The sequence below is a fragment of the Nicotiana sylvestris genome, chromosome 1, assembly GCF_000393655.2.
Source record: "Nicotiana sylvestris chromosome 1, ASM39365v2, whole genome shotgun sequence".
Classification (NCBI taxonomy): Eukaryota; Viridiplantae; Streptophyta; class Magnoliopsida; order Solanales; family Solanaceae; genus Nicotiana; species Nicotiana sylvestris.
The window spans coordinates 187,605,131-187,677,219 of NC_091057.1; the positions used below are offsets into that span (position 1 = coordinate 187,605,131).

Genomic DNA, 72,089 nt, shown 5'->3' on the forward strand with positions numbered 1-72,089 from the left:
TTGGTTTGGGTGGTGGCTATGGCGGTTTCTGACGTGAGAAGGAGGGGGGTTGACGGGAGGTTAGGTCGTTGCTGTTGGTTGTGGTGCTGGGGGAAGGTGACAGACTGGGCTGGAGGTTGACGACGAGGGGGGAAGCTGGACATGAGGGAGTCGGACGCAGATGGTTTGTTGGTGGTTTTCCGGCGTTGATGGAGGTGGTGGTTTTTGCGTTGGGGTGCCGGAAGGGATGGAGGGAGCTGGTGGTTTTTGCGTTGGGGGGGGGGGGGTAGGGATCGTTTACAGTAGGTTTTTTTGTTTTTTCAAAGGAGGAAGACGGAGGAACAGTGCCCTCCTTCAAAAATTTTCAAAAGTCCCCTATGCTTTGGCCCTTGTCCGTGTATTTGATACACAATGCCCATAAAAAGGAGCCCCACGCGTGGTGGGGTTCAAGGTTTGTGTCCCCCACGCGTGGTGGGGTTCCCCATGTGTCCTGGACACGGTTTATTATGGGCTAGGTCCGAAATTAGGCCTAAAACCGGGTAGTTTGAACCCGAATATTATTCTTTTGCCCGGACCCGAGAAATAGGAAAACGTTGCTTAACTAGTCCTATGTAAGCAAAATAACTACCAAAAATAAGACTAGTATTCAAACAAAACTATATATTTTTTAAATATTTTTTCAAGATTTAAAATAGCTACAAAATATTAATAAAACTATTTTTTTGTAATTTTCGTTTTTAAATATTAAGATAAAATATGAGGTAATATTTTTGTATTTTTCAAAGTTAAAAATGACTATAAAACCTTAATAGAACTATATTTTTTGTAATTTTCGAAATTATATAAAGTACAAAAATAAAGTGCAATTTTGTATTTTTCAAGTTTATGAGAGATACATAAACTAAAATTTATATATATATTTTTTTGAAATTTTTCTTTTTGCAACGAAATAAAGTAAAAATAGTTAAAATAGCTATACTAGACCCAATTTCACATATTCACGCTAAAAATGTGAAAATTCTTGGGGAGGGTCAAAAATCACGTGCTTACATACTGGACTTCTTGTAAAGCACGGTTTCAAGTGCATTTTTGTATCTGACAAGGTTGTAATAAGTAAGAATGAAATATTTGTAGGAAAAGGTTACCTCACCGAGGGCCTTTTCAAGTTCAATGTAATAGTTGTTGACAATAATAATAAGACTTCAGCTTCTTCTTACTTACTTGAGTCAAATGATTTATGGCTTGTACGTTTGGGTCATGTCAATTATAAAACCTTGCGGAAAATGATTAACTTGGAAATATTGCCTAAGTTTGAATACGAAAAATCAAAATGTCAAATATGTGTGGAATCTAAGTATGTTAAACATCCTTATAAGTCGGTTGAAAGGAATTCAAATTCTTTAGACTTAATTCACATAGATATTTGTGACATGAAGACAATACCATCTCACGGTGGAAAGAAGTATTTCATAACTTTTATTGACGACAATACTCGATATTGCTATGTTTACTTACTTAATAATAAATATGAAGTAATAGACGCATTCAGGCAATATAAAAATGAAGTTGAAACACAATTTAACAAGAAAGTCAAAATCATAAGAACTGATAGGGGTGGTGAACATGAATCTCCTTTTGAAGAAATATGTCTAGAATATGGAATTATTCATCAAACAACAGCCCCTTACATGCCGCAATCCAATGGGATTGCGGAAAGAAAGAATCGTTCATTAAAGGAGATGATGAACGCATTATTGAAAAGTTTTGGTTTGCCACAAAACTTATGGGGGGAAGCCGTTCTTACGGCTAGCCGAATACTAAATCGAGTACCCCAAAGCAAAACACAATCCATTCCATATGAATAATGGAAAGGAAGGAAGCCCAACTTGAATTATTTTAAAGTGTGGGGTGTTTGGTAAAAGTGCAAGTTCCTAAACCCAAAAGGGTAAAAATAAGACCAAAAATAGTTGATTGTGTTTTCATAGGATATGCGACCAATAGTAAAGCATATCGATTTCTGGTTCATAAATCAGAAAATCCCGACATTCATAATAATATGGTTATAGAATCATATAATGTTGAGTTCTTTGAAAATATATATCCGTATAAAAAGGAATGTGAGTTGTTTGGTGAAGGATGTATGCGACCTCGAGAAGAAACAAAAGAAAGTACATTTAAGCAGGAGGATCCAAGACGTAGTAAACGTCAAAGAACGTCTACTTCATTTGGACCAGATTTTGTGACTTTCTTATTGGAGAATGAGCCTCAAACATTTAAATAAGCTATGTCTTCTTCTTAATCACTGTCTTGGAAATAGGCAGTCAATAGTAAAATAGAATCCATTTTGAACAACCATACATGAGAATTGGTTGATCTTCCTCCTGGAAACAAACCTTTGGGTTATAAATGGATTTTTAAAAGAAAAATGAAAGATGATGGCACTATTGATAAATTTAAGGCAAGACTTGTTGTCAAAGGATATAAACAACAAGAAGGTCTTGACTACTTTGATACATATTCTCCAGTGACGAGAATTACGTCTATACGAATGCTAGTAGCTTTAGCTGCAGTTTATGGTCTTGAAATTCATCAAATGGACGTAAAGACAGCCTTCTTAAATGGAGATTTGGAGGAAGAAATTTACCTGGAACAACCTGAAGGGTTTGTGGTTCCAGGTAAAGAAAAGAAGGTATGTAGACTTGTTAATTCCCTTTACGGACTAAAATAAGCATCTAAACAATGGCATGCGAAATTTGACCAAACAATGTTGTCAAATGGTTTTAAGATAAATGAATGTGATAAATGTGTGTACATTAAAAATGTTCCAAATCACATAGTTATTATTTGCCTATATGTGCATGATATGCTGATAATGAGTAATGACATTGCCAACATAAATGTTACTAAGCGTATGCTCACTAGAAAGTTTGATATGAAAAATTTGGGAGTTGCTGATTTAATTCTGGGAATGAAGATCCATAAGACTCCTCAAGGTCTAGTACTGTCTTCATATAATGAGATTGTGACAATGTCATACCTTGAGGAGTCTTATGGATCTTAATTCGGCATCTTTAAGAGCTTGTTAATATTTTTATAAGCTTGTTAATTTTTATTTGACCTGTATTTGTAAATAATAATTCTGGAGAAAAGAACGTTAGCCTATAAACGTAAATATAAATGAAACAATAATTAATTTGAGCCCACTGAATTCACAATGTTTCCTTAGGGAATTTAATCTCCTCATAGTACCCAAGGTTATGGATTATTTCCTCCCAGGATAGAACGAATTACACACTAGTGTAGCGGTACTTCAAACCTTAGTGTTTCAGCAAACACAAAGTTCGACCACAAATCACACTTATGGTTGCTTTGTTTGTAGTTTAAAGCAATGCACAAGAAAGGAGGAGAACTCAGAAGTCGAATGGAAATTCTGAGAGGAAGGAATACAATTTATAGCCAATGTTGAGCGATAACAGAAAAGGAAATCAGATTGCTCGTTGCTTTCGGTTTTCTGTCCGTTTTTTTGTTTTTCAACAAGCTGTTGTCACCTTTCTTTTATAGTAATCAGCTGGTAAACACACTCATTTGGTAAAGCATTTTCTCATGGTGTCTGGAGCACTAAGGCTTTTAATTAATGGAGGAAGCACTCATGGTGGATATAGCACTAAGGCTTTTAATTAATGGAGGAAGCACTCAACATGGTGGAATGAGCACTTGCTCATTAATATTCACGGATTGGAAAACATCTGTTACAAACACGGATAATATTACGTTAATATTCACTATTAACAAATAAATTTGGTCCAAAAAATTAATCAATAAATCGATCATTTGATCAAATCCAAAGCCGAAGCCAAAGCCGAGCCGAGCCGAGCCGAGCGAGCGACGACGGCGGCACGAGGCTTGCCTTCTTCCTAACTCTTTAAGAGCTACATGAAGTGCATTTGAAAACTTAAAATTTTACTCAAAATTTTAATTTTCCTCCATTTCCCATTCACCCTCTTTTTAATACCTTTCCATATTAAAAAGAAACTCAACAATCCCCCACATGAATGGGGAATGGCTATATCACGGAAGTATGCATGATAAACTTATATGATTTGCATGCAAGGATTAATTGCATCTGGATAAGTAGGTTTCCCTTTGAACTTTCCGTAGTGAACTTATGTCGGATATACTCAGTCAATCGGTAGATTTGATATCTTTGAACCGTCGCACTTTTGTGTATACCTAGACAACCATAAGTCACACAATCAACCCTTAACCGTATTTGGTTCTCATTGTTGTGTTCGTTTCATCCATGAACACCGCCTGGTTTCATAAGTGTGTAGAGAATTGGCCTTGCAGAATTCTCCTTGAAGCGGCTAACACTTCACACTTACATAGGTGATTCCTAAATGTGTTATCTCGTAGATACACTATTTGATATATCCCGTATCAAATTTAGAAATCATTAAAAAGCCTTAATCATTTATCCTTGCTACTGAACATTATCTCATCACGACAATGGACCAAGATTTTTGTTGACAATGTTGAACCGTCATTAATGACTTTGTTTGATCTCCTTGAACCTAGATCTTGAGATCTCTAGTCTTCTAGTTAGAGTTACCGCCACAATGACTTGTTCTCGGCCATAGTCCCATTCCCCTCGATGATTTCTCAGCTACCTCTCTAGTTAGGCCTTTTGTAAGTGGATCCGACACATTATCACTTGACTTTACATAGTCAATCATGATAATTCCTTTAGAGAGAAGTTGCCTAACGGTTTTATGTCTTCGTCATATATGACGAGATTTACCGTTATACATAACGTTCTCAGCCCTTCCAATTGCCGCTTGGATATCGCAATGTATGCATATTGGTGCCAACTGTTTGGGCCAAAATGGAATGTCTTCCAAGAAATTCCGGAGCCACTCAGCTTCTTCACCGGTTTTATCTAAGGCTATGAACTCAGCCTCCATTGTAGAGCGGGCAATACATGTTTGTTTGGACGACTTCCAAGATACCGCTCCTCCACCAATAGTGAATACATATCCACTCGTGGACTTAGAATCAGCTGAACCGATGATCCAATTTGCATCACAGTATCCCTCAATCACCGCAGAGAATTTACTGTAGTGCAAATCAAAGTTCTGGGAATGTTCTAAATATCCCAAAACTCGTTTCATTGCCATCCAATGAGATTGGCCTGGATTTCTCGTATATCGGCTCAGTTTACTTATAGCACAAGCTATATCTGGTCGTGTACAATTCATGATATACATTAAGCATCCCAACACACGAGCATAATCCAATTTTGATATGCTTTGGCCTTTATTCTTTGCTAGTGCAAGATTCCAGTCAATTGGAGTCTTTGCAACTTTATTGCCCAAGTGCTTGAATTGTTCAAGTACTGTCTTAATATAATGAGATTGTGACAATGCCAGACCTTGAGGAGTCTTATGGATCTTAATTTCTAGAATTAAATCAGCAACTCCCAAGTTTTTCATATCAAACTTGCTAGTGAGCATACGTTTAGTAGCATTTATGTTGGCAATGTGATTTGGAACATTTTTAATGTACACACATTTATCACATTCATTTATCTTAAAACCATTTGACAACATTGTTTGGTCAAATTTCGCATGCCATTGTTTGCGTGCTTGTTTTAGTCCGTAAAGGGACTTAACAAGTCTACATACCTTCTTTTCTTTACCTGGAACCACAAACACTTCTGCTTGTTCCATGTAAATTTCTTCCTCCAAATTTCCATTTAAGAAGGTTGTCTTTACGTCCATTTGATGAATTTCAAGACCATAAACTGCAACTAAAGCTACTAGCATTCGTATGGACGTAATTCTCGTCACTGGAGAATATGTATCAAAGTAGTCAAGACCTTCTCGTTGTCTATATCCTTTGACAACAAGTCTTGCCTTAAATTTATCAATAGTGCCATCATCTTTCATTTTTCTTTTAAAAATCCATTTAATAACCCAAAGGGTTATTTCCAAGAGGAAGATCAACCAATTCCCATGTATGGTTGTTCAAAATGGATTCTATTTAACTATTGACTGCCTCTTTCCAAGACAAATGATTCCGAAGAAGACATAGCTTCTTTAAATGTTTGAGGCTCATTCTCCAATAAGAAAGTCACAAAATCTAGTCAAAATGAAGTAGACGTTCTTTGACGTTTACTACGTCTTGGATCCTCCTGGTTAAATGTACTTTCTTTTGTTTCTTCTCGAGGTCATTTAGATCCTTCACCAAACAACTCACATTCCTTTTATACAGATATATTTTTTCAAAGAACTCAGCATTATCTGATTCTATAACCGTATTATTATGAATGTCGGGATTTTTTGATTTATGAACCAAAAATCGATATGCTTTACTATTGGTCGCATATCCTATGAAAACACAATCAACTGTTTTCGGTCTTATTTTTACCCTTTTGGGTTTAGGAACTTGCACTTTTGCCAAACGCCCCCACACTTTAAAATAATTCAAGTTGGGCTTCCTTCCTTTCTATTTTTCGTATGGAATGGATTGTATTTTCCTATAGGGTACTCGATTTAGTGTTCGGCTAGCCGTAAGAACGGCTTCCCCCACAAGTTATGTGGCAAACCAGAATTATCAACAATGCGTTCATTATCTCTTTTAATGAACGATTCTTTCTTTCCGCAATATCATTGGATTGGGGCGTGTAAGGGGCTATTGTTTGATGAATAATTCCATATTCTAGACATATTTCTTCAAAAGGAGATTCATATTCACCACCCCTATCAGTTCTTATGATTTTGACTTTCTTGTTAAGTTGTGTTTCAACTTCATTTTTATATTGCCTGAATGCGTCTATTGCTTCATCTTTACTATTAAGTAAGTAAACATAGCAATATCGAGTACTGTCGTCAATAAAAGTTATGAAATACTTCTTTCCACTGCGAGATGGTATTGACTTCATGTCACAAATATCTGTGTGAATTAAGTCTAAAGGATTTGAATTCCTTTCAACCGACTTATAAAGATGTTTAACATACTTAGATTTCACACATATTTGACATTTACATTTTGATTTTTCGCATTCAAACTTAGGCAATATTTCTAAGTTAATCATTTTCCGCAAGGTTTTATAATTGACATGACCCAAACGTACATGCCATAAATCATTTGACTCAAGTAAGTAAGAAGAAGCTGAAGTCTTATTATTGTCAACATCTATTACATTGAGCTTGAAAAGACCCTCGGTGAGGTAACCTTTTCCTACAAATATTTCATTCTTACTTATTACAACCTTGTTAGATACAAAAACGCACTTGAAACCGTGCTTTACAAGAAGTCCAGTAGAGACTAAATTCTTCCTAATTTTGGGAACATGAAGGACGTTGTTCAAAGTCATGACCTTTCCAGAAATCATCTTGACAAATATCTTCCTATATCCTTTAATTTTTATTGTAGCAGCATTTCCCATAGAAAGCGTCTCTTCGGGTCCAGCAGAAGCATAGGTAGAAAATGCTTCCCTCACAGCACAAACATGGCGAGTGGCTCCAGAATCAATCCATCACTCCTTAGGATTTCCTACCAGGTTGCCTTCAGAGAGCATGGCACACAAGTCATCAACATCGTCATGCTTTTCTACCATGTTTGCTTGACCCATTTTCTTGTATTTCTTCCGAGCATGACACTCCGTAGATTTCTATCCGATTTTCCTACAGTTGTAGCAATTTCCACTGAACCTCTTCTTGCTTGGGTTGTATTTCGGACCAGAAGCCTTCTTTCTCCTTTTGTTATCTTCAACAATATTTGCTCCCATTATTGTTGAATTTCCACGGCCTCTCTTTTCAGCAGCTTTATTGTCCTATTCGATTCTCAATCGAATATGAGATCTTTAAGGGACATCTCCTTTCGTTTGTGTTTCAAATAATTTTTAAAGTCCTTCCACAATGGAGGCAACTTCTCAATTATTGCTGCTACTTGGAATGCTTCATTGATGACAAGAACTTCAATGAAAATTCCGTTAGTAAAATTACTAAAAATATTTACTTTCAACATCAGTATTCTTTTGAAATATACCTTCTGCAAGTAGATCATGAATAATTACTTGCAATTCCTGGACTTGGGTAATAACAGACTTGTTATCTACCTTTTCGTAGTCCAAAAATTTTGCAGCGACGAATTTCTTCATCCCGACATCTTCAGTTTTGTATTTATTTTCAAGCGCATTCCACAATTCTTTTGATGTCTCCACGCCACTGTATACATTATACATATTATCATCCAGTACGCTAAGAATATAATTCTTGCACAAAAAATCAGAATGCTTCCACGCCTCAATCACGAGAAAGCTTTCATTCTCTAGAGTTTCATTTCGCAAATCAGGATCATCTTCCTTGATGAACTTATGTAGACATAACGTAGTCAAGTAGAAGAACATCTTCTGCTGCCAGCGTTTGACATTAATCCCCGAAAATTTTTCGGGTTTCTTTGCCGGTGCCAACGCCGGTGTTCGGCTTGTTGATGCGTTGGCTGTCATCATCGGAACAACTCGATTTCCGTTGTCATTTTCCATTTCTGTAAAAGAATGACACAAACAAACGTTTAAACTTGGAGAAAACAAATCACGTAGATTTTAATTTCTAACAAACCGCCACGAAGACTTTACTCTCCAAATGGGAGTACCCAAAACCACAAAGGTTTTAGTTTCTAGAATAATAAGAATAATACAAATACAAAAATTAAAATTGTTAAATTCCTTAAGCTTGTTAATACTCCTAGTATCCAAGGTTATGGATTATTTTCTCCCAGGGTAGAACGAATTACACACTGGTGTAGCGGTACTTCAAACCCAGTGTTTCAGCGAACACAAAGTTCGGCAGCAAATCACACTTACGGTTGCTTTATTTGTAGTTTAAAGCAATGCACAAGAAAGGTGGAGAACTCAGAAGTCTATTGGAAATTCTGAGAGGAAGGAATGCAATTTATAGCCAATGTTGAGCGATAACATAAGAGGAAATCAGATTGCTCGTTGCTTTTTGTTTTCTGTCCGTTTTTTCTGTTTTTCAACAAGCTGCTGGCACCTTTCTTTTATAGTGTAATCAGCTGGTAAACACACTCATTTGGTGAAACATTTTCTCATGGTGGCTGCACTAAGGCTTTTAATTAATGGAGGAAGCACTCATGGTGGCTGGAGCACTAAGGCTTTTATTTAATGGAGGAAGCAAGCAACATGGTGGAATGAGCACTTGCTCATTAATATTCACGGATTGGAAAATATCTGTTACAAACACGGATAATATTACATTAATATTCACTATTAACAAATAAATTTGGTCCAAAAAATTAATCAATCAATCAATCATTTGACCAAATCCAAATCTGAAGCTGAAGCTGAAGCCGAGCCGAGCCGAGCGAGCGACAACGACGACACGAGGCTTGCCTTCTTCCTAACTCTTTAAGAGTTACATGAAGCATTTGGAAACATAATATTTTACTCAAAATATTCATTTCTCCCCATTTCCCATTCACCCTCTTTTTAATACCTTTCCATATTAAAAAGAAACTCAACAATCCCCCACATGAATGGGGAATGGCTATATCACGGAAGTATGCATGATAAACTTATGTGATTTGCAAGCAAGGATTAATTGCATCTGGCTAAGTAGGTTTCCCTTTGAACTTTCCGTAGTGAACTTATGTCGGATGTACTCAGTCAATCGGTAGATTTAATATCTTTGAACCGTCAAACTTTAGTGTATACCTAGACAACCATAGTCACACAATCAACCCTTAACTGTCTTTGGTTCTCATTGTTGTGTTCGTTTCTGCCATGAACACCGCCTGGTTTCATAAGTGCGTAGAGAATTGGCCTTGCAGAATTCTCCTTGAAGCGGCTAACACTTCACACTTACATAGGTGATTCCTAAACGTGTTGTATCATATATACACAATTTGATATATCTCGTATCAAATTTAGAAATCATTAAAAAGCCTTTATGCTTTACCTTCGGTGCTGAACATTGTCACATCACGAGAATGGACCAAGATTTTTGTTGACAATGTTGAACCGTCATTAATGACTTTGTTTGATCTCCTTGAACCTAGATCTTGGGATCTCTAGTCTTCTAGGTAGAATTACCGCCACAATGACTTGTTCTCGATCATAGTCCCATTTCCCTCGATGATTTCTCAACTACCTCTCTAGTTAGTCCTTTTGTAAGTGGATCCGATACATTATCACTTGACTTTACATAGTCAATCGTGATAATTCCTCTAGAGAGAAGTTGCCTAACGGTTTTTATGTCTTCGTCGTATATGACGAGATTTACCATTATACATAACGCTCGCTGCCCTTCCAATTGTCGTTTGGCTATCGCAATGTATGCATATTAGTGCCAACGGTTTGGGCCAAAATGGAATGTCTTCCAAGAAATTCCGGAGCCATTCAACTTCTTCACCGGCTTTATCTAAGGCTATGAACTCAGCCTCCATTGTAGAGCGGGCAATACATGTTTGTTTTGACAACTTCCAAGATACCGCTCCTCCACCAATAGTGAATACATATCCATTCGCGAACTTAGAATCAGCTGAACCGGTGATCCAATTTGCATCACAGTATCCCTCAATCACCGCAGGGAATTTACTGTAGTGTAAATCAAAGTTCTGGGAATGTTCTAAATATCCCAAAACTCATTTCATTGCCATCGAATAAGATTGGCTTGGATTGCTCGTATATCGGCTCAGTTTACTTATAGCACAAGCTTTATCTGGTCGTGTACAATTCATGATATACATTAAGCATCCCAACACACGAGCATAATCCAATTGTGATATGCTTTGGCCTTTATTCTTTGCTAGTGCAAGATTCACGTCAATTGGAGTCTTTGCAACTTTAAAGCCCAAGTGCTTGAATTTTTCAAGTACTGTCTTACTATAATGAGATTGTGACAATGCCAGATCTTGAGGAGTCTTATGGAAGGTGTAATAATTGAATTAATTATTATTATATGCCGGGGCTACGTGCACACTAGGTGACGAGAGTCTGTGCGTAGCTAGTATTATGTTAAATCCGGGTAGTATAGGACCCAAAAGCATGCTCTACGTGATATTCTTGTAACTTGATGTTTAATTCGGATTCGTATAAATCATGTTGATCAAGGTAATGAGACTAGTAAGAGGAACCTTATCTTCCTTGACCCTTTTTAAAGAAGAATTGAATATTTCTGGAATAACTGCTTCTCAGATATACACTATTGTCTGCTTGTTGTTGAGTTATGTATATTTGACCGCGTCTACTACTAAAAAATTAGGTTTTAGCGATGGACAAATTCTGTAGCTAAATAGAAAAATCTGTCGCTATTTAATTAGCTACGGATTAGCAACGGATTATCAAAAAATTCTGTTAGCTACGAGCATTTTAGCGACATATTAGCGACGACGTTCGTAACTAATTCTAGTTTTTTTGTAGTGGTCGCACGTGTGATTCGCGAGCGGGGTAATAGATGCATCTATGGTTCGAGCCGTTCGACTCTCGGCAGTGCACAATTTATTTTTATGTTGGATCGGATTGTACGACCCTCGACATCTCTTGCGCAAGCTTTAATTAGTATATTTCTGTGGACTGAGCTTCGTATATGCCTTGAAATGTAAATGATTAACTATGATATTATCTGGAAAAAGGAACTGTTACCCCTTACCATGAACTGCTAATTAATTGTACTGTCCATGCTTAGTATAAATATTTTCTCATATTATTTGATTCTAGTAAGTATCAAGTCGACCTCTCTTCTCTACTTCTTCGAGATTAGACGGGATACTTACTGGGTACATATTGTTTATGTACTCATACTACACTTTGGTACTTAATTGTACAGGATTTGAGGCAGGTACCTCTGGCTATCAGTCGGGTGCGCATCCCTGAGCAGGATTCAAGACTTCTACGGTGAGCTGCTTCCCTTCTCGTGCCGTTTAGTAACCTGAAGGAGTCTCTCTTATTTATTTTTGTTGTCTATTCTAGTTTGGACAGTAGGATAGATTGATTCTTTTGTATATTCTACTAGTTGCCCACAACTTGTGACACCAGGTCTTGGCACACACATTAGTAGACTATTATTTTGGGGATTGTATAATTATTTTTGATATATTATTGGTTATTGCTTGTTCTAATCTTAACTTAAGGAATTATTGAAATTATTTGGTAAAAGTAAAATGAGAACTTATTTGATAGTTTCCGCATTGGCTTGCCCGACAATAGTGTTGGGCACCATCATGGCCTATTATGGAAATGGATTGTGACAGCAAAGTACTAGGCCTCCAACTGCAACTAATTGCAAACGAGTTTCTAAAAAGACTCTGACATCTACGTGCTTTCTTAGACAGTTGAACTACCCCTATTCTCTCCATGGTTTCCTTTTTTATCTGTGTCACAACTAACTCTTTATTTACATTTCTTCCCTTGAAAATTTTCCAGTTTATTGCCTTTCACGCATGATACACCATTGCACTCCATACTGCTGTCAACACTTATTTTACTTCTCCCAGCTGTATTGTAGTTCCTAGCCATGGCATTAACTGTTGTCGAACTTCCTTTATCCAAGAGCATTCAGCAAACAGATATCTCGCAATTTCCTGTGTTTGACTCTCACATAGGCAACGGTTAGTATATTGTATCATTTTGATGTATACAATATTTAGATATATTGTATTACTTGTCGTCATTTCATGATGTCATGCACCAATAGTATAAAGAATAAACTTGCAATGTTATATTAAAAAAAATAATACGAGATAGTATTATTATATATAAATGTAGGGTAAAAGATAAAAGATGATTATTTAATAATAAGGAAGGACAAGATGAGAGGAATATATAAGGTAACAACGCGACTACGCCAAATCGATCGTTCTATGACAGCTTGTTTGGATGGTTGTTATGTATCGTTTCATAATGTACTGTATTGTTTTGATGTATACAATGCTTGAATAGATTTTCTTGTTTGCCAACATTTCATGATATCATGTACCAACATTATGAAGAATAAACTTGCAATATTATAAAGAAAAAGTAAGGTACGAAGTTGAATTATTGTATAAAAAAGTCCGATAAAGGATAAAATAACATTATTTAATAATAAGGAAGTGCAAGATGAGAGAAAAAATAAGGTAACGATGCGACCACCATACCAAATCGGTCGTTCCATAAAGTGATGCTTTTCGTTGTTATGTAACGACAAAAATTAAGTAACAATCAAAACAAACATTGAATTTAAAGTAACAATATGATACAATAAGTTGTAAAGCACCCGGCCATCAACACGAAAGAAAATAAGAAAAGTACAGCAGGATTTTGAAAACAAGCGAGAAACAGATAAAGGAGACCTCTCTGAAACTAGGAGAGGATACTCTTATACTATATGTTAGCCGGCATAATCCATTGGTCCATAAGGATCGAACCACTCAGCCAAAAGACCCTTTTTCCTCTTAGGATTCCAGCCCATATCCCTGCACAGTTGGTCATTGTACCAAATATGCAACGTAGCGATGCATGATCTCCTGTAGTTCTTCGAATATGAATATCTCTTCTTGTATTTATCCCATTCTGCTATGTCTTTCTCCATTACCTTGATATTAGGTAGCTTAAATTTTCCATCAAAAAGTTCTGCCAGCCATCGGCATCTTATTTCCGAGGTGTATAGATTTGCATCACTTTCTGAGAATCCAATTATTGCCAGTTGTGGAATTTGGGGATGAATGCATTCCCTGAAAATCATCCGAAATGACATTACTTTCACACAAGATGAGGTTATATACATTCGGATAAATCTGATGAACGTATGCAAGAGAATTCCCACCGCTACACAAGGATTTAATACTCACCTATAGAGAGGAACTGCATCATCATCTTTCCCTACAATGAAGCCCTGGAATTTTGGTGATTCAAAAATGTGTTTGAGCTTATCAATTCCATTGAAGCCAGTAGCGAGTATGACTAAGTCGGATTTTATTGGTTCAGCCTGACCCTCGAGCACGATGCCTTCTTTAGAGAATCCAAAGCTCTTTGCTTTCTTGAGCTTGATACTTCCTTCCTCAACTCTGTCATAAAAGCCCTCAGGCACTATAGAAACTAAACATGAACTCAATTCGCTTAAGAAACTATGATCTGGCACCATTCCATGTTTTGCAAGCCCCAGTTTGTGTTTTATATGGCTTTCTACAAATTTTGAGAAGGCCCACCTCTGTAAAATATGATAGTGAAATCGACTAATTAGCTAGAATTGCATGTTAGTTGTTCGACAGGAAGCTATTCAACAAGATATTTCAAGCTACTCATAAATATTTACCAAAGGTGACAGAGTTGTGGCGAGGAGACTTAGAAGAATGCCTTCGCCAGGTTTATGCACCATAAGTTCGGAGAATCTATTTAGGTAGAGATATTCCAAAGGAAATCCCCATGGAAAATAATCGGGAATGTTCCAATGTGGTGTCCTGGTTATTACTGTGCATGGATATTCAATCCCTGCAAAATTAGTGCAAACAGACTCAAGCTGATGTCTATAAACAAACAATAAAGAGGTCCAGGGAATGGAGGTATAATGGAAAATCAGTAGTAGCCGTACTTACCATTAACTGTGGAGCACTCCATGGCAATGTCCATTCCAGATTTCATGGATCCGATGACGGCTACATGTTTTCCTTTAACCAAGTTGGTTGCAGTTGTTGAGTCCATTTTGGAATAATCCATTGAATGGATAACCTTACCCTCAAAAACTTCGGGACCTTTGTTTAGAGGAAATTCAGGGATGTTTGGAACTTGGCTGAATCTTCCCACGCAAACCACTACAAAATCAACTTGGTATACCTGCAGCCATGAGAGATATGGTCAAACCACAAATTAATAGTATTTCATTATACGAATCTTCTTTTTCCCCGCCCAAACATATCTTCAGCATAGTAAATTCTTATGGCTTGATTGTAACAGCTTCTGATCTGCTTACAAGAAAGCTTTAGTCATTGTAACTGATATACGAATAACATTGTATTGGGAAAAATTGCAAGTGACATGTTGAGACACGTGGACTGGTCAAATAGTCAAAGAATTATAATTAGTCAAGAGGCACGGGTAGCAGTAGAAACGAGCAAAGGGAAAGGAAGAGGCACGGGAGAACATTTGAAGGATTCAGCACCCGTATCTATTTAAATCATTTATCAAAAGGAATGGATCTGACCATAATACAGAGCGCAGATACAAAATTCGACAGGCATTAAATACTGGAGACATTAGAGAATTTGTATTGATTACAATAATTGTGTAACGTAGCATTCAATGTCTTTAATTATTCATAATAGCCTTATTATGATTTGGAAGAAACGCATATCTTAAAGATACCTATAAAATGGAGGTATCTGGTCACTTGTAAACACAAGACACAATTGGAATATACTTTAATTCACTTGTTTTTCTCCTGATTACACTCTGGTTACTCTAAATTACCTTCTTCTACATATTCTTTTGATTATCAGTAACCCGTGTTCTTCTAAATCTAACTTTGACTGAAATTTTATTTTTTGGTTAAACAAATTGGTTCCATTACCGGGAATCTGATAATCTATTTTCTTTTAACTTGATCTTCCTTGTTACATCAATTATGTCGAATAACAATGACAACACCCCAGGAAACCAAGAGAACCAGCAACGTCAGGGAGGCCCACAAAATATTAACATTCAAGTTCCTACTCCGCATGACTCTCCACGACAATCTCGTGAGGGTACTCCTGATGGATCTCAAATAAATGAGTATGCTCAATTTGAAAATGCTGAAGCTTTGCAGAAATTAATTACTGCTCAAGTCAACAAAGCTGTTGAGGTGCTTGTTAACCAGTTACCTGTTGCAACACCCACACCTTCTCCAAATAATAACACTATAGAAAACCCTCGTTCCGGGCTTGTTAACTCAGGCAGTGGTGGAACTCCCAGTAAACCGCAGGAGAGAGAACCAGGTAATGTAATTAATTCTGATTTACAAAATTTAGTACTAACCTTGCAGAAACAGCTCAAGGAGCAAAGTGAACGCATGGAGCAGATACCCGGGGTGCCGCCCATAATCAAAGGGGTAGACATGGACAGATATTCGCAACAACCCTGGAAGCCAAGTGCTGCCCCACTCCCAATTCCAAAAAGTTCAAAATGCCTGATATTCCAAAGTATGATGGAACAACAGACCCACGAGACCACGTGACTGCATTCACAACGGGCGTAAAAGGCAATGATTTGACTAAGCAGGAGATCGAATCGGTATTAGTCAAGAAATTTGGTGAAACACTTACCAAAGGAGCACTAACATGGTATTCCTTTTTACCTGAAAATTCTATAAACTCTTTTGCTGAGCTTGCAGATTCTTTGATCAAAGCACACTCGGGAGCAAAAAGTGGAAAATAGAATGGAGGATATTTTCAAAATTAAGCAAGGAGATTCAGAATTGCTTAGAGAATTCGTGGACAGATTTCAACGCGAAAGAATGACATTGTCGTGTGTACCTGATAACTGGGCAACTATAGCTTTCACAAGCAATTTGAATGAAAAAAGCTCGGAAGCTACGAGGAGACTCAAGGAAATCCTTCGAGAATTCCCAACTACAACGTGGAATGATGTTTATAACAGGTATAGCACGAAGTTGAGGATTGAGGAAGATACTGTTCCCCGATCTCAAAAAGAAGAAAGTATACGTTCAAGACGTGCAGAGAACGAAACAACTATGAGTCACTTGATGATGATAGAAATTTAAAAGCGAGATTCGGAGGTTACAACTTCAACGTCAGCACCTCCGAGCTCGTAGCTGTTTTGAAAAGCATGAGAGATAAGGTTCGATGGCCAAAGGAAATGAGATCGAATCCAAACAGGCGCAACCCTGACCATTGGTGCGAGTTCCATAATGATCACGGGCATAAAACAACAGATTGCAGATTTTTACAATGTGAAGTTGATCATTTATTAAAACAAGGATATCTTACTGAGTTGTTCAGTGAGAAAGGCAAGCAAGCTTACATGAAGAACATTCAGGAGCCTCCAAAACCACCATCTCCCAAAAGAACCGTTAACGTTATAAGTGGGGGTGAAGACATCAATGGTGTGTCATATATTGCAGCTAACAAAACTTCCAAAGTAACTATTACCCAAGGAAAATGGGTGCGGCATGTTCTAGAAGAAGGCAATATTACATTCAATAATGTAGATACAGATGGCGTATTAATCCCTATAACGATGCACTGGTAATATCTTTAATTGTGCATGATACAAATGTGAAACGAGTTTTAATTGATCCAGGTAGTTCCGTGAACATTATTTTGCTAAGAGTGCTACGTGAGATGCAAGCAGAAGATGGAGTAATACCAAAGGTGCATACTCTATCTGGATTTGATAATTCCAGTGTTGTCACAAAAAGAGAGGTAACACTCACCACTTTTGCTGAAGGGGTCGTCAAAGATACAAAGTTTCAGGTAGTAGACATGGAGATGGCTTACAACATGATTCTGGGGAGACCATGGATCCATGAAATGGATGTTGTTCCTTCAACCTTGCATCAAGTTATCAAATTTCCATCGCCATGGGGAATTTGTCAAATTCGTAGAGATCAACATACGTCCAGGGCTATTAACTCCGTTGCAGATACAAGCACAAGAAGTGGAGGCAAATAGCAATCACAGAAGGCAGTTGAAGACATCACAACACAAACCTCAACTGAACAAGGGCGAACAGATATAGACTCAAGGCCTGATACCATTCAAGAACCAGAAGAGAATGAAGATATCAAAACAACGATAGAGGAATTAGAACCTGTCGTGTTATTCGCTCAATGGCCTGATAAAAAAAGTCTATGTCGGAGCTAATCTTGACCAAAGAATGAAAGGTAAGTTAATTGAATTTTTGAAAACTAACATGGACTGCTTTGCTTGGTCCCACTCCGACATGACAGGAATACCACCGGAGGTGATGAATCATAAACTAAATGAAGATCCGTTATATCCTCCTGTGAAGCAAAAGAAAAGAAAGCAGGGAACTTTCAAGAATCAGGTGATTCAAGAAGAAGTCCAAAAATTGCTAAAACTTGGTTCCATTCGAGAGGTAAAATATCCTAACTGGTTAGCCAATACTGTTGTGGTTCCAAAGAAAAATGGTAAGTGGTGGGTTTGTGTAGATTATACAGATCTTAACAAAGCCTGCCCTAAAGATTCTTTTCCACTACCACACATAGATCAATTGATTGATGTAACTGCAGGTCACAAATTGTTAAGTTTTTTAGATGCATATTCAGGTTATAATCAGATTAAAATGGATCCGGCAGATGAAGAAAAAAATTCATTCATAACAGACAGGGGACTTACTATTATAAAGTAATGCCCTTTGGTCTAAAGAATGCAGGTGCAACGTATCAGAGGTTAGTTACCAAAATATTTCAGGAATATTTAGGAAAGACAATGGAGGTATATATAGATGATATGCTTGTTAAAACTCAGTACTCAAAAAATCACATATCACACTTATCTGACACATTTTCAATTTTGCGTAAATTTAATATGAAGTTAAATCCCGAAAAATGTGCATTTGGCGTTGCATCAGGTAAGTTTTTGGGTTTTCTTGTTTCTAACCGTGGAATTGAAGTAAATCCTGTACAGATTAAATCCATTGAGGAAATCCCTGACATACTTTCAAACAAGAAAGAAGTTCAAAGATTAACAAAGAGAATTGCGGCCTTGGGAAGATTCATCTCTAAATCATCAGAGAAGTGTTTTAAATTCTTCTCAGCCCTTAAGAAGCATGATCATTTTGAATGGAATGAGGAATGTCAACAAGCACTTAGGAATTTGAAAACGTACTTATCAAATCCACCTTTGTTGGCAAAACCAAAGGCTGGGGAAAAGTTACTCCTCTACCTTGCTGTTTCGGAGGTGGCGGTAAGTGCTGTTTTGGTCCGAGAAGAGCAAGGTAAACAATCACCTATCTATTACGTAAGTAAATCTTTGTTAGATGCAAAGACGAGGTATCCTCAGTTAGAAAAACTTGCACTTGCGTTGATCATGGCATCTAGAAAGTTAAGACCTTACTTTCAGTGTCATCCTATAGTTGTGGTAACTACTTACCCTTTACGTAACATATTACATAAGCATGAGTTATCAGGTAGGTTAGCTAAGTGGGCAATAGAGTTAAGTGAATACGAAATAGTATACCAACCTAGAACTGCTATAAAATCACAAGGATTAGTTGATTTCGTGGCTGATTTTAGTCAGGGAATACAATTAGAAGCAGAAAAAGAATTACAGGTGTTCAATGGAGCTAACCTAGGAACTTGGACTTTATTCACAGATGGCTCATCTAACGTGAGAGGAGCAGGTTTGGGGGTAGTATTGGTACCACCTATGGGTGAAACCATTCGGTAAGCTATTAAATGTCATTCCATAACTAACAATGAGGCAGAATATGAGGCTATGATTGTAGGTTTAGAACTGGCACGGGAACTTGGCATAAATCAGATTATAATAAAAAATGATTCACAACTCGTAGTTAATCAAATGCTGGGGACTTATACAGCCAGGGAAGCAAGGATGCAGCAGTACTTGGAAAAAGTACGGAAATTGATAAAACAATTTCAAGATTGGAAAAGTGGACAAATACCCAGGGACGAAAATCTTGAAGCAGACGCCCTAGCAAATCTCGCATCTGCGGCCGACGTGGCAAACGATGCAAATGCCTCAGTGATACATTTATTTTATTCAGTTCTTGATCCTGATGCGAATGAGATAAATTTTAATAACTTAACCTGGGATTGGAGGAACGAAATTGTTGCTTTTTTGCAGTATGGAACCGTCCTTGATGACAAGAAAAAGGCTTATGTGCTTCGAAGGCAGGCCGCTCGGTACTGCTTAAAACAAGGCAATCTATATCGTAAAATGTTCGGTGGACCCTTAGCAAGGTGCCTTGGACCTTCACAAATAGAGTATGTAATGAGAGAAATACACGAGGGTCATTACGGGAATCACGCAGGTGTAAGATCACTAGTAAGAACCTTAATTAGGGCAGGTTATTACTGGCCTAAAATGGAAGAGGAGGAAGAAAGTTTCGTGGCCAAATGTGATAAATGCCAGAGGTACGGTAACAATATGCATAGACCTTCGGAATTGTTAAATCCGGTCATTGCTCCATGGCCATTTATGAAATGGGGAATAGATATCGTAGGTCCATTACCGCAAGAAAGAGGACAGGTAAAGTTTTGCTTGTTCTCACTGATTATTTTACTAAATGGGTAGAGGCAGGTGCATTCAAACATGTGTGAGAAAAGGAAGTCAGAGACTTTATTTGGCGGAATATCATATGTCGATTCGGCGTACTAAAGGAGATCGTATGTGATAATGGTCCTCAGTTTATTGGAGCTCAGATCACGGAATTTTTTCAAAGCTGGAAAATTAAAAGTATTACGTCAATACCCTATCATCCGGTGGGTAATGGACAGGCAGAATCAACGAACAAAGTCATTATCAACAATTTAAAGAAACGACTAGAGGAATCAAAAGGAAACTGGCCTGAAGTGTTACCTAGAGTTTTATGTGCATATCGCACAACTGCAAAAACAAGTACAGGAGAAACATCGTTCTCATTGGTTTATGGAGCTGAGGCTTTAGTTCCAGTTGAGATAGGGGAACGAAGTACACGGTTCACACAGGCGACACAAGAATCTAATGACGAGGAGATGCGGGTCAACCTAAATTTACTCGAGGGGCGGGGAGAAGCTGGTTTAATAAGAATGACAGCACAAAAGCAAGTCATAGAACGATACTACAATAGAAAAGCACGCCTCAGGTTCTTCAAAATTGGGGACTTCGTGCTTAAAAAGGGTTTTCAGTCTACAAAGGTAGCTAACACAGGGAAATTAAGTCCAACAAGGGAAGGACACTACAGATTGCGTGATGTTGCAGGAAAAGGAGAATATGAACTGGAGACAATGGATGGAAAGTTACTACCTTCGCATTTGAATGATGTTCATTTAAAGAGATACTATTTCTAAGGAAAACCCACGGTCAGGTATAACCATTTTAAAATTTCATTTTTGAATTGTTAAAATTTTACTAACGATTTTAGATGATAGGCAAAATGATAACCTGTACTAAATGATGAGTCACGACCTATAAGGCACATGGAGTAACCTAAAATTCCTTGCCTAAGGTTATAATTATTCTAATAGAAATGCAAACGGGTTATGCAGTCTTCATCTATAATCGTCCCTCCGAGTCCCGTATGTTTTTCCTTTTCAGGAAAAGGACCAAACGAGAGAAACTATCAAGTGTTCGAGGCTTCATACTTCAACACTCAAACACTTGGGGGACTACATAATATACACGGACATATGTATAAAGAAGGCAAAGAAGATTAAGGAAAAATCAAGCCTAAAAGAGTCAAGTACAGAGTAAAAGTCATAAAGCCACGAGCTAAGGCTAAAGAAAAACCTCACTATAGTTAGGGCAAATGTTATGTACTAAAACGGGCTATAAGTAAAACCCTCGTGTCTATTATTCTTCTTTTGAATCTGTTACAAGAAAAACAGTTACGAGAAAGTTATAGATGTAATTCAAATATATGTAAAGTTTTATTTGGAACTAGACACGGTTCAAAAATAAAATCTTGTCAAAGTTATTTCAGGGAAACATGTGTATTCCTATTTATTTTGTTGTATGATAATATCATTATGAAGTTGAGACGTTTTCTTCATTAAGTATTGGAATATAAAAGGGCCCTCTTTTATAAAACTCATGTTTAAATTAATCATGAGGTTAACAGAAGCATTTTTCGGAAAACAAAAATGCAAATTATTCTATAAGTCCTTAAAAATAAAGGCAAGAATAAAGCAAGCAGAAGTTTAAGATAAAAAACTTCTTAATATGTATAAAAATCTAAGACTAAGTTCGAACTTAGTCATAAAACTACGAAATTGTTTAGATTGCCCCATTAAAAGACTTGGGGACTGACGTTTCTAAAATCAACCCTCAAATGAAGTTAAGGGTTTTATTACAAACTTCCAAAATCAAAACAAAAAAAAATCATTTGAATGATTAAAACTGGTCACTAAGAAGTTTATGGTATTGAGGCAGGAACGTCAATAGCAGCAGGCTCAATTTGGGCAGGTGCATGAGCAGGCGCGATTTCAACTTGGCTTGCAGCAACGGGCTCGATCGGGTTTGAAATAGTCATGATACCCGTATCAGCTTCAACATTCATGAGAACTTAAGCCACGGGAACTTCATCCACGGGAGAAGGGAAGCCCTGCGTTTGTTGAGCTTTTTCAATGGTTTCGTTGATTTTAGCTAACTCCAACTCCAGGTTGAAGTTTTCTTGGCCAGCTTCAAGTAGGGTGTCACGACGGGAATTCAAAAAATCCCAACTTGCCTCAACAACAAATTTTTCTTCAAGGATCTCATAATCCTTTTCCCAAGCAGCGATCTCATTTTTTAGCTCTTCATTTTCAGCCAAGGCGGAGCTGTGGGAAGCTTGAAGAGAGGCGTGGGAGCATTCTAAAGCACACACCTTATCAGCAGAGATTCTGAGGTCTTCTTGTGCTTGAGTCAAATTTTGCACAAGCTCCCCAGCGTAAACTTCATTTTGGTTTAAAAGAGCCTTTAATTCTCTGATCTCTTCACTAGCTTTAGATAGGTGCTCTGAGAAGGAGGACTCGAGATGCTCATTGTCTTTCTCTGCTTGGTGTGAAGAAGCTTTTGTAACCGCCAATTCGGAAGTTAAAGCTCATACTCGCTGCTCTAAGGTATTTTTGCTCTCTTGTAAGCTCTCTATATCAAGTTGAGCACTCTTAAATTGCCCCTTCCAATTGGTTGCTTCCAATTAAGAGTCGCGTGCTATCTTCTCCAAAGGGGCAATTCTTTTTATCAATTTTGTGCCGATAAGATTGACCTAAAAAAGTAGAAGAAATAAGAATCCCAAAGATGAAAAATGTTGCAAAGTAAAAAAGGGAGAGAAGGAAAATACCTTCAGAGTGGCATGAACGATATCATTCATTAAAGTCAGGGAACTGTGGCTCTCCAGCTTTGCTTTTTCAATTGGGCCAATAAGAGGCTCCAGCCATACATCCGCCTGACCTGACTTTCTCAAAAGGCTGTTCTCAGCAGGAATTTCAATAGTTACCCACCTCATAGCGGCCAACTTGACCCAAGCAAACACTGAAGAAACGGCAAAATTCAAGAATGACTGGGTCGATTGTTGGTCTAAACCCTAAAGTAAAAGGGTAAGTGTAAACAAAAGAGAACTCAGTTAAATAGGAAGTACTTCTCTGATTCGGATTAGGGATAATAATGGGAAAATCATTACTCCAATGACAGTCCTTACAAACCATAAGAGTCAAAACCTCTGTAATTTGAGTAGGGTAAGCATCGACACGATCTAATGTGGAAACCTGATTTTTAAGAGATTCCCTGTCATGGTAAAAAGACAATTCTGAAGGGACTATCTCATCTACTAAAGGTTCGCGTAAAGGTTCCGAATGATCTTTACCCCTAGAAGAAGATTTGTGAGAAAGGGAACCTCTGGTTCTAGAGGAAGGACCAGAACCAGAAGAAAGCATAGACGAACCACCTCGAGTAGATCCTAAACTACAAAGTCTACCTCCCCTTCTGTGCCTAACACGGGCATTGGGGAAGGAGTCAGTAATTGAAACTCTCTCAGGGTTACGGTTTGGAGAAGACATATCGAAGAAGAATGATTTAAGGAAGAAGTAAACAGAGATTTGGAGAAATAAGTGTTCAATAAGCTTTATGTGATAAAAGAAAAAGGGGAAAAATTATATTTATACCGATAAGCAACCGCCAAAGGTAAAAGTGCGGAGGTGGAAAGACCATAATTATGATAACTGGCACTTCATTAATAGTAGAACCGTAAAAACCATGAAAAAGGCTGCAAAAACTGCAGAGCCAATGGAAAATTGATACGTGTACGAAATATTAATGGAAGTGACAATTGAAGCGTCAATTTTGTCATAGCATTAATGGTGACAAATTTTTTTGTTTTAATGAAATCCACTTCCCAAATATTCAATTGATGAATAAATGGAAAGTGGGGGGGGGGTTATCTGTATTGGGAAAACTTGCAAGTGACATGTTGAGACACGTGGACTGGTCAAATAGTCAAAGAATTATAATTAGTCAAGAGGCACGGGTAGCAGTAGAAACGAGCAAAGGCAAAGGAAGAGGCACGAGAGGACATTTGAAGGATTCAGCGCCCGTATCTATTTAAATCATTTATCAAAAGGAATGAATCTGACCATAATAAAGAGCGCATATATGAAATTCGACAGGCATTAAATACTGGATACGTTAGAGAATTTGTATTGATTACAATGATTGTGTAACGTAGCATTCAATGTCTTTAATTATTCATAATGAGGAGGAAACACATATCTTCAAGATACCTATAAAAGGGAGGTATCTGGTCACTTGTAAACACAAGACACAATTGGAATATACTTTGATTCACTTGTTTTTCTCCTGATTATACTCTGATTACTCTAAATTACCTTCTTCTACATATTCTTTTGATTATCAGTAACCTGCGTTCTTTTAAATTCTAACTTTGACTGAAATTTTATTTTTTGGTTAAACAAACCTGGCTAGCAAGCACAGATTACAGCGTTATAGAGATAGATATCAAGCAGGAGATGACTCAAATAATAACCCAACAATAAACTTTGAATTGAACTTGTAAAAGTTTTTGAAATGGCACTCTATCGTACAGTTACAGAGAACCGCTACAAACAATCATTTTACACACTCCTCTTCTTTTTTAATGGAGGTTCTATAGGGACTAGTTGTCGGTCCTCGAAGAAGAGAAATTTCAGTATTGCTTTATGTTTGAATCACGAGTAATTATTGGGAAATTATATTAAAACAGTGTTAATCATACTAGCTTGTCAGCTCTACTACTATTTGTATTAGTAAAAGTTAGACTCGCCATGTGGGTCTATTAAATGGCAACACATATCAATAAAGTTTGAAGAAAAGTGAAGAATGACATGTAAAAATGATATGTGAAACACCTTCGGGACCGAACATACTCATACCATGCATGTTAGCCCCGGAACTGATCATCATGAAATAACCCAGATCAGACGCGGGAGAATATCTCATAGTTACAAATGAGGAAGGAATAAATTAATCCCGGATTATATGGGATTTACCATCATTACACCATCAGTTACAAATCAATTATTAATAAATGCAATAAATGATTGTAACGGTCAGAACAAGGCAATCAGGCACGAGATTGACTCAACATGCATGAGATTGACTCAACAGGTACGAGATTGACTCATTAATTACGGAATTAACTCATCAGTTACAGAATTCCAGCATTTACACAACTATTACAAGTCTTCCAAAAGTAATGGATGGATTAAGTAAATGCTCATAATGGACCCATAATTCAAGGAGACTAGTTACTTAGATTTAGCCCTATAAATAGATATACTTTTACCACCATCAGTGGAATCTAATTTTCTTCTCTACAATTCTATACATTGTAATTTAGGGGTCAATATTCTTGTAAATCCTACCAGGACTAATATTCCCTCAGACTAAAAGTCTACTCGGATCAATCGATCCTATTTTACGCTTGAATGAAAAGGAGACGTCCTCTTCATAGCGTTTAAAGTATATAAAAGAGCCCTCTTATGTAAAAGTTTGTCACTCAAAGGTGCAACATTAAGACATCGCATGTAACGATGCATCCAAATATATATTTTAAGTCTAAAAGACTAAGTATGAGCACTCAAATAATTTTTTAAAGTGACAAGAAAAATTAATACTCGGATAAATTTTTTAAAATACCAAATGATGATATTAGACCCGAAAGACACACGAGGAACACTATATTAAGGAACACTGTATTAATCCCGGTCTAGGTTACAACCCTTTTGGTAAAAAGGGGGGGTTGGTTAAGCAGTTATCATCTAAATATATACCTCCGAGTCCCATATGTTTTTCCTTTTCAGGAAATGGACCACGTGGAAGGAATAATCAAATGCTCCAGATTTCATACTTTAAAGCTCTAACACTTGGGGACTATATATATGGAAGGCAAAGAAGACTAGAAAAATAAAAATTCAAGTCAAGCCTAAGGTCTACCCAACAAATCGAAAGTTAAGAGCCAAAAACACTTGTAAATATAAACGAATGTGTCAAAAAAGGTTAAAGGTAGAATATTAGTTACGGAAAAAAATGCACATCTTTGTACTTACTCAAAAACTGTTGTAACTGAAAACAGTTACGGATGAGAAAGCATTACACTTGTATTCATTTGAAAACTGTTATCAATAAAAATAGTTATGGGTAAAAATTCATACCCTTATATTTAAAACTGTTGTAAACAAAAATAGTTATCTCCTTGTACTAATTCAAAAAAAAAAACTGTTGCAAAAGAAAAACAGTTACGAGTGCAAGCTTATATCGAATCTGTTAAAAGAAAAAGCAGTTGCAAAATGAGTTATAGACGATAGATAAACACATGTGAAATGTTATGAAAGTTAAATGTAAAAACTTTCTTCAAAACATTGTTAAAGAAAAACATGTGAAAATTCCTATCTCTCTTTTGTATATTTACACTATTATGAAGTTGAGTCGTCTTTTTCATTAAGCGTCGTTCATAAAAGGGTCATCTTTTATAATTCGTGCTTATTCAAAAAAGTCACAGAGCATTGAAGCATTTTTAATGCAAAGTTAAAGGGTGAAACAAAAACCCAAACATTAAAATAGGCAGAAAATAAAGCCAAAATATATATATATATATATATATATACAGAAAATAAAGCCGAAATATATATATCAAACTTTGCAAACATAAGGCAAAGAGTTGTCTTCAAACCCCGAAACAAGACAGGGGTAAACCAACCGATTATTAACGAAAGGAACATAAGCGACGGAGTTATCATCTGAATATCTAAGTTCTGCGCTCTTTTTTTCTTCGTCCGATTTTTGTCCCTATTGGGTTTTTCTAGCAAGATTTTTAATGAGGCAGAGACAAGGATGAAAAGGATAAAATCTTTCACTTTCCGATCACATCATAGTGAGTAACCGGAAAGTGGGGGAACTATCTGTATTATTAAAAATTAGACTCGCCATGTGGGTCTATTAAATGGCGACACATGTCAATAAAGTTTGAAGAAAAGTGAAGAATGACATGTAAAGATGATATGTGAAACACCTCCGGGACCGAACATACTCATACCATGCATGTTAGCCCCGGAACTGATCATCATAAAATAGCCCAGATTAGGCGCGGGAGAATATCTTATAATTACAAATGAGGAAGGAATAAATTAATCCCGGATTATATGGGATTTACCATCATTACACCATCAGTTACAAATCAATTATTAATAAATACAATAAATGATTGTAACGGTCAGAACAAGGCAATCAGGCATGAGATTGACTCAACAGGCATGTGATTGACTCAACAGGCACGAGATTGACTCAACAAGCACGAGATTGACTCAACAGGCACGAGATTGACTCAACAGACACAAGATTGACTCATTAATTACGGAATTAACTCATCAGTTATGGAATTAACTCATCAGTTACGGAATTCCAGCATTTACACAGCTGTTACAAGTTTCCCAAAAGTAATGGATGGATTGAGTAAATGCTCATAATGGACCCATAATTCAAGGAGACTAGTTACGTAGCCCTATAAATAGACATACTTTTACCACCATCAGTGAAATCTAATTTTCTTCTTTACAATTCTATAAATTGTAATTTATAGCATATTGCTCTCAAGTTAGCCATAATTCGGCCCTTCAAGCTCTGTTCGGCTCATTATCCTATCAAGGATCATTCAATAAGAATTCTTTCTTCTCTGCTTTATTTTTATTATATTATCTGTCATTGAATTTATTTCCCACTTCTCTATCACGTTGTATTAACGAAATTTTATATCTTTCGGATTGAATCGGTTGTTTGTGGCCCGTAATATAAAATTATTGATTTGACCTTAAAAATTATTTTTTGGGTTAAACACTCTTACTAATTAAGTATTGGCCTGGTGGTTAGTTCAAAATCCTACAAAAGTATGAAGTTGAGTCATGCATTAACGTATTCCACTACGAATACTACTCCCTCGTCTCATATTAATAGTCATAGTTATTAAAAATAGTTCTCTCAAATCATTTGTTATTTTAAAAGTTCAAGATAAAATTGATTATTTTTTTTCTTTTTTACCCTTAGTAATAATTGTTATTGAAGATGGAGATAACATATAAATAGAATAAATATTCAATGAAGAGATATTATATCTTATGTCATAAATAAGGGTAGAATCATCCAATACCTTTTCTAATTAATATTTCTTAAGGGTTATATAAAAGAGAAATACGACACATAATATGAAACGGAGGGAGTACTGTAATAATTGACCCAAATTTTTTCCCCTTGTAAGCCAAACAAACTAAGGGAATAGGAGATAAAGAAAGAGTAACACCCAGCGGCATATAGCAATTTTTTAACGGATTTGCTATATATAAGGGGTGGTTAAATAACTAATTACCTGCGGGGAGGGGGTTCGGGTGTCCTGTACAGTGACATTCCACTTCCCTTTACTGCTTAAAGGCTCGCCGGTGCCACCCCACAAATTCCATTCTCCATCAGAGCCGCCACCAGATTCATAACTGAGGCTCAATACTTTGCTATTGAACTGAATGTGGCGGAGCAAGTCAAAGTGACGAGCATACAATTCAATGTACTCCATCACAGCTTGTTGGTCGGGGAACATATCGGTTACAGAATCGGGCCATGGAAAATCAGAGAACTGGTAAAAAGGTCTTGGTGTCTGCAACTTTGTACTCTCAATGGTCTTAGTCCACACACCCCCAATGCTATCCTCGGATTCAAACACTATGGGATCGAAACCTTTTGAAAGACTGTATTTGCAGGCCAATAGGCCACTTATTCCAGCTCCGATTATTGCTATCACCTGCTTCTTTCTGTGATTAGTTGCCATTGTTACTGTGATAGTCTCTCCTCCTTTTTCTCTAACATGTGAGGATGAATAATTTGGTTTCTGTACTTCACTATAGTTCGACACAAACTTTGCTATAAGTAATCATTTATTGGTCACTTGTATGATTTAAAAAACTTAAGTACCCGTTGTACTGTAGTAGCATTTAATTAACGTGTAACCATTTAAAAAATTCTGAATTATGCAATTAAAGGCACGCCAACAAGTACTATATTCCTGGTAACATTATCAAGAAATCGCTGGCATCTAACATGTTATGATGGCTTAGTATGCTAATCAGAAAGCATATCATTTAATTAATGTGTACCATTAACAAATTATGTAATTAGCCGCACGAGGACAAGTACAATATTCGTTTACTGGTGGCACCTAACGTGGTAAGGTCGGTTACCAAGGTCCTATTATTACCAGATTTTGATGCTAATCAGAAGCAGATCTCGAATTCTCTGTCAGCCATGGTCCTCCCTGATATTTTTATATCTCTCCGTCTCAATGTGTTTGATTCACAGCTCACCTCCTGTACATCCTTTGTCCTCTTTCATATGTAAGGGCCAAAGTTTATTTAGACTAAACAACTCCTAAATCATTGTTATAACTAAAACACCTTTATTTTATCCTTTCTTTCTTCCACCTTTTTTGTTTTTTAGAAACCAAATAAGTTTATTATGGGTGTGTTTGGTATAACGGAAAATGTTTTCCGTGAAAAATATTTTTTTGAAAAACAAGTAATAATCTTATTTATTTTTTGGTGTTTGATATGCAAATTAAGGAAAATGACTTCTCAAGAGTATTCATAAATAATTTGGATATAATAAACATGAAGCCATAAACTTTCAAACCAACAACCTTCCGAACCCACAAATTTCATAAACTTTCGAAACCACAAAATTTCGAACCCCGTAAACTTTATAATTTATAAACCCGAAAATTTTCAAACACATAAACCTCCGAACTCATAATTTTAGAACCTGTAAAATTTTGAACCTTTAAACCGATAAGTAAAAAAACTGAAACTGAAAAATACATTCTCTTCATCGAATAAGCCAGAGTAAGTGTAACAGCTAAAGGCTAGCCAGACTTTTCTTGGACTGTAGGATGGCACAAGGAGAGGTGATAGTACCTTTGTGCTGGCCGTCTTATTTAATTTGAAAGCTCTCGAACAATAGATGGTAGCAAAAGCTAAGTGCCATTTCTTTTTGTCGGAGACGTCAACTTGAGCAGGCAAATCTGCTTAACCAAAAATTTGAATCTTTGGCCAAAGCTAGAAATAAAGAGAAATTCGGGTTACTAATAATCTGGAGACGAAAATAATAGAAGACTTCTGAGAACAATAAAGTAATAAGTAGTTTTGTATTTCAGTGTAATCTCAATAATATTTCGTGTGTCTACAGATGTTGAGTCCTTCTCCTTTTATAGTTGATTCTAGGAGAAGGTGTAATGCCTTTGTCTTAATGAGGCAATTATGAGCAATAAATGACATTAAAAGAAACGTTACACACTCATTTCTATTTAATTCAAATTCTCTAACGTATTTGATATTTAATGTTGTATTTAGACTCTTTTACGTTATCAGATTCGTATCTTCAACTTCTTCCGATCTTCGGTCTCTAAATGACTCGAATAGGTACAAGACTCGTGCCATTTGAGTAACGGTCCACACCTATGTTGTTTTCTTCTCCCCATATCTGTTGTCGCCCGTGCCTCTCTGCTATTTATTGCGTTTTGACCTTTTGACCAGTCCACGTGTTATGACACGTCATCTTCAATATACAGAATCAATTTTTTCCCAATACAGATAGTCCTTCCACTTTCCATTTATTTATCAATTAAATATTTGGGAAGTGGATCTTCACAAAAAGGGAATTTTTGCCGTAATCAATGTTATGACAGTACTGACGCTTCAGTTGTCTTTTCTATTTAATGCTCTGCACACGTGTCACCTTCTGATTGGCTCTGTAATTCTGCAGCCTTTTTTTAAGGCTTCTTCATCCCCTCTATTCACGAAATGATAGTTGCCTTTATTATAGGCTTTTCATCATTACACTTCTTTGTTTGACGGTTGCTATTATATATATATTTAACCTTTTTTCCTTTAGTTCGTCCTTTCTCTGCAATGGCGTCTCCGAATCCTAACCCTAAGAGAATCCCAATTCTTGATAGCTTCCCCAACGCCCCTGTAAGACATAGAAGGGGTAGAGGTGGCAGGATTCGTAGCCTAGGATCCGTTCGTGGTGGTTCCTCTGGTTCCATCACTCCTTCTTCTAGTTTTGGCACTATTTCTAGAAGTTCTATCACTAAGAAATTCTCTTCTAAAGGTAAAGAACTTTTTGAGCCTCTTCAAGAGCCTTTAGTGAGGAAATAGTACTTAATGACTTATCCTTTGAGAATGATAGAAAATCTCTTCGTGAACAAGTTGTTAATTTAGAGAAAGCTGATACTTTTCCTTCTCTAATCACTGAACCTTTGGTTTCTATTGTTCGAAAAGATTGCAACTGGAGAAGTGATCTTCGTATAGTGATCCGTAATCCAAACCAGAGAATATCTTCTTTTAGGATTGGGTTTTCTTTTGTTTATACTTACCCCTTCACTTTGGGATTTATTCCTGCTATTGACCCAGTTATACTTGATTTTTGTCGCTTTTTCAAAATTTGTTTGGGACAAATTGGCCCCCTTGTATGGAGAGCAGTGGCTTGTTTGAGGTATTTATCCATAAAAGCCAATGTTAGCTTTACCTTTCCCCACCTTATTCATTTTTACCACCCCAAATTATTCCGCTATGAGGTTTTTACTTTAACTGCAATATTAGGAAATTGGTGGCACCTAACGTGATAAGGTTAATTATATTATTACCAGATTTAGATTCTAATCAGAAGCAATTTGATTCACAGCTCACCTCCTGTACATCCTTTGTCCTCTTTCATATGTAAGGGCCAAAGTTTATTTAGACTAAACAACTCCTAAATCATTGTTATAACTAAAACTCCCTTATTTTATCCTTTCCTTCTTCCACCTTTTTTGTTTTTTAGAAACCAAATAAGTTTATTATGGGTGTGTTTGGTATAACGGAAAATATTTTCCGTGAAAAATATTTTTTTGAAAAACAAATAATAATTTTATTTATTTTTCGGTGTTTGATATGCAAATTAAGGAAAATGACTTCTCAAGAGTATTCATAAATAATTTGGATATAATAAACATGAAGCCATAAACTTTCAAACCAACAACCTTCCGAACCCACAAATTTCATAAATTTTCGAAACCACAAAATTTTGAACCCAGTAAACTTTATAATTTGTAAACCCGTAAATTACCAAATACATAAACCTCCGAACTCATAATTTTAGAACTTATAAAATTTTGAACCTTTAAACCGATAAATAAAAAAACTGAAACTGAAAAATACATTCTCTTCATCGAATAAGCCAGAGTAAGTGTAACAGCTAAAGGCTAGCCAGACTTTTCTTGGACTGTAGGATGGCACAAGGAGAGGTGATAGTACCTTTGTGCTGGCCGTCTTATTTAATTTGAAAGCTCTCGAACAATAGATGGTAGCAAAAGCTAAGTGCCATTTCTTTTTATTGGAGACATCAACTTGAGCAGTCAAATCTGCTTAACCAAAAATTTGAGTCTTTGGTTAAAGCTAGAAATAAAGAGAAATTCGGGTTACTGATAATCTGGAAACGAAAATAATAGAAGACTTCCGAGAACAATAAAGTAATAAGTAGTTTTGTATTTCAGTGTAATCTCAATAATATTTCGTGTGTCTACAGATGTTGAGTCCTTCTCCTTTTATAGTTGATTCTAGGAGAAGGTGTAATGCCTTTGTCTTAATGAGGCAATTATGAGCAATAAATGACATTAAAAGAAACGTTACACAATCATTTCTATTTAATTCAAATTCTCTAACGTATTTGTTATTTAATGTTGTATTTAGACTCTTTTACGTTATCAGATTCGTATCTTCAACTTCTTCCGATCTTCGGTCTCTAAATGACTCGAATAGGTACAAGACTCGTGCCATTTGAGTAACGGTCCACACCTATGTTGCTTTCTTCTTCCCATATCTGTTGTCGCCCGTGCCTCTCTGCTATTTATTGCGTTTTGACCTTTTGACCAGTCCACGTGTCATGACACGTCATCTTCAATATACAAACTCAGTTTTTTCCCAATACAGATAGTCCCCCCACTTTCCATTTATTTATCAATTAAATATTTGGGAAGTGGATCTTCACAAAAAGGGAATTTTTGCCGTAATCAATGTTATGTCAGTACTGACGCTTCAGTTGTCTTTTTTATTTAATGTTCTGCACACGTGTCACCTTCTGATTGGCTCTGTAATTCTGCAGTCTTTTTTCAAGGCTTCTTCATCCCCTCTATTCACGAAGTGATAGTTGCCTTTATTATAGGCTTTTCATCATTACACTTCTTTGTTTGACGATTGCTATTATATACATATTTAAACTTTTTTCCTTTAGTTCGTCCTTTCTCTGCAATGGTGTCTCCAAATCCTAACCCTAAGAGAATCCCAATTCTTGATAGCTTCCCCAACGCCCCTGTAAGACATAGAAGGGGTAGAGGTGGCAGGATTCGTAGCCTAGGATCCGTTCGTGATGGTTCCTCTGGTTCCATCACTCCTTCTTCTAGTTTTGGCACTATTTCTAGAAGTTCTATCTCTAAGAAATCCTCTTCTAAAGGTAAAGATTTTGAGCCTCTTCAAGAGCCTTTAGTTGAGGAAATAGTACTCAATGACTTATCCTTTGAGAATGATAGAAAATCTCTTCGTGAACAAGTTGTTAATTTAGAGAAAGCTGACACTTTTCCTTCTCTCATCACTGAACCTTTGGTTTCTATTGTTCGAAAAGATTGCAACTGGAGAAGTGATCTTCGTATAGTGATCCCTAATCCAAACCAGAGAATATCTTCTTTTAGGATTGGATTTTCTTTTGTTTATACTTACCCCTTCACTTTGGGATTTATTCCTGCTATTGACCCAGTTATACTTGATTTTTGTCGCTTTTTCAAAATTTGTTTGGGACAAATTGGCCCCCTTATATGGAGAGCAGTGGCTTGTTTGAGGTATTTATCCGTAAAAGCCAATGTTAGCTTTACCTTTCCCCACCTTATTCATTTTTACCATCCCAAATTATTCCGTCGTGGAGTTTTTACTTTAACTGCAATATTAGGAAATTGCTGGCACCTAACGTGATAAGGTCAATTATATTATTACCAGATTTAGATTCTAATCAGAAGCAGTTTAATTCACAGCTCACCTCCTGTACATCCTTTGTCCTCTTTCATATGTAAGGGCCAAAGTTTATTTAGACTAAACAACTCCTAAATCATTGTTATAACTAAAACTCCTTTATTTTATCCTTTCCTTCTTCCACCTTTTTTGTTTCTTAGAAACCAAATAAGTGTACTATGGGTGCGTTTGGTGTGGAAAATATTTTTTGAAAAATAAGTAATAATCTTATTTATTTTTCGGTATTTAGTATGCAAATTAACGAAAACAACTTCTCAAAAGTATTCATAAATAATTTAGATATAATAAACATGAAGCCATAAACTTTCAAACCAACAACCTACCGAACCCATAAATTTCATAAACTTTCGAACTGCTAAACTTTCGAAACCGCGGAATTTCGAACCCTGTAAACTTTATAATTTCTAAACCCGTAAACTTCCAAAAACATAAACCTCCGAACTCATAATTTTGGAACTTGTAAAATTTTGAACCTTTTAAACTGATAAATAAAAAAACTGAAACTGAAAAATATATTAATTTTTTTTTGGGGAGGGGAGGGGGGGGGGGAGAAAAACGAAAAGTAGAAATTTGAAATTACAAAAAAAAAAATTTTTTGTGCGGGGATGGGGGCAGGTGAGGAGGTGGGTGGTGAGTTGTGCAGAAAAACGAAAAAACAGAGATTTGAAATTGCAAAAAATAATAAGGTAAAATAATAATTTTTTTGTGGGAAGTGTTGCGGCCAAACGCACACGCAAGTATACACGGTCGTCAAGTAATAAAGTGACCAAAAGTCAGATGTGTGAACACCTAATTTTTGACAACATTTAATTTTTTATCACTTCTTTTATGTAAATATTTTAGGGGGTTTTAACCTACTATTATTTTAGCTTTACTACACTTTTTATTATAGGATAAAAATACCAAAAAAATTAAAAGGTGAATTATCACTATTAATATATTTTTTTATTTTTTGTTTTTTTATATATAAAAAAATCCGAAAATAATTATTTTATTTTTAAAATAAATAAATAAATAATAATTTCGGGAATGATTTAAAAAATAAGAAAAAGGGAAGTATTGAATAAAAAATATATAAAAGTAAAAATAGGTGGAATTCTCTTTTAAAAAAGTAAAAGAATGTAGAAAATTTAAAAAAATAAAAAGTTTTGTGGAAATTTTAAAAAAATTAAAAAGTAAAAGAAGGTTGGAATTAAAAAATAAATATAAAGGTATCTGAAAATTTAAAAAATTTAAAGTAATTGAAAGTAGCATTTTTAAAAGAAAAAGAAAAGATAGTGGTTTGTTTTTTTAAAGAAAAGTTAAATAAAGTGAGATTCTCTTTTAAAAAAATAAAAAGTGGGATTTTAAATAAGATAAAGTAATTAAAGTTGGAATTTTAAAAATAAAAGTAAATAAAGGTGGGATTTCTTTTTCTAAAAAAATAAAAGCAATTTGTAAGTGGGATTTCTTTTAATTAAAAAAATAATAAAATAATAAAAAAACAAATCTGAAAATTTCGAAAATTTTGCTATAAATAGAAGAGAAAATTTAGGAAGAAGGGGTGGAAAAAAAAGAGGAAAAACTAGATAGAGAGAAGAAAAAAAGAGGGGGAGGAGAGAGAAGTATACACTCGATATACACTCTGGATACACAAAATATACAGGGACAGAATTTATTTTGGAGAGAGTAAAAAAGATAGAACCAAATTTTCTGAAATATTGAGAGCGGAAGAACACCATAGAGAGTTCAAATCTAGAAAGAAAAAACAAAGAGTGATTTCCGCACTATTTTTTCTTCTCCATTTTTACTAGTTTTCTCCGTGTTGCTGGGATTTCTGGACTGAGGTGTTGAAGCTACTGTGTTGGGCTTTCTGCTGTTGTATGTTGTTGTGTTACATACTACTTTGCTGACCTTCTTCTTCTTGTATTGACAATACCAGGTACACAAACGATACACTGGTTCATCTTGTAAGCTACTCGAAACATGAATGCAAAAAATGAGAAAGATTTGAAGTTGTAGTTTAATGTAGTCTTTTCTTTCTTTTACTGTCTGTATGTAGAACATTCTATGCGCTGCCCATGTAAACTCTTTAAACGACTCACTTTCGAAACTTAACTATAATAACTCGAAAGTATGTAAATAAAGTAGGACATTTTCTTCATTTATTTCAGAGAAAAACGAAAAATAAAAAATGTAGTCATTCTAAGATTATCTTTTTAAAAAATAAATAAATAATGAGACGAGTCTCGCCAAATAAAAATGCAAATTGCGGGGCCCTCAATAATTGGTCATAATAAATACTTAGAATTCGGGATGGACTGTTTAGTGAATTTCACTGTCTTCCCCAAAGATAATAATGCGTTAGACTCTTTAGACGCGATTTAATTAAATTACATTCTTAAACTCGGGTGCACATTTATGTGATCCAAATCCAAATCTCAACGGAGTCGAAATGTGTCTCTAATCACGGGTACATTGATTGTGACATGATCCGAGATGCATGTCCATGACGTTGCAAATTCCTTTAAAAAATAAGAATGAGATGAGCCTCACCGAATAAAAATACAAAATTGTGGGGCCCTCGGTAAATATTTGCTTTAAAATTGCTTAGACTTCGGGATGGACCGTTTAGCAAAATTTCACGGCCCTACCCAAAGTAAATGATACGCTAGTCGCTTTAGGCACGCCTTTTAATAATTTAATTTTCTTAAAACTCGGGTGCACATTTATGTGACCCAAATCCAAATCTCAACAGAGTTGAAATGTGCCAACAACCACGGGTGCATTGATGTGACGTGGTTGGAGATGTATTTCCATGATGTTGCAATTCTTGAAAAAATATATAATAATAATGACGAAAGCGGTTAAAAGTTAAAACTTGCACATGAGCTCATAATTGTATAAAATCAGATAAACAAGCCGAATATGACAGTTGAGCGACCGTGCTAGAACCACGGAACTCGGGAATGCCTAACACCTTCTCCCGGGTTAACAGAATTCCTTATCCGGATTTCTGGTTCGCGGACTGTAATACAGAGTCATTCTTTTCCTCGATTCGGGATTAAATTGGTGACTTGGGACACCCTAAATCTCCCAAGTGGCGACTCTGAAATAAATAAACAAATCCCGTTTCGATTGTCCTTTAATTGTAAAAACTCCCTTGCGCCCTCGCGGGGGGCAGAAGAAGGAGGTGTGACAGCTCTGGCGATTCTGCTGGGGAAATTACTACCCAGAACCACTGGTTCAGGGTTTAAGAATTCGAGCTTAAAATAACTGTTATAGTTGGCTTTATTTATTATCTGATTTTTACATGATATATGCTTAATGTGCTAAATGATGCTTTTACCGCTTTAATATTATCTGAATTGTGTATATAAAACTGCTACGAAACCCTTCTTCTTTCTGAGTCTTCTGAATTTATGGTGTACACGTGCGCGTGGCCCACCTTTCTGTTAGAAGTCATACCAAATAAGACGAAGTTGGGACAAGTAACTAGGCCGGGCAGACTTTCGTGCTCCCGGTACGTTGCCCCCACTTCGGCTCAAGCTGTCCACTTGGGTAAAGCCAGGGCTAGAACAATATGCCTCAGGTTTTTTTCACTTAGAATAACTCAGCTTCATGCCGGATCCCTAGTAGGAACGTTTGTTTGCATCACGTGCATTTGACTTTGGAGGCTCAACACAGAGGTTGGGTCTGTCTAGGACAGGTGTACCAAAAGATGAAAATGACCATCTTGATGCATCTTACTTGCTGCTACTTGCGCATTTATTTGATTCGAACTTGTGTGTTGACTGACTTTTGAATATCGGGAATAATATTTTGAAAAAAAAAAATAGCGGTTAGGAATTGATTGTTTATTTTTGAAAAAAACCCAATGCCCAAATACTGTCAAAACTCTGCCGAAATTTTGAGAAAATGAAAAAAAATGTTTTGTTAGTTTGTTTTACTAAAAGAAAAGGAAAAATAGAAGAAAAAAAAAAGTCGGTGTTCGTCTTATTTTTCAAAAAAAAATATATAAAAAAAATAAAAAAGGAAAATAGTTTGTCTTCCCCTGAAAAATGACAATGAAAAAGAGTCTTACTTTTAAAATAGTTTTTTTTTATTTGTTTCTAAAAAATCCAAAATGAAAATGAAAAGAGTCGTGCTAGCCAAGTATAATAACGGTTAAGCGACCGTGCTAGAACCACGGAATTCGGGAATGCCTAACACCTTCTCCCGAATTAACAGAATTTCTTACTCGGATTTCTGGTTCGCAGAATGACAAATAGAGTCATATTCTCCTCGATTCGGGATTAAAACCGGTGACTTGGGACACCCTAAATCTCCCAAGTGGCGACTCTGAAACAAATAAACAAATCCCGTTTCGACTGTCCTTTAATTGGAGAAAACTCCTTGGCGGCCTCGCGGGGGGCGGAAGAAGGAGGTGTGACAGCTCTGGCGACTCTGCTGGGGATTGAGTAACCCAGAACCACTGGTTTAGGGTTAGAAATTCGAGGTTAGATAAATTGTTATATTTGGCTTTATCTGATTTTTACATGTTTGAGCCTAATGTGTTAAATGCTGCTTTTACCGCTTTGATATTATTTGACTGCATATATAAACTGTGCCGAACCCTTCTCTCTTCAACTCCGGGGATGTGCTTACTGGTTGAGACTCCCTATTCTGTTAGTGTCATACCCTGAAATAAAAAAAGAGGCTCGGACAAGTTACGAAGCCGGATGGCCTTTTGGTTCCTGGTAAGTTGCCCCCTCCTCGACTTGAGTTGTTCCGCTCGGGTACACAGTCTAGAACACCGACTCAGGTTTTGAACATAGAATAACATGACTTCATGCCGGATCCCTAGTAGGAACGATTATTTGCATCATGTTGCATTTGACTTAGGGGACTCAACACAGGGGTTGGGTCCGTCTAGGACTAGCAACCTAAAATGAAAAGACCATCCAGCTGCATCCTATTTGTGCTGTGCATTTTTTCCGAACCCGTATGTTGACCGGTTTTTGAATCTCGGGAACGTTGGAAAATTGGAAAAAAAAAGAGAAAAAGAGAGAAATAACAGTTAGGGAGTTAATTGATTATTTTAGAAAACCCCAGTGTCCAAGTACTGTTGGAACTCTGCCGAATTTTTTTTTAAAAAAATAAAAATAAAAAAAAATATATATTTTACTTTTAAAATTGTTTGTTTACCCAAAAAAGCAGAAAGTGTGTAGGAAAAAGTCCTTTATTTTAGTTTGTTTTGTTTTCAAAAAAAAAAAACGAAAAGGAAAAATAGTTTCTTTCGCTAAAAAAAGGGGGGGGGGGAATATGTTTGTTTTCAAAATCAGTTAGTTTATTTGGCGAACTACGCCGGTTTGATTCTCACAGGGCGTGAGATACGTAGGCAACCCTCGTCGGGTCCAACCGCCCATTTTGCAAAAATAGCTCTAAAAAAAATATATGTCAAATTTTATGTAAATATTGTCCTAAAATAGCTTTAGAGTTTCACAAGCCATCACTACTATCAGGGAAGAGAGGCCTATGATCCCCAAGCTCCACCACCCAGTCAAAACCCTCCTCCACCAAATGTTCCCGTCTTTGTGGCACCTCCCCCAGCCCCATTGCACAGATCATCAAGTGAGCCGCTGTTTCAGGCTCACGACACACAATATTACCCCCCTGAACTAACATTCAAAGCACCCGGGCCACATACCTATAATCCCCACTTTAAGGTCCCGACGGAGATTGAAAAGCCGGCTAAGAGCCCAGAGCAGGATGAGGTGATGCGGAAATTTAAAAGCCTGGAGTGCCAAGATGAACATGAATTAAATCTATTTTAAACAACAAAACATGACGGATTCACATGATTTAAACCTAATTTAACAATATTGAACTTAAACTAACAATTCTTTTTACAACTAAATTCTTTTAGGCAAATAACAAAACAAAACCTAAGAAGAAACAATTATGAATTTAAACTTGAACTTAACAATATTAACAATTTCTGGAAAATACATAAAATACATGAAACAAATTGAAGAAATAATTAATTAAACTTCAATTTGTATCTAACCAACATTAAACTAACAACTTTTACCTAAACAATAAACAAGAACGATAAAACAAACATGAAACAAACTGAAAAATTCACAAAATAATGAGCGAAACAAACATTTAACGATTTCGGATCCGAAAAATATCAAACAAAATTACGGACAATAAATGAGATTCAAAAACCAACAAACCGGAAATGAAACGACGAACAACAAAGAAGATGAAGCAACCACAACTGGGCTTCTTTGGCCATAGAAGAAGCAGCAAGAAAACAAAAGCGTTAAGGCGACGCGGCAAGCCGAAGCAAAAACGTGAGTAGCTGTGCGTGCTCGTCCATGGCGGAGAAGAAGCAGCTAGGAGGAGAAGAAACAGCAGCGATGCAGCAGGAGCTTCGACGAGCAGCAGCAGCAGTCTTGAAGTGAGGAAGAAGAAGCAGCAACGTTGGTGCCGGAGAAAGACGATGAAGCAGCGGCGAGGGGTGGCTTCGAACCCACTGTTTCGACAGGCAGCAGCGGACGAGGCAGAAGATGCAGCGATGAAGGAGTTGAAGCATCGTGAAACAACAGCAATAGCAGTCTTGAAGTGAGGAAGAAGAAGCAGCTACGTTGGTTAAAGCTCGACGAAGAATGAAGGAGGAGGAGCAGCCATGGATGAGCTTTTTGAGCTCGACATGGAGAAGATGAACACGCAACTGGGTCGTCCATTGTGAGGGTGAAGATGAAGCTGTGAGGGGTCGTTTGGACATGATAATGGAGGGTAAAGGGCAGCCATGGGATGGGTGTTTGGATGCTTGGAGAAGAAGAAGATAGGAAGGGGGGTGGCGGATGGTTTAGGTTTTTTTAGGGTTTATTTTTTTTTCTTTTGTTTTGTTTTACAAGATAGGGGGGTGTTGGGTATTTGGGTTATGGATTGGGTCGACCCGGTTTGATATGGACCGGGTCGTGGGAAGGTTGGGCCATTTTTTGGGCCTGTGGCTTGAAATTGAAGAAGAGGCCCAATTCCGACTTTCTTTATATAATTGTTTTCTTTTCTTCTTTTATTTTTCTAAAACTAAATTATAAAAATACTTAAACTATTATTAAGAACTAAATTAAGTTATAAAAGCGCAAATTAACTCCCAATAACAATTAACGCACAATTAAGTAATAATTAAGCATAAAATTGTATATTTGGACATTAAATGCTAAAAATGCAAACGATGCCTATTTTTGTAATTTTAATTTTTGTAAAACAAATTTAATTACTAACAATTGTAGAATTAAATCCTACATGCAAAATGCGACATATTTTTGTATTTTTTATTAATTTAGCAAATAAACACGCACAGACAAATACAAATAATTATTCAAAATATCACAAAATATCACAAAATTGCACACCAAAGAAAAATCATTTTATTTTTGAATTTTTTGGGAGTAATTCTCATATAGGGCAAAAATCACGTGCTTACAGCTGCCCCTCTTTGCCCGAAGACACGAAGGGTTTTCGTGCAAAGATAAAGCGAGCGATTTTTGCCCATCCGAGTACTCCGTGTGAAGCATTTTTTGAAAAAGATTTGACCGAACCTTTGCTTCAAAGGTTTCCTACATATCCTGGGCTAAACAGGAATCAGGTCAATGTAGTTCGGGAAATTTTGGTAGCTGGGACTACCGTTGGACTGCAATGTTACTGTTGTTGCATGCTATTACTACTGCTTACCGATCTCCTTGTTACACCGTGCTTAAAAGAAAACAAGAAGCTAGGCTAGACTGCAATTTTTCTTGTTGCCTTGCTTTCTTGTCTGCTTGCATTTTTTCCGGTGCTTTTCTTCTTTTTTGACACATGCACTTGAGTTTGTACTGAGACCTCTTGTTGCAACCTTCTGCTTCCCGGTGCTGGGGATTTTTATTGTAACCCTCTGTTTTATTGTCCTCTGACTTGATCTTGAAATGTATGCCTCTGTTCTATGGGCGGGCTCCCAACTTCAACGCTTGAAATATAAAGACTGAAATGTATGCCTCTGTTATCTGGGAGGGCTCCCAACTTCAATGCTTGAAATGTAAAGACTGAAATGTATGCCTCTGTTATTTGGGCGGGCTCCCAACTTCAATGCTTGAAATGAAAAGACTGAAATGTATGCCTCTGTTATCTGGGCGGGCTCCCAACTAGTTGTTGTTGAAGTTGGGAGCCCGCCCAGATAATAGAGGCATACATTTCAGTCTTTATATTTCAAGCATTGAAGTTGGGAGCCCGCCCAGATAACAGAGGCATACATTTCAGTCTTTACATTTCAAGCATTGAAGTTGGGAGCCCGCCCAGATAACAGAGGCATACATTTCAGTCTTTATATTTCAAGCATTGAAGTTGGGAGCCCGCCCAGATAACAGAGGCATACATTTCAGTCTTTACATTTCAAGCATTGAAGTTGGGAGCCCGCCCAGATAACAGAGACATACATTTCAGTCTTTACATTTCAAGCATTGAAGTTGGGAGCCCGCCCAGATAACAGAGGCATACATTTCAGTCTTTATATTTCAAGCGTTGAAGTTGGGAGCCCGCCCATAGAACAGAGGCATACATTTCAAGATCAAGTCAGAGGACAATAAAACAGAGGGTTACAATAGGAATCCCCAGCAGGGGGAAGCAGAAGGTTGCAACAAGAGGTCTCAGTACAAACTCAAGTGCATGTGTCAAAAAGAAGAAAAGCACCGGAAAAAATGCAAGCAGACAAGAAAGCAAGGCAACAAGAAAAATTGCAGTCTAGCCTAGCTTCTTGTTTTCTTTTAAGCACGGTGTAACAAGGAGATCGGTAAGCAGTAGTAATAGCATGCAACAACAGTAACATTGCAGTCCCACGGTAGTCCCAGCTACCAAAACTTCCCGAACTACATTGACCTGATTCCTGTTTAGCCCAGGATATGTAGGAAACCTTTGAAGCAAAGGTTCGGTCAAATCTTTTTCAAAAAATGCTTCACACGGAGTACTCGGATGGGCAAAAATCGCTCGCTTTATCTTTGCACGAAAACCCTTCGTGTCTTCGGGCAAAGAGGGGCAGCTGTAAGCACGTGATTTTTGCCCTATATGAGAATTACTCCCAAAAAATTCAAAAATAAAATGATTTTTCTTTGGTGTGCAATTTTGTGATATTTTGTGATATTTTGAATAATTATTTGTATTTGTCTGTGCGTGTTTATTTGCTAAATTAATAAAAAATACAAAAATATGTCGCATTTTGCATGTAGGATTTAATTCTACAATTGTTAGTAATTAAATTTGTTTTACAAAAATTAAAAATTACAAAAATAGGCATCGTTTGCATTTTTAGCATTTAATGTCCAAATATACAATTTTATGCTTAATTATTACTTAATTGTGCGTTAATTGTTATTGGGAGTTAATTTGCGCTTTTATAACTTAATTTAGTTCTTAATAATAGTTTAAGTATTTTTATAATTTAGTTTTAGAAAAATAAAAGAAGAAAAGAAAACAAAAATATAAAGAAAGTCGGAATTGGGCCTCTTCTTCAATTTCAAGCCACAGGCCCAAAAAATGGCCCAACCTTCCCACGACCCGGTCCATATCAAACCGGGTATGAAAAAAAAAGAGCCCAACTCAAATGACACGGAAGCCATCAATCTAGGGGATGCGGATGATATCAGGGAAGCTAAGATAAGCGTCCACATTGAACCAAACATCAGGGAAGAACTAATCAAAGCACTTACTGAATTCAAAAACATTTTGCATGGTCATACGACGACATGCCGGGTTTAAGTACCAATCTAGTGGTTCACAAATTTCCCACTGACCCAGCATTTCCTCCCGTCAAGCAAAATTGAGGAAGTTCAAAACCGACATGAGTGTGAAGATTAAGGAAGAAGTAACCAAACAGCTGAATGCTAAGGTTATTCGGGTCGCTCGATATCCTGATTGGTTGGCTAATGTGGTGCCAGTGCCAAAAAAAAAAGATGAAAAAATCCGGGTGTGTGTTGATTATCGCAATCTGAACAGAGCAAGCCCAATGACGCTTTATGTTTAACAGATATCGAAGGAAAATGTGTCGACACGGCTATTAATTCTGACGCAGTTAAGAGATATTATGTATGATTTCTTTTAATTGTAATTGTTGTTTGTTTGTACTTAGCATTTATCGGAGAATGAAATGACGGAGACAATTCTTTCTTCTATCCAAACACTTTAACCTTTGCTTCCCCTTTTGAGCCTTATTTATTCTTTCATACTCCTCTTTTTGGAATCAGTAATGACAATGAAAGAAAAAGAGAAGAAAAAAAGTAATGATAATAAAGACAAAAGAAAAGTCACAAGAAAAAAAAACAAAGGAATTGAGAACTACGTTTGACCTGATTCCTCAAAGAAGGATACGTAGGTGCCTCACGGCTCGGTCATGGTGTAAAAAAAAACCCAAGCAAGAAAACTGGGGCAGAAGTTGTGTTTGTAATTTTGGGAAGAAAGTTCAATTCCAAGAGTTGTAATGTTTTACCCATCAAAATGATTTTGAACCCTCTTGATACCCCTTTTCTTTTAACCATACACAAAAACCCATATTGATGTCCAAAAAGACCTCCCGATCAGTATCCGAGAAGTGCCAAGTCATGCAAACGGAAGTTGGGAATAACACTCTGATCCCCAGCAAAGAAGAGGATCATAAACTGGAAATGAATTGATAACCGAAAAGAATCCCCAGCAAAGAGAGTCATATCGGCAGCACTGGCCTGTGGCTTGAAATTGAAGAAGAGGCCCAATTCCGACTTTCTTTATATTTTTGTTTTCTTTTCTTCTTTTATTTTTCTAAAACTAAATTATAAAAATACTTAAACTATTATTAAGAACTAAATTAAGTTATAAAAGCGCAAATTAACTCCCAATAACAATTAACGCACAATTAAGTAATAATTAAGCATAAAATTGTATATTTGGACATTAAATGCTAAAAATGCAAACGATGCCTATTTTTGTAAAACAAACTTAATTACTAACAATTGTAGAATTAAATCCTACATGCAAAATGCGACATATTTTTGTATTTTTAATAATTTAACAAATAAACATGCACAGACAAACATACAAATAGTTACACAAAATATCACAAAAAATTGCACACCAAGAAAAATTATTTTATTTTTGAATTTTTTGGGAGTAATTCTCATATAGGGCAAAAATCACGTGCTTACAGCTGCCCCTCTTTGCCCGAAGACACGAAGGGTTTTCGTGCAAAGATAAAGCGAGCGATTTTTGCCCATCCGAGTACTCCGTGTGAAGCATTTTTTGAAAAAGATTTGACCGAACCTTTGCTTCAAAGGTTTCCTACATATCCTGGGCTAAACAGGAATCAGGTCAATGTAGTTCGGGAAGTTTTGGTAGCTGGGACTACCGTGGGACTTCAATGTTACTGTTGTTGCATGCTATTACTACTGCTTACCGATCTCCTTGTTACACTGTGCTTAAAAGAAAACAAGAAGCTAGGCTAGACTGCAATTTTTCTTGTTGCCTTGCTTTCTTGTCTGCTTGCATTTTTTCCGGTGCTTTTCTTCTTTTTTGACACATGCACTTGAGTTTGTACTGAGACCTCTTGTTGCAACCTTCTGCTTCCCGGTGCTGGGGATTTTTATTGTAACCCTCTGTTTTATTGTCCTCTGACTTGATCTTGAAATGTATGCCTCTGTTCTATGGGCGGGCTCCCAACTTCAACGCTTGAAATATAAAGATTGAAATGTATGCCTCTGTTATCTGGGCGGGCTCCCAACTTCAATGCTTGAAATGTAAAGACTGAAATGTATGCCTCTGTTATCTGGGCGGGCTCCCAACTTCAATGCTTGAAATGAAAAGACTGAAATGTATGCCTCTGTTATCTGGGCGGGCTCCCAACTTCAATGCTTGAAATGTAAAGACTGAAATGTATGCCTCTGTTATCTGGGCGGGCTCCCAACTTCAATGCTTGAAATGTAAAGACTGAAATGTATGCCTCTGTTATCTGGGCGGGCTCCCAACTTCAATGCTTGAAATGTAAAGACTGAAATGTATGCCTCTGTTATCTGGGCGGGCTCCCAACTTCAACAACACCTTTAAAAATAAACGTCATTCCTCTCTTCAGGCGGGCTCCTGACTACTTAAAATTTGAATTGTATTCCCTTATTCTCCAGGTGGGCTCCTGACTGCTGATACTTCAACTGTTTTCCCTTATTCTTCAGGTGGGCGCCTGACTGCTGATACTTCAACTGTATTCCCTTATTCTCCAGGTGGGCGCCTGACTGCTGAGACTTCAACTGTATTCCCTTATTCTCCAGGTGGGTGCCTGACTGCCGATACTTCAATTGTATTCCCTTATTCTCCATGTGGGCGCCTGACTGCCGAGACTTCATCTGTATTCCCTTATTCTCCAGGTGGGCGCCTGACTGCTGACACTTCAACTATATTCCCTTATTCTCCAGGTGGGCGCCTGACTGCTGATACTTCAACTGTATTCCCTTATTCTCCAGGTGGGCGCCTGACTGCCGAGACTTCAACTGTATTCCCTTATTCTCCAGGTGGGCGCCTGACTGCCGAGACTTCATCTGTATTCCCTTATTCTCCAGGTGGGCGCCTGACTGCTGACACTTCAACTTTATTCCCTTATTCTCCAGGTGGGCGCCTGACTGCTGATACTTCAACTGTATTCCCTTATTCTCCAGGTGGGCGCCTAACTGCCGAGACTTCATCTGTATTCCCTTATTCTCCAGGTGGGCGCCTGACTGCTGACACTTCAACTGTATTCCCTTATTCTCCAGGTGGGCGCCTGACTGCTGATACTTCAACTGTATTCCCTTATTCTCCAGGTGGGCGCCTGACTGTTGATACTTCAACTGTATTCCCTTATTGTCCAGGTAGGCGCCTGACTGCCGAGACTTCAATTGTATTCCCTTATTCTCCAGGTGTGCGCTTGACTGCTGACACTTCAACTGCATTCCCTTATTCTCCAGGTGGGCGCCTGACTGCTGATACTTCAACAGTATTCCATTATTCTCTAGGTGGGCGCCTGACTGCTGATACTTCAACTGTATTCCCTTATTCTCCAGGTGGGCGCATGACTGCCGAGACTTCAATTGTATTCCCTTATTCTCCAGGTGGGCGCCTGACTGCTGACACTTCAACTGCATTCCCTTATTCTCCAGGTGGGCGCGTGACTGCCGATACTTCAACTGTGTTCCCTTATTTTCCAGGTGGGCGCCTGACTGCCGATATTTCAACTGTGTTCCCTTATTTTCCAGGTGGGCGCCTGATTGCTAACATTTCAATTTTCATCCTTGTTCTCCAGGTGGACGCCTGATTGCTATTTCCTTTCTTCATCCTTGTTCTCCAGGTGGACGCCTGATTGCTATTTACTTTCTTCATCCTTGTTCTCCAGGTGGACGCCTGGCGGACAGACCCATCATATCCTGTTCGAGGGCGGACAGACCCATCATATCCTATTCGATGACGGATAGACCCATCTTCAAAACTTGAAATTTAAAGAGTGAACTGCATACCTCTATTATACGGGCGGGCTCCCGACTTCAAAACTTGAAATTGTCTTACCTCCGACTGTTTTTCTTAAAATCGTGTTGTCTTGCTATCTCTTAAAAATTGAATTGATTTCCTCGTTCCTCTGAGAAAATTTTCGACAATGGCAGAAAATTTTCTGCCCCAATTTTGGTGCTTTTCCTTGTGGCATGTTTTTTCGCCATTAATAAGATTTCCTTTTCCTGCTTCAAATCAAAGAAAATTTGTTAGTTTTAAAACATGGTGAGTGGTCGTGCCACTCCTGCTGGGGATGGTTTTTCCCTTTCTCCCTTCCCCGCTCTGTGTTTCATTACGCTATCAAAACTTGCTGGGGATTATTTTCCTTTTCTTCCTTCCCACTCTGTGTTGTCCGACCCTCTTGCAACTTGGTCGAAAATCTGTCGGGGATGCTCCTATATCTCGATGATTTGCTGAGGGCCCTCTTGGAATTAGGTCCACAATTTTCTCAACTGTTGTTTTCTTGTTTTTCTCCAACTTCCCTTGGAAATTTGGTCCTCTTGGGATCTAAACCCATTCATCATTTGGTCTTGCGACCAACTTCTTTTCGCTTTATCGCCTTATCTTTGGCCTGTCCTATTCGCATTTTGCTTTGCATCATTTTGGCAACTGGTAGTAAGCTCTGAAAATCCTTTTCAAAAACAAACTGCTGGGGAGGTAAAGTCTTTAAACCAAGAAATGAAAAAGTGATGATCTCAAAAAATAGAAAAAGAAGAAGTCTTTCTAAACAAATGCTGGCGAAAAGGATTGAAACCTTTTGTTGGGTCGCTGCTGGCATAAGATTTGATGTAAGTAGTGTATCAGAAGATCAGAACAATATGCTGGCACCGTCAACTGATGAATGGTTCCGGAACTCCACTGATTGAAACCGCTGACAAAGATCATGTAGACATTGTCGGTATGGTATGAGCTTCAAGTCTCGGGTTTCCCATTCTCCTTGAATTTGATGTACCAGAAGATCCGAATCTCCCATGACTAAGATTTCCTGGATACCCATGTCTGCGGCTAGCCTTAACCCCAAAATACAAGCTTCATATTCAGCCATATTATTGGTGCAATAAAATCGTAGTTGAGCCGTAACAGGATAGTGATGCCCTGTTTCAGAAATGATTATAGCTCCTATCCCGACTCCTTTCATGTTAGCGGCCCCATCAAAGAAAAGTTTCCAGCCAGGTTTTTCAATTTGCTCCATCTCATCGATGTGCATTATTTCTTCATAGTGAAAATAGGTTTTCAATGGCTCGTACTCCTCATCGACCGGGTTTTCAGCTAAATGATCGGCCAATGCTTGGGCTTTCATTGTAGTCCGAGTCACATAGATAATGTCAAATTCTGTGAGCAATATCTGCCACTTTGCAAGTCTCCCTGTTGGCATAGGCTTTTGAAAAATATATTTCAACGGATCCAGACGCGAAATGAGGTAAGTAGTGTAGGACGACAAATAGTGTTTCAACTTCTGAGCTACCCACGTTAGGGCGCAACATGTCTTTTCCAGATGAGTATACTTAACCTCATAAGCTTGTGAATTTCTTGCTAAGGTAGTAGATGGCCTGTTCTTTTCTGCCGGTGAGGTCATGTTGCCCCAATACACAACCAAATGAATTTTCCAAGACCGTCAAGTAAAGAATCAGAGGTCTTCCTGGCTCTGGCGGGACCAACACGGGTAGGTTCGACAGGTATCCTTTTATCTTATCAAACGCCTCTTGACACTTATCGGTCCATTTGACCGCAGCATCCTTTTTCAACAATTTGAAAATAGGCTCACAGGTTGTTGTGAGCTGAGCAATAAACCTGCTGATGTAATTCAACCTCCCCAACAAACTCATTACTTCAGTTTTGTTCCTTGGAGGTGGCAATTCTTGGATGGCTTTGATTTTTGATGGGTCTAGCTCGATGCCTCGCCGACTGACTATGAATCCCAGCAACTTTCCAGATGGAACTCCAAATGCGCATTTGGCAGGGTTAAGCTTGAGGTTGTACCTGCGAAGTCTTAAGAAGAATTTCCTCAAATCCCCAACGTGGTCGGCCTGATGCTTTGATTTTATGATCACATCGTCCACGTATACCTCAATCTCCTTGTGTATCATATCATGAAACACTGTGGTCATTGCTCTCATGTAAGTTGCCCCGGCGTTCTTCAAACCGAATGGCATTACCCGGTAGCAATAAGTTCCCCATGGTGTGATGAATGCCGTCTTTTATGCATCTTCTTCATCCATTAGAATTTGATGATACCCGGCATAACAATCCACGAAAGATTCTATCTCATGCTTGGCACAATTATCGATCAAAATATGGATATTGGGTAATAGGAAATTATCCTTCGGGCTTGCTTTGTTGAGATTGCGGTAGTCGACGCATACTCTAATTTTGTCGTCTTTCTTTGGCACAGGAACGATATTAGCCAACCAAATAGGATATCAAATATAACAATTTATATGAGCTCGAATTTCTAACCCTGAACCACTGGTTCTGGGTTAAGTCCCCAGCAGAGTCGCCAGAGCTGTCACACCTCCTTTTTCCGGCACCGCGAGGTGCGTAGGGAGTTTTTTCCAATTAAAGGACAGTCGAAACGGGATTGGTTTAATTATTTCAGAGTCGCCACTTGGGAGATTTAGGGTGTCCCAAGTCACCAATTTTAATCCCGAATCGAGGAAAAGAATGACTCTATATTACAGTCTGCGTACCAGAAATCTAGATAAGGAATTCTGTTAACCCGGGAGAAGGTGTTAGGCATTCCCGAGTTCCGTGGTTCTAGCACGGTCGCTCAACTGTTATATTCGGCTTATTTATCTGATTTTAAATACAATTATGAACCATGTGCAAATTTTATCTTTTAACCGCTTTTGTCATTATTATTATTTTTACGAGAATTGCAACGTCGTGAAAACATATCTCGAACCACGTTACATCAATGTACCCGTGGTTATCGATATATCTCGACTCGGTTGAGATTTGGATTTGGGTCACATAAATGTGCACCCGAATTAAGGAAAATAAATTGTTAAAGGCGCGCCTAAAGCAACTAGCGTCTTGTTATTTTGGGGAAAGTCGTAAAAATTCGTTAAACGGCATATCCCGAATTCTAAATACTTTAATATATACATACATCTAGAGGGCCCCGCAGCTTTGTACATTTTGTTTGTCGAGGCTCGTCTCGTTCTATTTTTAAAAGGAATTTGCGACGTCATGGACATGCATCTCGAACCACGTCACAATCAATGTACCCGTGATTAGAAACACATTTCGAATCCGTCGAGATTTGGATTTGGGTCACATAAATGCGCACCCGAATTTAAGAAGGTAAAATTATTAAATGTGCGCTTAAAGAGGCTATCGCGTTATTATTCCGGGAGGGTCGTGAGATTTTCTAAACGACCCACCTTAGGGACTGAATGCTTCAATATATATATATATATATTTAACAAGGGCCCCGCAATTTGTGCGTTTTTCTTTATTTTTGTCGAGGCTCATCTCGTCCTTATTTTAAAAGGATATCCTATAGCAACTACGTTTCTTGTCGCGTTTGTCTCTACTAATTGAAAACAGTAGATAGCCCTAGTTAATTACATGCTTGCAAGTTATCTATACAGAATTCCGAGTGCTTGCACAAAATCAGAAGCACGGCCACGTACATAGTCAGCCGAGCAAAAATTAAGGGCCCAAATCCAGCCCATGCGTGATGGACCAGACCTGGGCCATTGTTTGTTCGATGCAGGCCTGCTTGGTCTGTTTTGACCTGGGCTCGACCTTCGTGAGGTTGAGATTGCAGTCTCCGTGTTCTTTGTCTTAAAACATGGTTTACCAGTTATATGAAGCAGTTTATCAGAAAGGAAAGAACTTAACTAGTAGAGTACGATTTTCATGCTTGGCCTACATTAAAGGACATACTACAAAGTTAAACTAAGTCTAAGATACAACCTATTTCATTGGGAATATTTTCACCTATCAGCATACATATATAAACTATCATTCAGCTAATCTATATTGATATACACTGGGCATACAGGCTACTTCTATTGTCAACACAGGAATGAAAATTATTATACAGTACATGATATCTAATGTAACAATCTATGTATGAAAGTCAACTTTAGGTCTTTTCTTTTTGTATTCATGCTCAATTTTCCAATTACATTTGACAGTGTATTGGTTGTGTACCTGGTATAGAGAACAAAAGAAGAAAGGAATGATCAGCTGGGTAGTATGCAACAAACACAGCAACAACAGAAACACAGCAACAAACCAACAACCACAAGTGTTTTCCACAGTCCACAGACAACCAGCAACAGTTTCCAGAACAAAGAAAACCAACAGATGGTCGAGCACCAAACAAGCAATCCCAGAAAAGAGTAGTGAAACAAAAGAAATAATAGAGTATTCGATGCAGCAACACCAGCAGTTCAACAATCACAAGCAGCTCAATCAGGGCAAACAACAGAACTTGGCCAAGACAGCTTGACCAATATGAATTCTTCTGTAGTTTTCAGACAGTGTTTGGTTACAGTGTTTCTGGAAATTTCCTTATATTTTTTTCAGTTTCCTTTAACTCACAAGACCTCTCTCAAGACTAAGTTTTTTTCAGAAGAACCTCCTCTTTTCGGCTCCAAAAGAAAAATCATCCCCCTTCTAATGGAAAGTCTGCCTCTTTTATAGCCTAACCTTAACACTTTACAGTCTGTTTGACCACTCAAAATTCCCACCTCCCTGTTGTTTTTCCACTCACTCATTTTAAATAACAAAACTCCCATGAAATCCCTGACAGCCCCTCTCTCTTTTTGTTGTTAAAGTGTCCTAATCTCTTATTTATTTAACCAAAGTATGGGCAGCAGGAATATAATCTGACAGCATGTGCTGTCAGGCTATTTTAATCCAAAACAACTGACCATACGTATGCTGCCCACCATCTGAACTAAGTGAACATGGCATCCATTTAAGCTCAAAGTCTGAACTGCCATTATAACCTACCCCCTAGATGTTCTTTTAATTCAACTTTGAACAAAACCAATAGGCAATACAATTCAGTTCCTAATGGGATTCAAATACGATCACAGTAGAAATAAACAACACGGATCAAGTTGTTACCATTAATGACTGAAACTAATTGACGACATACATCGACTCGACTATATTAATCGTAACACATAACAATCAATCGTTCATATAAACAACACGTATAGAGTCCCGAATGACTTCAGACAACTTTGTTCAATCACTGGGAACCTATATGAATTAACTCATTTGACGACTAATTTAATTGACGATCATGTATACCACAGAATACATTCAGAACACACAGAAAATCAACTGACCCAATAAAAGGTCTTTGACATAGATGGAAGAAATCCGAATGGAAAATAACAAAAGAAAATAAACCAAACATACACAACGAAACATGCTGACAACTTAACTAGCAGTTGAATAAAACAAAAAGGAAAAGAAAACTTACCAAAAAATGTCCAAACAAAACTGAACCAAATCTGACTCAACTTTGACCCTTTGAGGCCGAACAAACTTTAATCAGGGTGTTCTCACATGAGAACACCTTGATTAAGGTCTATTAGACCTCAAACCCCCGTTAAGGCTAGCCGGATTCCCCAGGTTCATGTGTTCTAAGGTCTGGATTTTCAGATCTGGTTTTTTAGAAGTTGTGGGTAGATTCGGACCAAACCAGGCCTGGTTTGGTCACGAGGGAGGTCAGTGGAGTGTCTGGTATGAAGATGGTGAGGTTTGGCATAGATCGAGTTTTGTCTCGAATCTTCAAATCCAGATTTGAGATGATGGGAGGTGATTTGAGGCTAGGGAGTAACAGATCCATGTTCAGGAGAGTGAGGGGGTCTTAGGGTGTTCAAGAGGGGGTCATCGGCGTTCATGCCGCCGGGTTCTGGTGAAAGGGGAATCAGGGCGGCTGCTAGGGTTTGGGGGTTTCAGGCTTTGGGGAAGGAGATGAGTGAAGGGGGGTTCGGATAGGGGGCGTGGGGTGTGATAGAAAGCTTATATATGGTCTAGGGGTTTAGATCTGAGCCGTTGGATCAGATGATCTCAACGGCTTGGATCTGATGGTGAGGGGTGAGACGAGGTCGTTTGGTATTAAAACGGGGTCGTTTGGGTTTAAGTGATGGGTTGGGTTGGACCGGCTAAACAGGTCGGGTTACGGGTGTGTATGTGGACCGTTGGATGGGTGTGTATGTGGACCGTTGGATGGGTGTGTTTGAACGGCTCAGATCAGACGCCTGATGCGGCGTCGTTTTGGGAGGTGCCTGGGCAGGCCTGGTTTGGACCGGGTCCTTGGACGTGGTTTTGGGCCTATTTTGTTTCATTTCTTGGGCCCAAATCAATTTTTATCACCTTTCTTTGTTTTCTAATTTTAAAACAAAAAATGAAAAATAACAAATAAATAATAAAACAAATGAAATTAAAACAAACAACAATGTAACACTTCAACACCAATATCACGCCAAATTAAAATGTTTAAGCAAGTTAAATCACAACCTAGAACGGACGATGCACATATATATATATTTTTTTTGAATTTTCTTTCAATGACCGAATTACGGTTTGATTACCATGACAGACATACTTTGTATTTTGATTGATAAGATCAAATGCAACATGGACCGAACCACAAATGACTAAACAGCACATGCCACGAAAAATCGAAAGAATTGTACAGCGGAGTCATTTGTCACTATTTTTGTTTTCTTTTGGAACGATTTTTCGCGCAAAGATAAAGCGGGCGATTTTTGCTCGTCCGAGTACTCCGTGTGAAGCATTTTTTGAAAAAGATTTGACCGAACCTTTGCTTCAGAGGTTTCCTACATATCCTGGGCTGAACAGGAATCAGGTCAATGTAGTTCGGGAAATTTTGGTAGCTGGGACTACCGTGTGACTGTATGCTCGCTACTGTTGTGCGTTGTTGCATGCTGCTGTAGGATGCTACTGCTCACTGATCTCCTTGTTACATTGTCTGAAAGGAAAAACAAGAAGCTAAGCTAGACTATGGATCGTGAGATCTCATCTATCCTCGACTGGTTCTTGTTGCCTTGCTTTCTTGTCGGCCAGCGCTTTCCTCTGATGCCTTTATTTTGTGAACTTGGGGGGATAATACTGGTCCTTCGCCTTTTCTGAATACCAGTTTTCATCACTTCGCTTGATCTGCTGGGAACATAGCCCTCTTCTTTAAGCCTTTCCATGGTTTCTTCAGTGGTATGACTTTCTTCATCAAAATCGTTATGTTGGGCATGCTATAACGTTCCCAACTGCTTCTTCTGAGACGCGTTCCTTCTTATTTTTGAATCGCGCGCTTGCTTTTGCAGCCTTCCGCTCCTTGGTGCTGGGGATTTTATTGTTTCCTGCTTGGGGGTCTCTGTTGTAACCTTCCGCCTTTAGGTGGGGTTACTGATTCCAAAATCTAGAGCTGAAAAGTATTCCCTCATTATACTGGTGGGCGACCTAGAACTTAAATGTATTCCCGCATTTTACTGGTGGGCGACCTAGAACTTAAAAGTATTCCCGCATTATACTGGTGGGCGACCTAGAACTTAAAATGTATTCCCGCATTTTACTGGTGGGCGACCTAGAACTTAAATGTATTCCCGCATTATACTGGTGGGCGACCTAGGACTTAAATGTATTCCCGCATTTTACTGGTGGGCGACCTAGGACTTAAATGTATTCTCGCATTTTACTGGTGGGCGACCTAGAACTTAAATGTATTCCCGCATTATACTGGTGGGCGACCTAGAACTTAAATGTATTCCAGCATTATACTGGTGGGCGACCTAGAACTTAAATGTATTCCCGCATTATACTGGTGGGCGACCTAGAACTTAAATGTATTCCCGCATTATACTGGTGGGCGACCTAGAACTTAAATGTATTCCCGCATTATACTGGTGGGCGACCTAGAACTTAAATGTATTCCCGCATTATACTGGTGGGCGACCTAGAACTTAAATGTATTCCCGCATTATACTGGTGGGTGACCTAGAACTTAAATGTATTCCCGCATTATACTGGTGGGCGACCTAGAACTTAAATGTATTCTCGCATTATACTGGTGGGCGACCTAGAACTTAAATGTATTCCCGCATTATACTGGTGGGCGACCTAGAACTTAAATGTATTCTCGCATTATACTGGTGGGCGACCTAGAACTTAAAAGTATTCCCGCATTATACTGGTGGGCGACCTAGAACTTAAATGTATTCCCGCATTATACTGGTGGGCGACCTAGAACTTAAAAGTATTCCCGCATTATACTGGTGGGCGACCTAGAACTTAAATGTATTCCCGCATTTTACTGGTGGGCAACCTAGAACTTAAATGTATTTGAAATTGTTTCCCCGTTCTTCCGAGAAAATTTTTGACAATCGGCAGAAAATTTTCTGCCCCGATTTTTGGTGATTTCCCTGGCGTTGCATCTCGCTGCCATCATCAATCCTTTGTTTTCCTGCAGCAGACAAAAGGATTTAATTAGTTTTAATCGTGGTGGTAGAGGGTGCCTTTCCGGCGGATGATTTTTCCTCTCTTCCCCTTTTCTTGCTCTATGTCCCCATAATTGGTTAGTGGACAAAATTGCCTGCTGGGGGTCTCTAGCCTGCTGGGGCTGGTTTTCAATTTGTTCCCTTTTCTGCTTTCTCTTTAAGCACATGCTGTGGGAATCTGCTTTTACTCCCGAAACCACTCCCTTTGGGAGCTTACTTCCTCCAAAAACTGCGAGGCACGATCATTGCATTGCCTGGGGCCGGCCTTTAAGTCTGTTTGTGTTATCCTGCATTGGATGAATTCCCCTTCGATCTTTGGTAGTAAGCTTTGAAAAAAATCCTTTTTAAGACAAATTTTTAGGAAGAGAAATAAAAGATAGAAAATGGAGAAAATCTTTCTGAACCAATATTTGGTGGGAGAAGAAACTCAGAAGAACTTATCTGGAGGACATGACTGGTCCCCGTGATCATGACGTGCACCATAGATTCCCGACCCAGTCTATTCATATCAATCGACTTGCCCGATGGTCTGACTTGCTGGGGATGATAAATGAGTGTCCATTTCATTGCGAATGTGGTCGCTTTTTGTTGATCTGTCTTGTCGCCTCATAGTGCCCTTCGAGGGGTTTTCACTAATGAGACTCTCTCTTTCTCTCATCTCCCGGCGCCTTATGGTGCCTGTGAAGGTTTTCACCAATAAGACTCTCTCATTTTATATCCCTCATCTTACGTCGCCTTTCGGTGCCTGTGAAGGTTTTCACCGATAAGACTCTCTCATTTTATATCCCTCATCTTACGTCGCCTTTCGGTGCCTGTGAAGGTTTTCACCGATAAGACTCTCTCATTTTATTTCTTTCGAGGAATCGGGGTGTTGTTGATACGACCCTCTCTTCTGGAGATTCCTTTGACCATCAATTCATTCCCAGTCTTACGATCCTCTTCTTTGCTGGTGATCGGTGTATTATTCTCGGCCTTATTTGCCTGACTTGGCATCTCTTGGACATTGATCGGGAGGTCTTTTGGACATTGATGTTGGTTTTCGTGTGGGTCTAAAGAAAGGCTATAAAAATGAAAATAATTTGATGGGTGATGTGCTACAACTTTTGGAATCAAACCTTTGTTGGAACTTAAAACATAACCTCTGCCCCAGTTTTCTTGCTTGGGGAATCTTATTTTTACACTTAGGTTGAGCTACGTGCGTTACGCACACTGTGCCTATTATGCACACTATGTACATTTTGCATCCTATATACACTGTGATGCACACTATGACCGAGCCGTGAGGCGCCTACGTATCCTCTTTGAGGAATCAGGTCAAACGTAGTTCCCACAGTTTTGTATTTCTTATGATTTTATCTTCTTTTTTCTTTGTTGTTTTTTTTTCTTTTCTTTCTCCTTCTTTTCATTTTCCTTTAAAGATTTTTTTTCTTTTCTTTTCTCTCTTTTTTTTCTTTTCTTTTTTTTTCTTTTTTTCCATGTCTTTTCCATTAGTGATTCCAAAAGAGGGGTATGAAAGAATAACTTAAGGCTCAAAAGGGGAAGCAAGGGTTAAAAGTGTTTGGATAGAAGAAAGAATTACCTCCGTCATCTCATTATCCAATAAATGCCAAATACAAACAAACGAACCAATAATTGCCATAATTAAAGAAATTACGCATAATATCTCTTGACTGCATCAGAATTGATAGCCATGTCGACACATCTCCCCTCGATATCTGTCAAACACAAAGCACCGTTGGACAATACTCTGGTCACGATATAAGGCCCTTGCCAATTTGGGGCGAATTTGCCTTTTGCCTCGACCTGATGCGGGAGGATCTTCTTCAATACCTGCTGCCCTACTTCAAACTTCCTAGGGCGCACCTTCTTATTGTATGTTCTTGCCATTCTCTTCTGGTACAGCTGACCATGGCACACTGCCGCCAATCTTTTCTCGTCTATCAAGCTTAACTGTTCCAACCGAGCTTTGACCCATTCATCATCATCAATCTTGGCTTCAGCGACAATCCGGAGGGATGGAATTTCGACCTCCGCCGGTATTACGGCTTCAGTTCCGTACACCAACAAATAAGGAGTTGTACCTATGGAAGTCCGGACAGTAGTGCGGTAACCCAACAAAGCAAAGGGTAATCTCTCGTGCCATTGTCTGGATCCTTCCACCATCTTTCGCAGTATCTTCTTGATATTCTTATTGGCTGCTTCGACCGCTCCATTCGCCTTGGGACGATATGGGGTGGAATTGCGGTGGGTAATCTTGAATTGTTGGCATACCTCTCTCATCAGGCTGCTGTTAAGATTCGCACCGTTATCCGTGATGATCACTTTTGGGATTCCAAATCTGCAGATGATATGGGAGTGAACAAAGTCCACCACTGCCTTTTTGGTTACCGACTTGAAGGTTTTAGCCTCAACCCATTTGGTGAAGTAATCAATGGTCACAAGAATGAACCTGTGGCCGTTGGATGCTGCTGGTTCGATAGGTCCAATGACATCCATGCCCCATGCTACAAACGGCCAGGGTGCTGTCATCGTATGTAACTCTGTTGGCGGAGAATGGATCAGATCTCCATGTATCTGGCACTGATGGCATTTCCTTACGAAAGTGATATAGTCGTGTTCCATGGTGAGCCAATAACACCCTGTTCGAAGGATTTTCCTTGCCAATACATATCCGCTCATGTGTGGCCCACAAACTCCAGCATGTACCTCTGCCATAACCGTCGTGGCTTGACCGGCATCTATACATCTCAACAATCCTAAATCCGGGGTTCTTTTGTACAACACTCCTCCGCTGAGGAAGAAACCATTGGACAAACGCCGAAGGGCTCTTTTTTGGTCTCCAGAGGCCTGTTCTGGATATGTCCCCATTCCGAGGTATTCCTTGATATCATGAAACCAGGGTTCGCCATCTGGCTCCTCTTCTACGGCATTACAGTAAGCGTGCTGATCACGGACCTGGATGTGCAGAGGATCAACATACATTTTGTCAGGGTGGTGCAGCATTGATGCTAAGGTGGCCAAGGCATCCGCAACCTCATTGTGAACTCTCGGGATATGTTTGAACTTCACCGATCGAAATCGCTTGCTCAGATCATGCAAGCATTGTCGGTATGGTATGAGCTTTAGATCTCGTGTTTCCCATTCGCCCTGAATTTGATGTACCAAGAGGTCCGAGTCTCCCAAGACCAAGACGTCTTGGACATCCATGTCAGCAGCCAAGCGCAGACCCAGAATGCAAGCTTCATACTCGGCCATATTATTGGTGCAATAGAAGCGTAGTTGAGCCGTAACAGGATAATGGCGTCCTGTTTCAGAAATGAGTACTGCTCCTATTCCAACCCCTTTTGCATTTGCAGCTCCGTCGAAGAAAAGCTTCCAACCCGGTTCCTCAGTTAATTCCATCTCATTTGTATGCATTACCTCTTTGTCGGGAAAGTACGTTCTTAAGGGCTCGTACTTTTCATCAACGAAATTCTCTGCCAAATGATCGGCCAGCGCCTGGGCTTTCATGGCTGTCCTCGTCACATAGACGATATCAAACTCTGTGAGCAGAATTTGCCATTTTGCTAACCTTCCCGTGGGCATAGGTTTCTGAAAGATATACTTCAATGGGTCCAAACGGGATATGAGATAAGTAGTATATGAAGACAGGTAGTGCTTCAACTTCTGAGCTACCCAAGTTAGGGCGCAACATGTTTTCTCGAGTTGAGTGTACTTGACCTCATGTACTGTGAATTTCTTGCTAAGATAGTAGATGGCCTGCTCCTTCCTTCCTGTGTCATCATGTTGCCCCAGCACACAACCAAATGAATTTTCCAGGACCGTCAGATAAAGAATTAAGGGCTTCCCTGGCTTAGGCGGGACCAATACGGGTGGATTAGACAGATACCCTTTGATTTGGTCGAAGGCCTCCTGACACTCTGCCGTCCAACCTACCGCAGCATCCTTTCTCAGCAGCCGAAATATGGGCTCACAAGTTGCGGTGAGTTGAGCGATGAACCTGCTGATGTAATTGAGTCTACCCAGCAAACTCATTACCTCTGTTTTGTTCCTTGGCGGTGGCAAATCTCGGATGGATTCAATTTTGGATGGGTCTAACTCAATCCCCCGTCGACTGACGATGAATCCTAGCAACTTTCCTGATGGAACCCCGAATGCGCATTTGGCCGGGTTAAGCTTGATATCATACCTCCGGAGTCTTTGGAAAAATCTCCTTAGGTCTGCTACATGGTCCTCCTGACGCCAAGATTTGATGATCACATCATCGACGTACACCTCGATTTCTTTGTGTATCATGTCATGAAACACAGCAGTCATTGCTCGCATGTATGTTGCCCCGGCGTTCTTCAATCCGAACGGCATTACCCGATAGCAGTAAGTTCCCCATGGCGTAATAAACGCTGTCTTTTCCGCATCCTCCTCGTCCATTAGGATCTGATGATAACCCGCATAGCAATCTACAAAGGATCCGATCTCGCGCCCAGCGCAATTATCGATCAAGATATGGATGTTGGGCAATGGAAAATTGTCCTTGGGACTTGCTTTGTTGAGGTTGCGGTAGTCGACGCACACCCTGATTTTTCCATCCTTCTTTGGGACTGGTACCACATTGGCCAACCACTCGGGATATCGAGTGACCCGAATGACCTTCGCCTGCAACTGCTTAATCACCTCTTCTTTGATCTTTACACTCATTTCTGTTTTAAATTTCCTTAGTTTTTGCTTGACCGGAGGGTATGCCGGGTCAGTGGGCAATTTGTGAACCACTAAATTGGTGCTTAATCCAGGCATATCGTCATATGACCATGCAAAAACATCTTTGAATTCCATGAGGGTTTTGATCAATTCTTCCCTGACATTCGGCTCAATGTGGATGCTAATTTTGGTCTCTTGGACGTTATCAGCGTCTCCTAGATTCACAGCCTCAGTGTCATTTAGGTTAGGCTTGGGTTTCTCTTCAAATTGGCACAGTTCTCGGTTTATCTCTTCGAAGGCTTCACCTTCGTCACATTCAGATTCATCGTCACAAACGACCTCTCGCATCATTGAGTCGGATTCAGATTGATTTATTAGACTAGGTCGAAGATCCGTTGTGCATGCCATGTCATTAGAACCAGTAAAAAGAGAACTGTTCAAAAAGAAAAAAGAACAAAACAAAAATTAAAATAGGACAAAAGAGAGAACTTTATTAAACTTGCGGGATAAAAGGGTTCACACTTTTACAAGACAAACGTAAAATTTGGATTACACCCTGGAATAATCCGGACAAAACAAAACACACAAAACATAAATCAAAGCCTACTACCAAGACTCCCCTCGGACAGGAAGAGGAGTAACTGTCCAATTGTTGGTCTTGGCCTCAGGCCCCACAAACTGTATCTCTGTTCTGCTGGAACCTTCTCCAGCTTCTACCACACTGACATCAGCGAATAGCCTCTCAAAACTCTGATTTAGGTCCTCATTTATACCGATCACTGGTCCTAGAATCTTCGGGATCGGTGACCCCCTGACACTTGCTTTGACAAAAGACCTTGAGAGACGTGGCACCGGCTTAGGCAGAAACCAGACCCTCTTCTTCATTTTTCGCGCTTGCTTCCTATCTGCTGCGGTTGGTTTGAACCCCAATCCGAAAGTTTCCAGATTTTTAGGAAGGGAGACAGGTTGGACAATCCCTTGAAGCTCGACTCCCAGGCCTTTTCCTGGCACAAATCCATTACCCAGCATTTCTGAGACCATCATGACTGTTGCGGCAGCTACCCTAGGGTGCGGGATGATTTCTCCTTCAGAAATTTTGTTGGCCGACCCTGTATCGAAAATCTGGTAGACCCAAGGACCTTTGTCATCAGCGGTCTCTATGAAAGGTACAATGGTTCCGCCCATGGTGCACGTTGTATCCTCGCCGTGTAACACGACCTCTTGTCTTTCCCACTCGAACTTCACCATCTGATGTAGGGTGGAGGGCACCGCCTTGGCTGCATGAATCCATGGTCGTCCTAACAGCAGGTTGTAAGATACTGTGGCGTTTAACACCTGGAATTCCATGGTAAACAGGACTGGACCGATGGTCAGTTCAAGTACAACATCCCCCACAGTGGCTGTTCCGTTTCCGTCGAACCCTCGGACACAGATACTATTCTTGTGGATCCTTCCGTGGTCGATCTTTAGTTGATTCAGGGTAGATAGTGGGCAAATATTGGCACTTGAGCCGTTATCCACCAGTACTCGAGTTACCACCGAGTCTTCACATTTGACAGCTAGGTACAAAGCTTTATTATGCTCCGTACCTTCCATTGGCAGGTCATCATCTGAGAATGTTACCCTGTTCACCTCGAAAATCTTGCTGGCAATGGTTTCCAGGTGGTTTACAGAAATCTCATTGGGTACATGAGCTTCGTTCAATATCTTCATCAAATCCCGTCGATGCTCCTCAGAATGGATCAGTAATGACAGCAACGAGATCTGGGCCGGTGTTTTTCTCAGCTGTTCGACCACGGAGTAGTCCTGCACTTTCATCTTCCTCAGGAACTCCTCAGCCTCTTCTTCGGACACAGGTTTCTTGGTTGCAACTGGGTTGGTTCTTCTTAGCTCCACCGGAGCAAAACATCGACCTGATCGAGTCAGTCCTTGCGCTTCACAACTAGCTTCTTCTACCTGTTTTCCTTTGTAAATCACCACCGCCTTTTCATATTTCCAAGGCACAGCCTTGCTATCAATCATCGGCAGCTGGACTACAGGCTTTACGGTGACCAGTTCTCTATATGCCCCCTTTAACACAACAGCAGGTGCAGGCGGAACCCCTGATATTACCAACTTGTTTGGCTCGGGTTTGCTTGTTATGGCGGACGGGCTCTTTCCCAATATCACTACTGGCTTGACACTTTCTCCCTGTGACTGTACCTTCGTTCCCCCACTGGTTGAGACTTCCTTCGGGGCGGCTTGGATCATCATCACTGTTTGTGAGGGTTTTTTCAACTCTCCTCCCTCATACACCAACTCAATCATGTGAGTCTCGTGGTGCGCTGGTAGTGGGTTTTGGTTGATGTTAGGAGCTTCCGGTGCCTGGACCTCGATCTTATTAGTGTCGATAAGATCTTGTATGGCATGCCTTAACTTCCAACACTTCTCGGTGTCATGCCCGAGCATCCCTGAGCAGTATTCACAACTTATTGATCGATCCAAATTCTAAGGTGAGAGATTTGGTTCTCGAGTTTGGACAGGACTAACCAAACCCAATTGCCTCAGCTTGTGGAACAAAATGGTGTAGGTTTCCCCCAACTCTGTGAAAGTTCTCTGTTTCCGCAACATGTCATTCCTAGCATCTGGATTTCCCCGAAAGCCTGCCCCTGGAGGGTTTCTATACGCCTTTGGTGGAGGGTAGGTGTTTTGTGGTGGCGTATATATGTTCTGGGGAACCGGCGCGCGCCATTGCGGGCGAACCGGAGGCTGAGTGTATACTTGGGCCTGGTGTACGGAACAATGTGGTTCTCGAGGTGGATAGAAATTTTGTGGTGGGTTGTATGGGTAGTTTGACCTGTGAGGACTGGGTTGGTTGTAGTGTGGCCTGCCAGCCCTGGACCAACTGCCTGCCTCGATCGTGACAACCTCTTCTTTCTTTCTTCTCAGCGCACCTCCCGTGCCGCTCTGAATAGCCTGGGTCGTGGCCTTAAGTGCCGAATAGTTCAAGATTTTGTCAGACCTCAGACCCTCTTCTATCATGACCCCTATCTTGACCACCTCGTTGAAAGATTTTCCAACTGTTGTCACCAAGTGGCCAAAGTAGGTTGGATCCAATGTTTGTAAGAAATAGTCCACCATCTCTCCCTCTCTCATGGGAGGATCGACTCTAGCTGCTTGTTCTCTCCAGCAGAACCCGAACTCGCGAAAACTATCCCCGGGTTTCTTCCCAGTTCTTAATAATGTGAGATGGTCAGGGACTATTTCGAGATTGTACTGGAAATGACCTGCAAAAGCCTGCGCCAGATCATCCCAAGTATACCACCTACTGGAATCCTGCCTGGTATACCACTCCAGTGCAGATCCGCTCAGACTTTGGCCGAAATAAGCTATCAGCAGCTCACCCTTGCCGCCTGCCCCTCTCATTTTGCTACAGAATCCCCGCAAATGTGCCATGGGATCACTGTGTCCTTCATATAAATCAAACTTAGGCATCTTGAACCCAGCCGGGAGTTGGACGTCTGGGAAAGGGCACAGATCTTTGTATGCTACGCTGACTTGGTTGCCCAGCCCGTGCAAGTTCCTGAAGGACTGCTCCAGGCTTTTGAACTTTCTCAATACTTCATCCTATTCAGGGGCCTTAGCCGGCTTCTCAATCTCTGCCGACACTTCCAAATATGGATTGTAAGCCTGTGGTTCGGGGGCATGAAACGTAGGCTCGGAGGGATAGTATTGTGTATCGTGAGCCTGAAACAATGGCTCACTGGTCGTTCTTTGCAAAGGGGCTGATGTTGGTCCCACAAAAATGGGAATATTGGGTGTTGGGAGAGGTTGATGGGGTGGTGGAGCTTGGGAATCATGAGGGCTTCTTTCTTGATGATAAAGGGGATTTGGGCGGCTTGTGGAAGGGCCGGAGTGAGGGTATTCTGGCATGTGTCCCAGTGTTTCAGGGCTCTTTTGTGTTTTGGCTATGGCTAGCTGCATTGCATTCATCTCTAGTCCCATCCTTTCAATCTTTTCCATCGCTTCTTTTAGCAACTGGCTCATCGGCCTCTCTTCCTCATTACTATTCTCTGAAGTAGTCATGCTTGTTGCTATCGGTCCTTTGGATCTGGTTTGATAGGAGTGTGTTGCCAGAGTTCTTTAACAACTAACTTGTCTGGATCAGACAACAACAAACTTTGTTAGCGTTAGAGCTTAACAGATTTGATCACAACACATAGAGGATGCAATGCTCCTAGGCAGTTAACCGTTTCTACATGCTTCGCTTCGAACAACATGCGTCATCCCGGTTTGCTCATTTGTTCCCTTTTTATTTATTTTTGTATTTTCTCTTCTTTCTTTATTAAGAGCGGTCGAATCTTATGGGGATTGCCTACGCATCACGTCCCCGCGCGAATCAAACCAGGCGTAGTTCTGCACAAATGAGCATAAAAGCAAACAACCTTTTATTGTTGAAATGGCCTATTACAAACTACATTTTGCAAACGAAAGAGCAAACTTTGAAAATAAGCCTAGACTCAAAAATAGACCAGAAATCACCCTGATAAAAAAAACAAACAAAAAGTGCTAAGATACAGACTTTGACTTATGAGTACATTATGGTTTTGAAAATTGGTGTCCGCGGGGCGTCGTTCGGCCTTGCCGCGGTCCTAGGTGCGAGATCCCTCTCAAGTTGCTCCAGCTCATGCATGGTCTGCTTGACATAACTCATCACTGCCGAGAGGATGGTAACGCTGGTCATGTTCTCACATCGTAGACATCGTCGGGTGATGGCATGGGCAATGGCCTTGATCCTATTTCTGGTTTGCTTCTTCTCTATAAGTAGGCATTTTATCTGATCGCTGCACATATTGAATACCTGAGCATCCTGGATATGCTGATTCTTCAGTTGCCGTACTTCTAACTTCATTCGGACCAACAAGTCGTACCAGTATGTGCTCTCAATTTGGAGATCCTTGGCCTGATTAGCTGCTTTGATTTCAAGTGTAGCCATCTCTATCTTCATTTTAGCAACAGTTTTCTCGTGGTCGCCTTCCAATTGATTCAGGTATCGGCGATGCTTATCTGCTCTTGTATCCCACTGTGCCCTGAGCTTTGCTATGACGTTTTCGGATTTCTCCAAACCATCTTGCCATTCCCTGATTTCACTTTTTAGCCTTTTTATCAGCTGCTCGTCTGATTGATGCCTTGGCTGTTTATCCGCATTCCACCCTTATCTGTTTGATCTGGGCTCTGAGCATTTCGTTTTCCTAAATTAACCTGTTCCGCTCTCCCAGATTGGTAGCAACTTGCACATTGTGCTCATATTTCAAGCTTTCCATTTGTCGCTTCAACCTGCTGATTTCGGCGCAATAGCCTCTTTTCTTCGCTAACCAATCCCACTGCCTTTGCGATGATTCGGTGAAATTCTGGATGTGGGGTCTCTTAGCCGGCCTTTCATGCTCAAGTTCCCTTCTATACCATGCAAGGTAACCTGGCGCCGTCTCTCCTTTGGCTCGATCCCGCACGCAAGTATCTGATTTCAAATATTGACACTCACTCCAGATTTGGCGAATCTTTGCTTCTGGGAATTGTCCGTTAGGACTTATCTCAACTGCTTGAGTGCTAAGATCTTCCTCATGAGGTACTGTCTGGCATCTTCCGAACTGTCTCAAAACTCGGCAGGGTGCGTAAGGTTGAATGCTCTTAAGCCCCATCAGTAAGAAATGAGTTTTAGCTGCCGACATATATAGGATCTCATCAACAGGCAACCATCCTAGCGTCCATTGTATTTGGCTGGCAGTAAGAGCTTGAAAGAACGAGGTCCATGCCAGGACTCCTTTGGGCAAACTGATCTCTTTGGTTCTCGTGTAAAATTCTTCTATGCAAGTCTTTTCTGGGGAACCATGGCTCAAAATCTCGGAATGATGGCAGAGGTGCTCGGTCATCCATATTTGTAGGAGCAAGTTACAACCTTCGAAGAAATTTCCCCCAGCTTTACAAGTTGTAAGAGCTCGAAAGATGTCAGATACCACCATAGGTGCGAGAGTACTGTCATTTTGCGTGAGTAAAGTGCTGACGACCCCGGATATCTTCAAATCAATGTTTCTGTCTTTCCTTGGAAATACCAGAAGGCCCAGGAACATCATTATGAAAGCTACCCGTCTGTGTTTGTCCCACTTCTGACGAACACCTTTGCTGCACAGTTTGTTGATTGGATTATTGAATCCCCCTCATGACCGTACCTATCATATATGAAGCATGGAGTACAAAATTCGGCTGCCAGATCCGGGTTGTGGACCGTTCTGGGTATCTTCAATGAATCTAGGAACCGATGTACCGTGACAACTCTTGGGGCGACCAAGTATTTTTGCCTCAATGGAAGTTCAGCATTCCCGATGTACCCGGCCATTTCTTCCAAAGTCGGGGTGAGTTCAAAATCAGAGAAATGGAAAACATTGTGCGCCGGGTCCCAGTAGGTAACCAAAGCTCTTATGATATCTCCCCGAGGCTGGATTTCCAACAAACCCACGAGACCTTTCAGATATTTCTTGACCTCATTTTGTCCTTCAACACCTAGATCATTCCACCATAGCCGTAACTTGACAGGGATTTTGGTCATTATTGAAAAATGTTCATTTTGCATCGTGCTCATCCTGCACATTTATTAAGGTGATTTTAACAAAATGACTTGACTCAAAAATATTTTACAAAGGGGATCAAGTTTTGAACACGGCCTTTAAACACTTCGGGGACGAAGATTTTAAGGCTGTGTGGGTCAACTGGACAAAAATGCTAAACAAGACCCAAAGGTGGCTGTTTATGCAAAGTCAGCCTTCCGGCGTCCCTTTTCGGGAACATTCGGCTATTTATGACAAAACAGCATCACCTGACTTATTTATGACTCTTTTAAAATTTGACACATCTTTTTTTTTTATTTATTTATTGATTTTGGCTATTTTAGCAAAAATGGGGTTGAACCCGACTAGGGTTGCCTACGTATCTCAAATCCGGTGAGAATCAAACCGGCGTAGTTCGGGATATCGTGAATAGAGAAAATCAAATAAACCTAGAAAACGAGAATATATATTTTTTATTTTATTTTTTTCTTTTGAAAAGAGATAAAGACTAAAGAAAATATTTATTTTTTAGGAAATATTTGGACTATTAGTCTGAGTTTATAAAGGGGTACTACGAAAGAAACAACATTTTTGAATTATGAATTTTCCGTTTTTTTTTTACTTTTAAATAAATACCTTCTTTTTTTTTGATTTTGAAAGTGATAAAAAGAAAATTTTTATATTATTATTTTTTTATTTTTTTTTATAAAAAAATCCAACTAGAAGTAATTTTTATATTATTTTCGACACTACTCGGACATTGGTTTTTCCAAAAGAAGTAATTATCTCCCTACGCTCCTATTTTTCCCTTTTATTTTTAGAAATCGGTCAGCATGCGGAACTGAAGCAAATAGATGCGCAAAACAAATAGGATGCAGCAGGATGGTCTTTTCATTTCAGGTTGCTAGTCCTAGACGGACCCAACCCCTGTGTTGAGTCCCCTAAGTCAAATGCAACATGATGCAAATAAGCGTTCCTACTAGGGATCCGGCATGAAGTTTCGTTATACTAGGTTCACAACCTGGGTATTTGTTCTAGACTGTGTACCCGAGCGGACAACTCGAGTCGAGGAGGGGGCTACGTACCGGGGACCCGCGAGATCGTCCGGCTTTGTAACTTGTCCGACCTCTTTCTTATTTCAGGGTATGACACTAACAGAATAGGGAGTCTCGACCAGCGAGCTTCTCTCCGGAGGTAAGAAGAGAAGGGTTTCGGCACAGTTTATATGTACAGTTCAAATAATATCAAAGCGGTAAAAGCAACATTTAGCACATTAGGCTCAAAACATGTAATAAAATCAGATAATAAACAAAACCAAATAATAACAATTATTCTAAGCTCGAATTCTCAACCCTGAACCAGTGGTTCTGGGTTTCAAGGAATTCCCCAGCAGAGTCGCCAGAGCTGTCACACCTCCTTTTTCCGCACCCGCGAGGGGGCAGGGGAGTTTTTCCAATTAAAGGACAATCGAAACAGGATTGAGTTATTTATTTCAGAGTCGCCACTTGGGAGATTTAGGGTGTCCCAAGTCACCAATTTTAATCCCGAATCGAGGAAAAGAATGACTCTATATTACAGTCTGCGTACCAAAAATCCGGATAAGGAATTCTGTTAACCCGGGAGAAGGTGTTAGGCATTCCCGAGTTCCGTGGTTCTAGCACGGTCGCTCAACTGTTATATTCGGCTTATTTATCTGATTTTAAATACAATTATGAACCATGTGCAAATTTTATCTTTTAACCGCTTTTGTCATTATTATTATTTTTACGAGAATTGCAACGTCGTGAAAACATATCTCGAACCACGTTACATCAATGTACCCGTGGTTATCGATATATCTCGACTCGGTTGAGATTTGGATTTGGGTCACATAAATGTGCACCCGAATTAAGGAAAATAAATTGTTAAAGGCGCGCCTAAAGCAACTAGCGTCTTGTTATTTTGGAGAAAGTCGTAAAAATTCGTTAAACGGCATATCCCGAATTCTAAATACTTTAATATATACATACATCTAGAGGGCCCCGCAGCTTTATATATTTTGTTTGTCGAGGCTCGTCTCGTTCTATTTTTAAAAGGAATTTGCGACGTCATGGACATGCATCTCGAACCACGTCACAATCAATGTACCCGTGATTAGAAACACATTTCGAATCCGTCGAGATTTGGATTTGGGTCACATAAATGCGCACCCGAATTTAAGAAGGTAAAATTATTAAATGCGCGCTTAAAGAGGCTATCGCATTATTATTCCGGGAGGGTCGTGAGATTTGCTAAACGACCCACCTTAGGGACTGAATGCTTCAACATATATATAATTAACAAGGGCCCCGCAATTTGTGCGTTTTTCTTTATTTTTTTGTCGAGGCTCATCTCGTCCTTATTTTAAAAGGATATCCTATAGCAACTACGTTTCTTGTCGCGTTTGTCTCTACTAATTGAAAACAGTAGATAGCCCTAGTTAATTACATGCTTGCAAGTTATCTATACAGAATTCCGAGTGCTTGCACAAAATCAGAAGCACGGCCACGTACACAGTCAACCGAGCAAAAATTAAGGGCCCAAATCCAGCCCATGCGTGATGGACCAGACCTGGGCCATTGTTTGTTCGATGCAGGCCTGCTTGGTCTGTTTCGACCTGGGCTCGACCTTCGTGAGGTTGAGATTGCAGTCTCCGTGTTCTTTGTCTTAAAACATGGTTTACCAGTTATATGAAGCAGTTTATCAGAAAGGAAAGAACTTAACTAGTAGAGTACGATTTTCATGCTTGGCCTACATTAAAGGACATACTACAAAGTTAAACTAAGTCTAAGATACAACCTATTTCATTGGGAATATTTTCACCTATCAGCATACATATATAAACTATCATTCAGCTAATCTATATTGATATACACTGGGCATACAGGCTACTTCTATTGTCAACACAGGAATGAAAATTATTATACAGTACATGATATCTAATGTAACAATCTATGTATGAAAGTCAACTTCAGGTCTTTTCTTTTTGTATTCATGCTCAATTTTCCAATTACATTTGACAGTGTATTGGTTGTGTACCTGGTATAGAGAACAAAAGAAGAAAGGAATGATCAGCTGGGTAGTATGCAACAAACACAGCAACAGCAGATACACAGCAACAACACAGCAACAAACCAACAACCACAAGTGTTTTCCACAGTCCACAGACAACCAGCAACAGTTTCCAGAACAAAGAAAACCAACAGATGGTCGAGCACCAAACAAGCAATCCCAGAAAAGAGTAGTGAAACAAAAGAAATAATAGAGTATTCGATGCAGCAACACCAGCAGTTCAACAATCACAAGCAGCTCAATCAGGGCAAACAACAGAACTTGGCCAAGACAGCTTGACCAATATGAATTCTTCTGTAGTTTTCAGACAGTGTTTGGTTACAGTGTTTCTGGAAATTTCCTTATATTTTTTTCAGTTTCCTTTAACTCACAAGACCTCTCTCAAGACTAAGTTTTTTTCCAGAAGAACCTCCTCTTTTCGGCTCCAAAATAAAAATCATCCCCCTTCTAATGGAAAGTCTGCCTCTTTTATAGCCTAACCTTAACACTTTACAGTCTGTTTGACCTCTCAAAATTCCCCCTCCCTGTTGTTTTTCCACTCACTCATTTTAAATAACAAAACTCCCATGAAATCCCTGACAGCCCCTCTCTCTTTTTGTTGTTAAAGTGTCCTAATCTCTTGTTTATTTAACCAAAGTATGGGCAGCAGGAATATAATCTGACAGCATGTGCTGTCAGGCTATTTTAATCCAAAATAACTGACCATACGTATGTTGCCCACCATCTGAACTAAGTGAACATGGCATCCATTTAAGCTCAAAGTCTGAACTGCCATTATAACCTACCCCCTAGATGTTCTTTTAATTCAACTTTGAACAAAACCAATAGGCAATACAATTCAGTTCCTAATGGGATTCAAATACGATCACAGTAGAAATAAACAACACGGATCAAGTTGTTACCATTAATGACTGAAACTAATTGACGACATACATCGACTCGACTATATTAATCGTAACACATAACAATCAATCGTTCATATAAACAACACGTATAGAGTCCCGAATGACTTCAGACAACTTTGTTCAATCACTGGGAACCTATATGAATTAACTCATTTGACGACTAATTTAATTGACGATCATGTATACCACAGAATACATTCAGAACACACAGAAAATCAACTGACCCAATAAAAGGTCTTTGACATAGATGGAAGAAATCCGAATGGAAAATAACAAAAGAAAATAACCAAACATACACAACGAAACATGCTGACAACTTAACTAGCAGTTGAATAAAACAAAAAGGAAAAGAAAACTTACCAAAAAATGTCCAAACAAAACTGAACCAAATCTGACTCAACTTTGACCCTTTGAGGCCGAACAAACTTTAATCAGGGTGTTCTCACATGAGAACACCTTGATTAAGGTCTATTAGACCTCAAACCCCCGTTAAGGCTAGCCGGATTCCCCAGGTTC

At 39.0% G+C, this 72,089-nt stretch overlaps 1 protein-coding gene across 1 annotated transcript; it reads right to left on the minus strand.

The window, feature by feature from the left end:
* Nucleotides 1-13,187: 13,187 nt before the first annotated feature.
* LOC104233830 (probable flavin-containing monooxygenase 1) lies at nucleotides 13,188-29,111 on the minus strand. Its single transcript, XM_070172527.1, has 5 exons — nucleotides 28,544-29,111; nucleotides 14,572-14,809; nucleotides 14,292-14,467; nucleotides 13,828-14,186; nucleotides 13,188-13,710 (listed from the first exon to the last, which is right to left on the minus strand). The coding sequence occupies exons 1-5, from the start codon at nucleotides 28,994-28,996 to the stop codon at nucleotides 13,368-13,370; spliced, it is 1,569 nt and encodes a 522-aa protein (XP_070028628.1). The 5' UTR covers nucleotides 28,997-29,111; the 3' UTR covers nucleotides 13,188-13,367.
* Nucleotides 29,112-72,089: the final 42,978 nt, after the last annotated feature.

Excerpts from the sequence above, each read along its gene's own strand:
- LOC104233830 (XM_070172527.1), bottom strand. The coding sequence starts at position 28,996 with ATGGCAACTAATCACAGAAAGAAGCAGGTGATAGCAATAATCGGAGCT. Across the intron at positions 14,810-28,543 it reads CCCGAACCCCCTCCCCGCAG|GTATACCAAGTTGATTTTGT; the intron begins GTAATTAGTTAT and ends TCATGGCTGCAG. Across the intron at positions 14,468-14,571 it reads GGAGTGCTCCACAGTTAATG|GGATTGAATATCCATGCACA; the intron begins GTAAGTACGGCT and ends CTAATTTTGCAG.